Consider the following 72089-nt stretch of genomic DNA (forward strand, 5'->3'; position numbering starts at 1 on the left):
CATAGGCTGTGGGTGGAGGGCAGACCATGGAAGTAGGAATGAAGCAACCATTTTTTTCCTGTAGTCACCTATAGGTTTTCAGTGGGGGGGGGGGGGGGGGGATTGAAGTGTGCACACAGAGGATAGTCGCAGCTAAAAAAGTGAGGTAGGGCATATAACTAAGAACCTGAGATTATGTTTTTGCCTGGAGTTGATAGGGGAGGTATTGGGGTTAGGTTGGGGTTTCATTCATTTTTCTACCACTTAGACCCACCCAGCATGCATTGTGGAGGGGGAGGAACCTATGCCTGCATGGTTATTATAAATTTGAGCCTCTATAATGGACTAGCTCTGAGGAAGGGAGCATGTCTCCCGAAACGTGTTAGCGATCCAAGCACAGGGACGTGTCCTTTTCCACATAGGGGTGGATATTTGATAAGCAACTTTGTTTTGTGAGTATGTTTTTGGCTTTTAATAAACTTTTTAAAGGTGTCGAAGGGTAATGCATTAAGCTTTTGCGCCTCCTTTCTTGTCTGTTTTTAGGTTAGGGTGAAGTCTTACTTTTAGGGGTTCAGGTTTTAAGGTTGGCTTTTTTTTACATATGATCACCTAAAATCCCTTAAAATCCCCAACCTATTCATTTTATTATAGGTCATCAAAAAACATGTAATCATCCTATTGATCTTATAGGTGGTGATTGGATGGAGAGACACCTGGAGTGGTCACATGGTGGTGGTAGTGGTTGGGGGCCGTTCTAGTGTTAGGGACTTGCAGTGTGCACAGGGTTAAATCTGTTCACTACTCCTCTTAAAGCTGAACTCTGAGCACCAAAAGCCTTTATTTAAATACATTCCTCAATTGCCCCACAGGCTTTAAATCCACTTTCTGTGCACTAATTGCCTTTAAGAATCCAGTTATAACCTTGAAAAAGGAGCCATGACACCACCACTGGGCTGTAACATAGCCTGTGCAGGGAACAGAGCTCTGGGAGGGGCCAGCAGGCTCCACCCACTACTAACTGCCTGTAGAAAACTACAGGAGAGGGCGGAGACAGGACCAGTCACCCTGCACAAGGAGAGAGCGCAGCAGTGAGCGGTCTTTAATACAGGAAGTCTCACACTGGATTACTGCACAGATCTGGAAGAAATGCACAAAGCTCACCGAGATTCAAGGAAGGATACACAGGACTCTTGTGTTTAGACAATATTTGATAGCCCCAGAGTTCAGCTTTAAGATGGGTTCTACCAGCTGTGGGTTAAAGTGAACCTGTTGCTTTGCTCATCACTTCAGGGCCACGACCACAATATGTTTTTTAGCTAATAATTACAGCGTGTATATTCACAATGGAGCTGATGATCCTAAGTCATAATGATTGGACTGCGGGAATGAAATGCCGTCACATGACCCCAGCCAGTCCCTTTAATACCTGCACAGGTCAGTCGCACTGATGGTGGAGGTCATTTGCAGGTAATTATGCAACAACACTGAATTGCAGCATTGGGACAGAAGTCAGATCGGAGCACAGGGTCAGCACAAAATTCCGCATGGCAGAGATTCACCCGCGACCTAAATGATGAAATATCTACTTCATATCCCACACACTTCCAATCCTGCCCCTGCTCTGGCTGTGAATGACCTCATCAGTTGTATTATTTGCAGAAAAAAATCATAAGCCAGTCCCAACTTTGACCACCCAGAACTACAAGAATCAGCACGTCCACTGCAGAAACACTACAATAGTAAAGTCAATGCAAGGACTCAAATGAGCCAGCTGGTCCACTGCAGAGACATTCCAAGAGCCAGCATGGCCAATGCAGGGAGACTACAAGAACCAGCATTGCCACTGAAGGGACACTAAAGAAACCAGCATGGTCAATGGGATACTACAAGGGCCAGCTGGTTCACTGCAGAGACAATACAAGAGCCAGTATGGCTGATGCAGAACCATTACAACAGCCAGCATGGCCAGTGAAGGGAGACTACAAGAACCAGCATGATCAATGCAGAAACACTACAAGAACCAGTGTGGCCAATTCAGGGAGACTATAACAACCAGCATGATTATTGCAGGGAAACTACAGGAACCAGCTGGTCAACTGCAGAGACATTACAAGAACCAGCATGACCAATGGAGAAAGAATACAAGAGCCAGCGTGGCCAATACAGGGAGACTACAAGAACCAGCATGGTCATTGCAGGGAGACTACAAGAACCAGCATGGCCAATGCAGAAACACTACAAGAACCAGCATGGTCATTGCAGGGAGACTACAAGAACCAGCGTGGCCAATGCAGGGAGACTATAACAGCCAGCATGGTCATTGCAGAGACACTACAGGAACCAGCATGGTCAATGGGACACTACAAGAGCCAGTTGCTCCACTGCAGAGGCAATGCAAGAACCAGCATGGCCAATGGAGAATCACTAAAAGAACCAGCATGGTCAATGCAGAAACACTACAAGAACCAGTGTGGCCAATGCAGGGAAACTACAAGAACTAGCGTGGCCAATGCGGGGAGACTATAACAGCCAGCATGGTCATTGCAGGGACAATACAGGAACCAGCATGGTGATTGGGACACTACAAGAGCCAGTTTCTCCACTGCAGAGGCAATACAAGAACCAGCATGGCCAATGAAGAAACACTACAAGAACCAGCATGGTCAATGCAGGGAGACTACAAGAACCAGCATGGTCAATGCAGAAACACTACAAGAGCCAGCATTGCCAATGCAGGGAGACTACAAGAACCAGCATGGCCAATGCAGGGAGACTATAACAGCCAGCATGGTCAATGCATAAACACTACAAGAACCAGCATGGTCAATGCAGAGACACTGCAAGAGCCAGCAGGGTCAGTGCAGGGAGACTACAAGAATCAGCTTGGTCAATGCAGAAACACTACAAGAGCCAGCATGGCCAATGCAGAAACACTACAAGAACCAGCATGGCCAATGCAGGGAGACTATAACAGCCAGCATGGTCATTGCAGAGATACTACAGGAAGTAACATGGTCAACGGGGCACTACAAGAGCCAACTTGCTCACTGTAAAAACACTGCAACAGCCAGCATAGTCAATGCAGGAGCACTTTAGGAACCAGCATAGTCAATCAAGAGACACTACAAGAACTAGCATGTCCACTGCAGAAACACTACAACAACCAGCATGTCCACTGCAGGGACACTACAAGGACTCTAATAGCAGCCGGATAACATTCTGTCTGTACTGGAACCCCTTACTGATTAAAGGGAATCTTTTTTTAATCATTTTGTGTTTTCAGATAATATGGGGAACGATCAGCTTAATAAAAATGTTCTTGCTGATGTGTTTTCTGTCTGCATGGAGTATGGATATAGATGTCCATTGGGGCGGCCATGTCCACTCATTAGATATGAAATGTTCCTTTTGGTGGAGTTGCACGTGGAGTGGTCATAATCCGCCATTCTCCTCTCTTCAGATCTGAAAGATGGAAAATAATAAACTCTCTATAAGGCTATCTAAGCTGTCCTTAAAGGGGACCTATCAGCATAGGAATATGGGGGCTGCCATGTCTGACTTGTGTTCAAGGTGCAGGCTTCCTGGGCTGTCCCCATTCTCCCCGGTGTCTCGGACCTAGAACAAGCATGCATCCACTGAAGCGTCTGGAGAGCTTATATACTGACGCCTTTTGCTGGTCAGTGGATGATAGAAGGGGGTGACAGCTCCAAAGCTTGAACCTTCTAAAACAAATCAGAAGCACCATCTTTCCATCCTGATAGATTCCTTTTAACCGAGACAGCCAATCACATTCCCTGATATCCAAAATGCCCCATCTAAAAGGGAGCATTTACACACCTGGATATGAAATACAACAATTCAAATATGAAACAGCAAAAAAAAAAAAGTGAAAGTCACATCAAACCTTACAGTGATAACTCAGAATGTGACTCACTGAAATACATTATAGTTTCCCTTTAAATTGCCAATGGTAAGGCATACTGGGACGTGTAGTTCATAAGCCGCCGTAAAGCATTCAATGGAAATCTATCCCTGTTTATCCATCATTGATCTCCCTATATACAGAAATCCGGTATTGACAGCCATACCTGTGATGGAACGCTAACCACACAAATGCACGCCTCCATTTTGCTGACTCCCGCGTCCTGCAGTGTATGGTGACTCTGCATTTTGTTGCAGCCCCTTTGGAGAGTGAAAGGGTTAAGGCAGCAGAGAGACATTTTATAGTGATGGTAAAGCCTCGTACACACGCAACGATTGTTGGCCTGGGAATTTTCGGCCAACATCCGATCGGCCGATTTTCGGCTTGTTAGTATGATGCTTTCGACAACCGACTCCGACTTTTCGGCCGAACAAAATCTGGTGTGCATGCTATAAAATTTTTGCTGCCCGTCAACCGAAGTCAGTCAGTACAGATTTCGGCAGACAAAAATCAGATGAGCAAGACTGGGCATGCTCAGAGAAGAAAAAACACATGGAAAGTAAACCAGCACATGACATCACTTCTGAAGTTGGTTTTTGTTGGCCGAGAAAATTCGTGTGCAGTCTAGAGCAGGGTTTCTCAACCAGTGTGCCGCGGCACACTGGTGTGCCGCGATGAGTCCCCAGGTGTGCCATGGTAAAATGACCCCAATTTTGGTGCATTTTCTGAAAGCACACCAAAAATGAGGAACATAATAGAAGTCTATAGGAAACCACAGGAAGCGCACATGAAAACTGGGGGTATCCTGCGCTACACATGCACTGCGGCCAAACTGCAGCAGATGTGCAAGCGGAATACAACATAAAAAAGAAGTGCCGTTTGCATTTAATAGAGTCGTTGTGTGGATCGTTCCAGGCTCAAGCATCCCATTAATGTAAGTAACAATTCAATTTTTTCGACATTTATGGTTGGTGTGCCTCGAGATTCTGCCAGATTGTAAAGGGTGCCTTGGTTGAAAAAAGGTTGAAAAACACTGGTCTAGAGCACATTTCAACCAACACAACAACACTGGACAAAAGACGGCCGATCAGTCGGCCAACAATCGGTGCGTGTGTACGAGGCTTAATTCCACACACTGCAGCCCGGGGAGGGGCGGGAAACACATGACACCCAAGCAGAGGAGTGCCGGCGTTTCATGTTACATAACTAAGGGGGGAAATGGGTGACATGCAATAAGAAGCTCGTTAATAATGTTGTAAGAGGTGAGATAATTCTTCGTAATCTGTGTATATACAACCTGAACATTCTCATGCTGAATATACTGTGAGTGGATGAGGAAGTAATTACTACATGTGAAAAGAAGAAGAGAGAGAGGTCCGCAGTGATCTATTAATCCCACCAACTTTCATCCCACTTATTGGCCCCCAGTGGCCAGTGACGCCTCCATTAACCATTGTGTAATGGAGATATTGCACATTCGTCAGTGAGAAATGCTGAGTTTAGTGTCTCCTCTTCTCGGAATCCAGTTCCTGGCCCACAATTCCCTGCGCTATCCCATGTGTAGCTCACTGGTTGACCATCGAGGGCAGACCCGTCCCGAGAACATGACTAAACACCTTGGAAGATGATCCATGGATGGACAGGAATAACTAATGGATGAACTATTGCCTAATTTTCTGCTACTGAATATCAAATATCCAGTCCTGTAATGTCCACCTGGTGCCACATTCAACCCTCGTGCCATAGTATAGTAGACAAGAGCCAGTGGAAGATCTTTCCTTGGTCACCTTTGTCCTCCAAATGGTCCATGATTTGGTACTTGGCATTGTACATCACTGTGGACATTGTACAGGACCGTTATGGCTCAATCCATCAAAGTCTTAGTGTATAATTGTCCTCATGTGTCTCATCCACATTCCGCCCTTAGCTGCCAGTTTGGCAGCTTCCTCAAGATCTCTTTGCTTTTAGCACCTGTACTTCATTGATGCCATGATTTGTTGGCATTTGCCGTGTGCCATTGGTATTTTTGCATGTTACTGGGCTCCTCATGACCGTAACAATGAAGTCATCTCCTCTGTGTTTTGTGATGAAAACACAAAATTAAAATTTTCAGATTTTTTTATTTTTAACTCTATCACAGTGAGGTTTCTACACAAGAACCGTTGCGGTGGAGGCGTCGGTGGTCGTGATTTGTGCAGCCTTCATTGCGGTGGACAATGAGGATGGGGAAATAGAGGGCATCCTGGTATGGAGGTGGTTCCTCCTCTTCCACTGTTACCTGGCTGGACAGCCTGGTCTGCTCGGTAGGAGCGCTTTGCTCGTTGAGGCTTTCACTGCGGCTCTGCCACAGGCAGCTGCGGCGGGATCCGTACAGGCGCCCCAGGGAGAAGCGGCTGCTGCTGAACGGAATCCTAGGGCTGCCGTTACATATGCTGAGAGCACTACGAGAGAAAATGGAGGAGCTGCTGATTGTACGGTGGCACCTATCACAGTTCTGGCGAAAGCCCTGGGTATATCGGCAGGCAGAGTAGTTAGAAGACATGCCCGCCAGATCCATGAGAACCGCTTCGGAGTAGCTGGGCACCAGCTGCTGGTTGGACCGAATGTGCCACTCCAGCTCAGTGCTATCGATGGTGTTGACCCGGGGCATTCTCCGGCACAAGGTCCGGTCATCGGCAGGCGTGACCGGTGTAAAGTCAAAGCCAAACAGCTTCTCCACGTGATAATGGACACACGATGTTCTGTACTCGTTTAAGACTCTTAGTGGCCAGGAGAGCGTTAGAAGAGCCGCCACCCAAAATACATAGTGTGAAACGTACCACGGAAGGTTGTCAGGGTCAGAAAATGCAACCATATATTCCTTGAAGTCCACGTTTTTTAAGTGCATTCCCTCCCGAGCTTCCATGTAATCATCCAGGCCCTCATTCTCTGTAAAGAATCTTGCCCTCTGGGTCAGATAAGAGTTCTCAGACTCCACATTTGCAAAGCTAAAGCACTTTGTAAAACGCAGCCGTGTGACTGGGTAGCTATCGAGTTCTGACAGCTCTTTGGAGACATCCTTTACTCCGCAATTGTTGTAGTCAAATTCTGATTCTGCCACGTGGGTGTTAACCCGCTCATGGTAGACCTGGGTAGTGGTGTAGGCATCTCCATTTCTGTAGCGGGTCACCTGCCGAGTCCGACGTACGTAGTGGTAGCTGATGGCCTTCCACCAAATACACGGTGTGGCTTGCTGCATCCTCTGCACACGCTCCTGCACGCTCTCCAGGTCTACCTTATACTGCATCTCATTTCGCGTGTAGCAGTGCCAACATTCCACCAGGTAGACGACATACAGCATGACCAGGAAGGCCAGGGGGATGTAGACATAGCCATTGGAGCAGGGACTGTCATGATACATCATGGAGTTGCCTTTGTAGGCGCTGTCGAAGGTCAAGCGGGTGACTTTGGTAACGTGACACCAGGTCATGGCACCCATGCAGCTGTAGATGAGAAGCGACAGAAGTAGGCATTTCCAGTGGGATTCCCGACACAGCGACTTGCTGAATGACTGCTTCACCGGCCTTTGCTGTGGAGATAAGAAACAAGAGAAGACTTTAAAAATCTGATCATTTAGAATTATCACTTTGCAAATACTATAAATCTTATGTATGTGTTTTTCTCAGCAGTATCTGTAAAATCAGTCTTTACCACACTTGTATAAAGTACTCGAAACCCATACTTGAGTAGCAGTGGAAGTGCTCGATCAAAAAGTGACTTGAGTAGAAGTACTAAAGTATTCAACATTTTTTGTACTTAAGTATTGCAAGTAGTTTTTTAAAAAAAATTGCTACTCAAGTACTGAAAGTAAAAGTACAAGTACTGTGTTATGTAGTTATTAAAGAAAGAAGTCAAAAGTTTGAACATCATATTGTTTTTTAATATTTCAAATGATTAACCTAAAAGGACAATCACAATTCCTTTGGCTGTAACTTTTTGTAAACAAAAAAAGATAAAGTATGTACCTCCCTTTCCCTTTTAAAGCATCCCTCCTTCTCTTCTCTGCATGTTTTTTTTTCTCCACAGCTTATTGGTGCGCAAAATCATATATAAACCAATGTGATATACAACAATAGATATTCCAATAATGAAATAAAGGAGGAGTGTGTGAAATCAAAGTCAATAAAAACTCCATATATATAATACCATAATACCATATATATGTGACAAAACAAGATGAATATATTTTCAAAGGTGCCGGAATCAAACAGGTGCTATTCCAAATAATAGATGCAGACTCCTCCCACCACCTTGTGGATTTCCCCCTTACCCGGCGGATGAAGGTAAGTGCAAAATAATATCCAAATAGTCTCTTCCAGTGAAACAAAACTGCAAAACCTGTGCTCTCAACTTCCAGTGAAAAAAGCAAAATCAGCCTCTTACCAGAAAAAGGTCTATGTACGCTTGTGACTCTCCTTGGTTGGGGGAGGTTCTCTTTCCCCTTAACAGCAGATATGTAGACCATTTTATTTATACATACAGTAGCATTTATTTTCGTATGCGCTGATTTACACATGACATTATACACATTTTTTTGAGCTTCATGAAACCTGCCATCTACTGTTCTGGCAGTGGTAATTTTTATAATTGTAACGAGTAACTATGAAGCACAAAAAAAAAAATATCGGAGTAGAAGTATTGAAAGCATCGAAAAAATGTAGTGAAGTAAAAGTGGAAGTAGGAGAAAATAATTCTACTCTAGGAAAGTACAGATACCGCCTTTCCGTACTTAAGTACAGTAGTGAAGTAGTTCTACTTATACATCTCTGCCCCATACACATGGGCAGTTCAGTTTCTGACCATCTCTACTGGGTGTAGGGTTGCCACCTGTCCGGGATTCACCCGGACAGTTCAGGTTTGGAATCATGCATCCGGGTTTCAGACTCCCTGAATCCCGGACACATTATTCAGAATGGACTATGGCTTCCCAGCCGGGTTGCTGGCTGTAGTTGTCTAAGCTGTGAGTGTCTTTTACACTCTCTTTCACACTGCCCAAAGCCAGCACTAACTGCCCCCTCCCCCTCCACACAAACACACAGATAGGAGGAGGAGTGGAGTCAATATGCTCCTCTTCCTCCCGCCCGTACCCCTCTGTGTCCGCCCACACTCCAATCCCCGGCACTGTGCTTCAGAAAAGGAAAGTGGAGTCCGGAAGTTTGACGCCCAGCAGTCTCAGATATATCAGGATGAGAGGTACTGATTGCCATGGGGTGAGTGAGCTCACTATCCATCCCAGTCTGCAACTGAAGCCTCCCCCCCTCCTCTAAATGAGTACACTAAAATAAATCAGGGTTCCCAGAGCACCCCTTACATGAGAGTTCTCCTTTACACCAGAGGCCACAGTGTTCCCCCTTACATCAGAGTCATCTCCATACATCAGAGTTCTTAGTGTTTCCCCTTAAATCAGGGTTGCCAGAGCATCCCTTACATCAGAGTCTGCAGATTACCCCCTTACATTGTAAGGAAACTCTGCGAGTTCAGATGTAAAAGGGGAACTCTGTGGACTCTGATGTAAAGGGGGACTCTTGTGATTAACATGATATGATTAGAAATGTTATTTAATAGCAAAATATATGTATAGTTTAAACCAGGGCTCAAAATGTCAAATCCTGAGCTACTAGCCAGTCCTTAAGCGTTACTTGCCACCAGCTGCCCCACCCAACCCCTACCCTGCCCCGCCCCTAAACACGCCCTCATAAATTATCCCATAAAATTACAATTAAATGTTTTTGCGTGAATGCAGAAGTTACAGAAATAAATAATAATAACAACTTTATCAGTGCCCATCAGTGCAGCCTATAAGTGTCCATCAGTGCAGCATCATCAGTGAAGCTTATCAGTGCTCCTCGGTGCCCATCAATGAAAACTCATCAGTGCCCATCAGTGCAGCCTCTCCAGTGCCCATTAGTGCAGCCTGATCAGTGCCCATGGATACAGCCTCACCAGTGCCCTTCAATGCAGCCTCACCAGTGCCCATCAATGCAACCTCACCTGTGCCCATCAATGCAACCTCAACTGTGCCCATCAATGCAACCTCATCAGTGCCCATCAATGCCCCCTTACCAGTGCTCATGAATGCAGCCTCATCAGTGCCCAATGCAACCTCACCTGTGCCCATCAATGCAACCTCACCTGTGCCCATCAATGCAGTCTGATAAGTGCCCATCAATACCCATCAATGCAGCCTCATCTGTGCTCATCAATGCAGCCTCCCCTTTGCCCATCAATGCAGCCTCACCTGTGCCCATCAATGCAGCCCAACCTGTGCTCATTAAACAGCCTCACTTGTGTCTATCAAAGCAACCTCACCTGTGCCCATCAATGCAGCCTGATCAGTGCCCATCAATGCCCATCAATTCAGCCTCATTTGTGTCCATCAATGCAGCCTCAGCTGTGCTCATCAATGAAGCCTCACCTGTGTCCATCAATGCCCACTCTCCAGTGCCCATGAATGCAGCCTCACCGGTGTCCATCAATGCCACCTCACCTGTGCCCATCAATGCAGCCTTACCAGTGCCTATCAATGCCACCTCACCTGTGCCCAACAATTCAGCCTAAGGTGTGCCTATTAATGCAGCCTAAGGTGTGCCCCTCAATGCAGCCTCACCTGTGCCCGTCAATGCAGCTTCACCTGTGCCCATCAATGCAGCCTGACCAGTGCAGGGGAGGAGAGAGGAGAGGAAGAGGAAAGCCGGCTGGATAATCACAGAGCTAGGATCGCCCCGCTGTAACAGCTTTCATATGAATTGCCAGGCGCTCGCCGTCACACACAGTCCGGCCTCTTGGATTGGCTCCTATGATAAACGGCACATGTCCCGGCATCGGACCGGTGTTCTGTCTATCAAAGGAGCCGGGCCAGGAGGCGGTGCTGTGTATGACGGCCAGCGCCCGAAAATTCAAATAAAAGCTGTTACAGCGGGGCGATCCCCACTCTTTGATTATCCGACCGGCTTTCCACTTCCTATCCTCTCTCTTACCCTGGGCGATCGCTGGGAGAACGGCACCCGAGGCAGCCCCACACTCGCCCTCAATCGATTTCCACTCCTGAAATGCGAGCAGGCAAGTGGAAAATTTGAGGGCTGGTTTATACTATAAAAAAAATAGCTGTGCCCTGCTAAAGTGTTCGGGTTTGACTTGAATTTAAGGTGCCAACCCTAACTGGGTAGTGGAGCCCTGACTCTATGGAAATGTCCAGGCCCCAATTAATCATCTCTTATGTCCTATATGTTGGCTAGATGTTGGCATTTGCAATGTTTAAAGGTCAAAAGGAATATTTCTTACTAAGCCTTAATATGCATTTTACAGGAACAATACAGGAACTCACAATGAAGAAAAAAAGGAAGGAAGTTACATCATACAAAAGGGGAGGAATTAAAGAACATTACATGTACTCAATGACCACAAGGTGGCAGCATAACCAAAAACAATCAACTAGTGAAAGGGCATAGGCTATAAAATGTATTATTATTTATTAATATCATCAATATTATCAAAATTATCAAAATGCAAAATAGAGAGCCTCAATTTCATTGTCATTTTGGCAAGAATTGGGTAAAAGAATTTGGCAAAATGCATTGGATTTAATGGAGAAGGGAAAATTGGAAGTTTTTTTTAGTTGTATTTGAGGACCCATTGACACTCCCAAATTTCAGTAATATACCTAATGAGTTGTGATGCTATTCGTTTGGAATGACCCATAGCAAAACCCCTGTAATGTGGCATGCGTGCTGCAAAGCACAATAGCGCATTGATTAATGCTTTTCGGACATATCAGGATGTGTTGGCGGCCCACTGACTGCTTTAACCCAACATACATTAATGTGCAACATAAGACACGTTGACACCCATGGGCTAATGCACTGCAGTAGAAGTAAATTAGCCCAAAGGAGCCCAGGTAACATGCTCCCTGTTCATTCTCTTTTTGGCTTTCCTATAGCTTTTGTACTTCATAAACACCAAGGTGAGTTTGCTGCCTCCAGCAGTTATATGGGCAATGCAACTGCATCTATGTTTATAGCTTATGCTCTTTCACTAGTTGATTGTTTATGGATATGCTGCCACCTTCTGGTCATTGCATTGACTACTTGTAATTTTTTGTTACCCCTCCCCTTTTTTATGATGTAACTTCCTTCCTTCCTCATTGTGAGTTCCTGTATTTCTCCTGTGTAATGCATGTTAGGCTCGGTAAGAAATCCTTTTGACCTTCAAACATTGCAAATGTGAACATCTAGCGTATCAGATTGTTTGCTTCAACAAACATATTCATGGATGCCAAGTGTTTTTGTACATTCAGGCCAGGCATGGAGGACTCAGGAAGGCACAAGTACCAGGGCCGAACTGGGAATAAAATTCAGCCCTGGAAATAATTTCATACCAGCCTCATAGCATTATTATACCGACCCAACAGCATTCGGCCATTATTTTCTTGTTCATAAAAGGGAAAATCATGCATTTTAAAGCACATTTGAAGAGTGTATTATATATAGATAAGAAAGATATGAAAGCATGTAGTGCTTCATATATATATGAGCAAATTCCGGTTAAAAGTGGTAAAAGTGCGGACATGATAAAGGAGATGTCGGGGGCTGCGGGCATGGTACAGGAGATGTCAGAGGCTGGGGACATGGTACAGGAGAAGTCAGAGGCTGTGCGGACACGGTACAGGAGATGTCAGAGACTGTGCGGACATGGTACAGGAGATGTCAGAGACTGTGCGGACATGGTACAGGAGATATATAAAGAAAGCTTATATGCCCACCGAAAACCAATATTGAAAATAAGCTGACCCAAGCGCTAAGATGAGGACCACTCACCAAGAAATAAAATGAAATGGCAATGCAGCTACTTGACTTCAAAAATGTAGAAACTAGATATACAATAGATATTACACAATATCTCTAAATATATACCAGTAGCGCAAACTTAGCAAAAAGAAAGTGCCATAAATAGTGTACAACTAATAAGACTGCATAAAGTCCAACTGTTCCACAGATATCACACTAGCAGCAGGAAATGATCATGATGACATAAAACTGTCCATGCTCCTTCAATCTATCTCCTGGGATGATCGGATAAACAAGTGTGTTTCTCAAAAGGATCACCACCACCACCGTGCTCCAAGGGGGGGAGGAGAAATGCCCACTCACCAGATGCTGTGGCCCAACCCACTTTCGTGTTTGAGCATTCAAGCTTATAATGTTGGTCACTGGTCCGAGTTATCCACACCGGGAATCACACCAACACAGCTAATAGAAGCTCGGCAGCATATGAGGAGGAAAGCACAATCCCAATAGCGTGATACCGTTTTAAAAAGCTTTATTCAATAAAAAACATTAGGTAGCACACTCACATTTTCTGCATATCATCAACCGCATATCACAGTCAACATTAGGAGAGGGATCTCCCGGGGAAGAAGTGGAAATCACGAAACGCGTTGGGGCGTGACCAGGCGGTGTAACCAGGTTTACGTCAGAGGAGTTTGGAATACCCGGAAGGCGCGAGGTCCACGGCGTGGAGCCTGGACATCATCTCCCGAAGGGCATCCCTCTCCTAATGTTGACTGTGATATGCGATTGATGATATGCAGAAAATGTGAGTGTGCTACCTAATGTTTTTTATTGAATAAAGCTTTTTAAAACGGTATCACGCTATTGGGATTGTGCTTTTCTCTCCATATGCTGCCGAGCTTCTATTAGCTGTGTTGGTGTGACTCCCGGTGTGGATAACTCGGACCAGTGACCAACATTATAAGCTTGAATGCTCAAACACGAAAGTGGGTTGGGCCACAGCATCTGGTGAGTGGGCATTTCTCCTCCCCCCCCCCTTGGAGCACGGTGGTGGTGGTGATCCTTTTGAGAAACACACTTGTTTATCCGATCATCCCAGGAGATAGATTGAAGGAGCATGGACAGTTTTATGTCATCATGATCATTTCCTGCTGCTAGTGTGATATCTGTGGAACAGTTGGACTTTATGCAGTCTTATTAGTTGTACACTATTTATGGCACTTTCTTTTTGCTAAGTTTGCGCTACTGGTATATATTTAGAGATACTGTATTGTGTAATATCTATTGTATATCTAGTTTCTACATGGTACAGGAGATGTCAGAGACTGTGCGGACATGGTACAGGAGAGGTCAGACTGTGCGGACATGGTACAGGAGATGTCAGAGAGTGTGGGCATGGTACAGGAGATGTCAGAGGCTGAGGACATGGTACAGGAGATGCAGAGGCTGCGGGCATGGTGAAAGAAATGTCAGAGGCTGCTGACATGGTACAGGAGATGCAGGGGCTGCAGCCATGGTACAGGAGATGTAGGAGATGCAGGGGCTGCGGGCATGGTGCAGGAGATGTAGGAGATGTCAGAGGCTGCAGACATGGTACAGGAGATGTCAGAGGCTGCGGACATGGTACAGGAGATGTCAGAGGCTGAGGACATGGTACAGGAGATGTCAGAGGCTGTGCAGACATGGTACAGGAGATGTCAGACTGTGCGGACATGGTACAGGAGAGGTCAGACTGTGCGGACATGGTACAGGAGATGTCAGAGTGTGTGGGCATGGTACAGGAGATGTCAGAGGCTGAGGACATGGTACAGGAGATGCAGAGGCTGCGGGCATGGTGCAGGAGATTGTCAGAGGCTACGGACATGGTACAGGAGACACAGGAGATGCAGGGGCTGTGGCCATGGTACAGGAGATGTAGGAGATGCAGGGGCTGCGGGCATGGTGCAGGGGATGTAGGAGATGTCAGAGGCTGTGGACATGGTACAGGAGATGTCAGAGGCTGCGGACATGGTACAGGAGATGTCGGAGGCTGTGCAGACATGGTACAGGAGATGTCGGAGGCTGGGGACAGGGTACAGGAGATGTCAGAGGCTGTGCGGACATGGTACAGGAGATGTCAGAGACTGTGCGGACATGGTACAGGAGATGTCAGACTGTGCGGACATGGTACAGGAGATGTCATAGAGTGTGGGCATGGTATAGGAGATGTCAGAGGCTGCGGACATGGTACAGGAGATGCAGAGGCTGCGGACATGGTACAGGAGATGGCTGCGGACATGGTACAGGAGACGCAGGGGCTGCGGCCATGGTGCAGGAGATGTAGGAGATGCAGGGGCTGCGGGCATGGTGCAGGAGATGCAGGGGCTGCGGGCATGGTGCAGGAGATGCAGGGGCTGCGGGCATGGTGCAGGAGATGCAGTGGCTGCAGACATGGTACAGGAGATGTCTGGCACTGTGCGGACATGGTACAGGAGATGTCTGGCACTGTGCGGGCATGGTACAGACGTCAGGCGCTGTGCGGGCATGGTACAGACATCAGTGGCTGTGCGGGCATGGTACAGGAGATGTCTGGCGCTGTGCGGGCATGGTACAGATGTCTGCCGATGTGCGGACATGGTACAGACATCAAGGGCTGTGCGGGCATGGTACAGGAGATGTCTGGCACTGTGCGGGCATGGTACAGACGTCAGGCGCTGTGCGGGCATGGTACCGACATCAGTGGCTGTGCGGGCATGGTACAGGAGATGTCTGGCGCTGTGCGGGCATGGTACAGATGTCAGGCGCTGCGCAGGCATGGAACAGGAGAGCAACACAGGACAAGTGGTCAGAGGCTGTGCATTTTTATGGGAGAGAAGAGAAAAACATGACAGGGGGTCAGAGGCTGTGCAATTGATGGTAGAGGACAGAATGTACAGGTGATCACTGACCAGAGGCTGGAGGGGTACAGTCCTATTGCTCGGCCGGCCGGCCGGCCGGCACGCACCATCACGGAGAGGACTGAAAATACTTTAAAAAATGGCACCACCCGGCACCACTACGTTTCCCGAGCCCGGCAATCTTCGGAACGGCGCATGCACAGTTGCCGTGTCAGCCGGGCCAGGAGACATTTCTTTACGGGCGCCGCTGCCCTCAAAGCGGCCCCAGGACAGGCGGACTTGCCGGCCTACCCCAGTATCCCGGTAGGCCATTCCGGCCCTGGAACAGACTTGGCCCAGTCTGTTGTATTCAGTGAAAATCAGCCCGCCATTGCTGTTGGAGGGTAATGGAAGGCAGATTTGTTGAATGGAGGCTGCCTTCTACCATTGCTATTGGAGGATGATGGTGGACAGCCTTATCTAATAGAGGTTGGATCCGCCATTGCTATTGGAGGGTGATGGTAGATAGCCATATTTATTAGAGGCTGGCTCCGCCATTTCTATTGGAGGGTGATGGAAGGAAGCCCTATCTAAAAGGAGGCTGCCTTCCGCCATTGCTATTGGAGAATGATGGAAGACAGCCTTATCTAATAGAGGCTGGCCTCCGCCATTGCTTTTAGAGGATGATGGAAGACAGCCTTATCTAATTGAGGCTGCCTTCTGCCATTGCTATTGGAGGTTGATGTAAGGCAACTCTTTTTAATGGGGGCTGGCTTCAGCAATTGCTATAGGAGGGTGATGGAAGGAAGCCCTATCTAATGGAGGCTGCCTTCCTCCATAGTTATTGGTTGGAGGGTGATGGAAGGCATTCTCATATAATGGAGGCTGCCTGCCTTCCACAATTGCTATTGGAGGGGGATGGAAGGCAGCCCTATCTAATGGTGTATGCCTTCTGTTATTGCTATTGGAGGGCGCTTGAAGACAGCCTTATTTAATGGTGGATGCCTTTTGCCATTGCTATTGGAGGGTGATGGAATGCAGTCTCATATAATGGAGGCTGCCTTCCGCAATTGCTATTGGAGGGTGATGGAAGGAAGCCCTATCTGTCAGTTACAGTATGAAGAGGTTCAACGGAGGCTGGATAAATATACAGGAGAGCTAAAACCTTACCCGTATAATACTAGAGATTCATCTCCACATACAGTCACTCGGACCTTGATATGATATATGACTGTGAAAATATGATGATTGCAGGGAGAATCATTGTGCATTAAATTCCTTAATTACTCTGCTTAGTCCCGGCCTGTAATCCAGCCTGTAATCCATTAAAATGGTTTAGGATTAACGAGCGGATTGAGTGGATGTGTAAAACAGGCAGATGTGATGCCTTTCACTCACACATCAGGATGTGAGGGTACATGAGCCCAACAGGAGGAAACAATCACATCTGATTGGATATAACACTGCCAGCAGGTCACTAGAGAGGAGATTGCCACATCTAATTGGATATAGAAACACCAGCAGGTGGCCAGAGAGGAGATTGCCACATCTGATTACATATAGCCCTGGCAGCAGGTGACCAGAGAGGAGAAGGACACACCTAATTGGATATAACAACCCCAGCAAGTGACCAGAGAGGAAATTGCCACATCTGATTGGATATAGCCATGCCAGCAGGTGACTAGAGAGAAGATGGCCACATCTGATTGGATATAGCAAACCCCAGCAAGTGACCAGAGAGGAAATTGCCACATCTGATTGGATATAGCCATGGCAGCAGGTGACCAGAGAGGAGATTGCCACATCTGATTGGCTATAGCAACGCCAGCAGGTGACTAGAGAGGAGATTGCCACATCTGATTGGATATAGCAACACCAGCAGGTGACCAAAGAGGAGATTGCCACATCTGATTGGATTTAGCAATGCCAGCAGGTGACCAGAGAGGAGAGTTCCACATCTAATTGGATATAACAACCCCAGCAAGTGACCAGAGAGGAAATTGCCACATCTGATTGGATATAGCCACGCCAGCAGGTGACTAGAGAGGAGATTGCCACATCTGATTGGATATAGCAACTCAGCAGATGACCAGAGAGGTGATGGCCACATCTGATTGGTTATAGCCAGGGCTTTTTTTCAGCGGGAACGTGGTGGAACGCAGTTCCGGCACCTCCAATGGGTGCTGGAGGGTCTACTGATGCTAGCTCCTGGGAGATTTATTATTGCTGGAGGGGATCTATTTTTGCATGGCAATCTATTGTTGCTGGTGGAGGATCTTTTGATACTGAGGGTTAATTGTTGCTAGAAGGGATCTACTGTTTAGTGAGGGGTCCACTGTTCCTGGCTGCTAGAGTGTATTGATGCTGGCTGCTGGGAGATCTTTTGCTGCTGCTGGGGGGGGGGGGTATTGCTGCTGGCTGTGGGGGATCTATTTTATTGCTTTTCTTGTTATCAAAACCTAATTCTATACATTCCAATACAAAATTATACTTGGCTCTATATTCTCTAAAAGGGGCTGTACTGGAAGCTGGGTAGGGGGTGGAACCAAGGGTCAGTGCTCGGAGGTTGGAAGGGGTGGAACTAAGGGTCAGTGTTTGGAGGTTGGAAGGGGTGGAACCAAGGTTTAGTGCTCGGAGGTTGGAAGGGGTGGAACCAAGGGTCAGTGCTTGGAGGTTGGAAGGGGTGGAACCAAGGGTCAGTGCTTGGAGGTTGGAAGGGGTGGAACCAAGGGTCAGTGCTTGGAGGTTGGAAGGGGTGGAACCAAGGGTCAGTGCTTGGAGGTTGGAAGGGGTGGAACCAAGGGTTAGTGCTCGGAGGTTGGAAGGGGTGGAACCAAGGGTCAGTGCTCGGAGGTTGGAAGGGGTGGAACCAAGGGTTGGTGCTCGGAGGTTGGAAGGGGTGGAACCAAGGGTTAGTGCTCGGAGGTTGGAAGGGGTGGAACTAAGGGTCAGTGCTCGAAGGTTGGAAGGGGTGGAACCAAGGGTCAGTGCTTGGAGGTTGGAAGGGGTGGAACCAAGGGTCAGTGCTTGGAGGTTGGAAGGGGTGGAACCAAGGGTTAGTGCTCGGAGGTAGGTAGGGGGCGGAGACACAAAATAACTTAGAAGGGGGAGTTCCTGCACCTATTTTCTGAGAAAAAAAGCCCTGGTTATAGCAATGCGAGCAGGTAAACCAGAGAGGAGAAGGCCCCTTCCGATAGGATACAGCAGTGCCAGCAGGTGACTGAAGAGGAGACAGCCACATCTGATTGGATAAAGCAACAGCAGCAGGTGACCAGAGAGGAGACGGCCACATCTATTTTTACATAGCAATGCCAGCAGAAGACAAACCCCCACTCCAGGGGAATCTCTGGGCCCCAATTCCAGCTGCAAACTTTTTCAAATACGTTAAAGGGCCACAAGAAATCTGCTCTGCTGTAAATGCGTTCTCCGAGGACTCAGCATGCCGCGTGCCCACTTATGAAATGCATTAAAGTAACCCGTACCTCTATTCTTGCATTGTAATGCTGCCCATTAAACTCTATACATAATGTATAACAGGGCGTACATCTGGCTATTATTCCGTGTCTCTGCTGGTGAGGATGGACATACAGGGACACTTTCCAATTAAAGGGGCACCAAGTCACAGCTGAAGAGAGCCATGTTGGGTTTACCATGGTGGGTGCCGAGCTATATCCAGATTGGTTGAATGTGTGGATCTTCCCTACCTTCCCCTTATAACGCCTGAGATATAACAGACAACCTCCTATCCCAATGTCTGCCATAGACTGAAGAATCCCATAATATCACATACCAGGCTGGAGGGCCCCATTAATATAGGACAGTGATGGAGAACATTGGCACCCCAGATGTTTTGGAGCTACATTTCCCATGATGCTCATGCACTCTGCAGTGTAGTTGAGCATCATGGGAAATGTAGTTCCAAAATATCTGGGGTGCCAAGGTTCACCATTACTGATATAGGACAACTCAGAGTACCACTTTATATACCAGCACACAGTATTATGTAGCACTGCCCCTAGGGAGCTGCTGAGAACCGATTCCCCTGGGTTACCCATGGCAACAGTTTGTAAAATCTTATCACTTTGTACTTGGCTCAGTCGAGGGGATTTGGTTTTTTGGTATTTTATTTGGAACTGGGATAGGAGAAAGGATGGGTGGGATCCTCCAACTTGACAACTGTGCACAAATCTTGAGGACTTCGAACTGTGTTGAGTGCAGCAAGGCCGCTGCTTCACCTTGCCACTGAATTGAAGATTTGAAAGGTGAACTATTCATTAGATTACTCTTCAGGGTCTAACTTGGCACCCCCTTTCTCCCTTGCTGTGTGTGCCACTGACCCCCACTGGAGTGGTCCCCTTCCTGGGCAGACCCCTGGCAAGCTCCCGGGTACTCTGCCTTCACTTCAACCGTCAGTATCCTGGACCTCCTGGCTCAGCTCCCCACTCTGGCTCACCAGGCCGACCGCCTGTGACCACTTTCCTTGCTGACAGGAGGAGAGACAGCTGTCACCCTCCTCCTGGGACCTGGCTTCTTGCCCAAAGACGCCCTGTCACATGTGCCCCCGGCTTTTATGTACAATCCCAGGATCCACTGTGGTTGTGCCCTCCCACTGGAGTGTGTCACTGGCTGGGTTTCCTCCACTGTCCAACAAGCTCCCCTATTGGATACAGTGGGGACACTCCCTCAGACCAAGTGAACCACACATGGACACATGCAACAGGCACAACTAACAATCAGACTCTCCTGATGAGCAGGCAGAGCCAAAAAGTAGGCATTTACCTAGCACCTATCTAGGAGGCTGCTACAATTATAGGCACTCAGTATGCCACATGAGCATATAATGGCTAATATTGGCCAAAAGCGGAGCGTTGTTATATATTTCCGTATTATCCATCCATGTTTATAAAACATTCATTGGACGAATGTCACAAAAATTCGCCCAGGCTGCTCTAAATATTCACCTTATTGTCTCTAATACTTTGACTTCCTGTGATCGTCAGCTCCATCTAGTGGCCAAAATGCAGCATATTTTCTGATTGAGGTCATTCAGAAAAAAATATACTGCATTTTGGCCACTAGATGGAGCTGAGGATCAGAGGAAGTCATAGTAATAGAGAAGATACAGGGAAATATCATGCAGCCTGGATGAATGCTTTGTGACATTTTTCCAAAAAATGTTTTCTAAATAGACCCCTAACTGCCCAGGACAAAGGTGGGCTTTAACGCTGAGCCGCCGCACTTATGGGTCCACTGGGCGCTCTCAGCATAGTACCTAATAGAGCTCCTGGTCATGTGCCTTCTGTAACAATCAATCACAACAATCAGACGATCGAAAAGCCCGCCTCCACCTCTCAGGATTTGTATCGTCGTAAAGGACCAGGCACGGATCCAGCAAGGGGGTTATGGTGGGTACAAATGTATTTATCCAGAATTCATTAAAAAGATCCTTCCGTGCGCCACACACCTAACAATTATATCCATCTATCTACTTTCCTATGAATAGATTTTCCTTCCAGACCGATCAAAATAATTAAGATTAAATTGATCACACAAAAAGGGTTAAGTGTTAGCCTAGGGAGTGCTTTCTAACTGTGAGGGGGGGGTGGGCTTGTGAAATGATCATAGAGATTTTCACAGTGTATTGATAAAATATTGGCAGAGCTATTGGTCCTGTGAAACTGCATGTACATTCATTCTGTGCCAATGGGGGCAAAGTTAACCACTTGCCGACTGCCCGCCGCAGTTTTACTGCGGCAGGCTGGCTCATCTGTGCAAAACGGCCTAGCCCTATGTCGGTCGCGCACGTGGTGCTGGGGGGGCGAGGGTGCACCACTGGCAGCAGGCTTCCGCCCCCACTAGGTGGCGGGGATGCCGATCTATGGGACCGGCAGCCGCGATTGATCCCCGCTGAGAGAGGAGGACGGTCGGCTGTTGTAAAAAACAGACGGCCGTTCTCTCTGAAATGATCACAGAGCGCCTGTGATCCTTCTATATAGGAACACAGGTCTCTATGGTCATTTCACAAACCCCTCCCCCATACAGTTAGAAAACACCCCCCTAGGCTCACATTTAACCCTTTGATCACCCCTGGGTTAACCCCTTCCCTGCCAGTGTCATTATTACAGTAACAGTGCATATTTTTAGCACTGATTACTGTAGTAATGTCACTGGTCCCTGAAAAAGTGTCCAAAATATCAGTCAGGGGTCCGATCTGTCCGCTGCAATGTCGCAGTCCTGCTAAATTTGAAAAAAAAATGCCAAATCGCAAAAAAATGGCCTGCTCATTAACCACTTGCCGACCGCCGCCAGTATATTTACTGCGGCAGTCAGCCGCTCCTGGGCAAACCGACGTAGTACTACGTCGCTCACCCAGGAGCCTGTAGGGGGCGAGCGCGTTCCCCCGGAGGCGCGCTCCCGCCCCCACACGTTCACAGGCATCCCCGCGCGAGTGACCGGCGGCTCTGATGTCCGCCGGCCACTCGCAATCCCGCTCAAGAGAGGGAGAAAGGCAGGCGGCTGATGTAAACACAGCCGTCTGTCATTCTCCCTGATGTAAAGGCAGAGACTATGTGATCCTGCTATGTAGGATCGTATGTCTCTGTGGTTACATCACAAGCCACGCCCCCCCACAGTTAGAATCACGCCCCTAGGGATACATTTAACCCACTGATCACCAATAAAGTTAACCCCTTCCCTGCCAGTGTCATTTTTACAGTAACAGTGCATATTTATAGCACTGATTACTGTAGTAATGTCACTGGTAACCCCAAAAGTGTCAAAAATGTCAGTCAAGGGTCCAATCTGTCCGCCGCAATGTCGCAGTCCCGCAAAAACAAAAACTTATTGCGATTTTTTTTTTTTTACCAAAAATATGTAGCAGAAAACAAATTGGCCTAAAATGTTAAAACATTTTGAATTTTACATTTTTTTGGGGGGAATTTCATATAAAAAAATGTGAAAAATATTATTTTTTTTTCAAAATTGTCGCTCTTTTTTTGTTTATAGCGCAAAAAATAAAAATCGCAGAGGTGATCAAATACCACCAAAAGAAAGCTGTTAGTGGGAAAAAAGGACGTCAATTTCGTTTAGGTACAGCGTCGCACGATCGCGCAATTGTCCGTTAAAGTCACGCAGTGCCGAATCGCAAAATAGGCCCTGGTCTTTGAGCAGTCAAATCCTCCAGGGCGTAAGTGGTTAATGTTATTAGGATATTTTCTCTCCAGGTCAGATGTTCTCTATTCATACAATGAAAAGAGAATCAGTGAAATACCTGATTATGACCTCTAGATGGAGCCGATGAGTATGGAAATAAATGCTTATTTGTCATGATTGTTAACGCCATCTAGTGGTCATTCTGTTGGGTTTTTTTCCTAATTTGATTTGCACTGTATGAATGAAGAACATCCGACCTGGAGAGAAAATTGCCAGATAACATTACCTTTCCCCACATTTCCACAGAATGAACATATGTTCAGTTTCATAGGTTGAATAGCTCTCCATTTTTTTTGTTTTTTTTCTTTTTTATAAATACACCCACAGCTGTTTTATAGTTTTTCTAACCCTTAAGAGATAAACAAAGCCTCTAACTGGCTACCTCGTTGAAATCGAGGCCACTGATTGGTCAGATGGGAGGGCTTTGTGGCAGGGGGGAAGGTTTTGTTGCCCCCCAGTGTTGAAAGACATGAGGCCTGATCTGGTACGGGGACTGGGGGGGGGGGGGTGCACACTCACTGCTCTCTCTTTCCTACACTGGATGAGGGTCATGTGGAATATTAAAGGGAACCCTATGAACCCGTCTGTTTTTATTTTTAATTGTTATATTGTCTCCAAACTGGGGCCCTTTGCTTGTCTTAATCCAATCCTTGGGGCACTTTTACTTCCACTGATACAAGACACTATTCCTCCCACTGACACCAATGATGGGGCACTCTTCATCCCACTGACACCAATGATGGGGCACTCTTCCTCCCACTGACACCATTGATCGGACACTATTCCTCCCACTGACACCAATGATGGGGCGCTATTCCTCCCACTGACACCAATGATGGGACACTATTCCTCCCACTGACACCATTTATGGGGCACTATTCCTCCCACTGACACCAATGATGGGGCACTATTCCTCCCACTGACACCAATGATGGGGCACTCTTCCTCCCACTGACACCATTGATCGGACACTATTCCTCCCACTGACACCAATGATGGGGCGCTATTCCTCCCACTGACACCAATGATGGGGCACTATTCCTCCCACTGACACCAATGATGGGGCACTATTCCTCCCACTGACACCAATGATGGGGCACTATTCCTCCCACTGAAACCAATGATGGGGCACTATTCCTCCCACTGACACCAATGATGGGACACTATTCCTCCCACTGACACCAATGATGGGGCACTATTCCTCCCACTGACACCAATGATGGGGCACTATTCCTCCCACTGAAACCAATGATGAGGCACTATTCCTCCCACTGACACCAATGATGGGGCATTATTCCTCCCACTGACACCAATGATGGGACACTATTCCTCCCACTGACACCAATGATGGGGCACTATTCCTCCCACTGACACCAATGATGGGGCACTATTCCTCCCACTGACACCAATGATGGGGCACTATTTCTCCCACTGAAACCAGTGATGAGGCACTATTCTTCCCACTGACACCAATGATGGGGCACTATTCCTCCCACTGACACCAATGATGGGGCACTATTCCTCCCAATGACACCAATGATGGGGCACTATTCCTCCCAATGATAATGTTGGTCATTTTGAATGGCACCCTGGTGCACAGAACAGCTCTATTGCACATGTATTTCGCACAGCACAGTGCAGGGTAATGTACTAATGTGTGTTGGGTGTGCTGCATTGCCCAAAATGGTGAATGTCTGTTTTCTTGGCTGTTATTGTGCATTGTCAGCCTATTGCTGCGTTAATGCAACACGTGAAACAACTTGCGTTACCGCACATATGTGGACATAAGATCTGAATGGTCCCTTAAAGTGTCTGTAAACCTCAGACATGAAATATGAACAAAGCCTATCCTTCTATAGTGTGTACTTGTCTCACTCCAGAGCACTAATTGTCATTTCTGTCTGCTATCAGCATGATTCACTTCTGACAAGTTTTCCTGACACCAAGAGAAAAGAAGGTGACAGGGGAGGGAGCTCCAGCACACAACCTGTGATTGACAGCCTCAGCTCTGTTCCTGTGTGCTGTGTGAAGGGGGTGTGTCTCTTCCCTCCAATCAGATCTCAGAGCTCTCCTCACTGAGCTCTGCAGTGAGTAATTTAAGCTCTGCTCTCTCTCTGCTCAACTTTCCTGAACTCTTAGGCAATCTTTATAAATTCTGGACTTTGAACCAATGTAGAGCAGAGCAGAGTGCAGATAAACAGATACACAGAGATGACACAAATCCTCCTAGATGAGTTGTATCACCTAAGTCCAGGCACTTCACTGTGGATATGGAAAAGGTTTACAACCACTTTAACCACTTCTCGCCCATCATATAACAAAATGACGGCCGCAAAGTGGTTGCTCTATCCTGACTGGGCATCATATGACGTCAAGCAGGATAGGCTGCTATCGGGGGGATCTGTGCTGGTAATCAGAGCTTTGATTACCAGTGCAGACCCTTGGGGGATGCCACTAGAGCCACCAGGGATTGCCCACCCATGGCCACCAGGGATGCACTCCCATGCCACCAGGGATGCCAATCATTGCTCAGGGAGCCTGTCAGTGCCTTCCTTATCAGTGCTGCCCATCATTTTCATCTATCAGTGCCACCCACCAGTGCCCATCAGTGTCACCTATCAGTGCCCATCAATGCTGCATATCAGTGCTACCTATCAGTGCTGCATATTACTGCCCCATCATCAGTGCCACCCCATCAGTGACTGTCAGTGCGGCCTCATCAGTGCTCTTCAGTGCAGGAAAAAATGTATTTATTTACAAAATTTTATAACATAAACAAAAAAACGTTTTTTTCAAACTTTTTGTTTTCTGCAAAAAAGAAAAAACCTTGCGGTGATCAAATACCACCAAAAGAAAGCTCTATTTGTGGGGGGGGGGGGGGGGGGGAAATGACATAAATTTTGTTTAGGTACAGTGTTGCATGACTGCGCAATTGTCATTCAAAATGCAACAGCGCTAAAAGCTGAAAATTGGCCTGAGCAGGAAGAGGGTGAAAGTGCCCGGTATTGAAGTGGTTAACCACATCCCATACAGCCTATAAACAAATGATGGGTGGACAGGATAAATTATTGTTCCAGGTGGATGTCACATGATGTCCTCCCAGAACAGGCCACAAAGCGGCACGACCTGTCACCCGCCGGGTACACTGGACACAGCGAATGACTGATCAGTGTACTGGCCGCTGCTGATACCATGTGATCACTGTGACCAATCACAGCAGATCACATGACAATTGTACACAATGAAAGGCTTTCATTCATGCCATCCATTGTGTTGATCTCTGTGATTGGTCACAGTGATCACATGGTACAGACCGAGCCAAACAGCCCCATATATTTAGCAAAAAAACAAAAGACCCAGCGGTAATTAAATACCACCATAAGAAAGTTCTATTCGTCTTTTTTGAGAGTTTCTGAAAGTTCAAAAATGTCATATGGGTACATCGTTGCATGACCGCGTAATTGTCATTCAAAGTGTGACCGTGCTGAAAGCTGAAAATTGACCTGGGTAGGAAGGGGGTGAAAGTGCCCGGTATTGAAGTGGTTAAAGGCTAATTTCACCTTTCTGTTACACATATGAATCATGTTCATGCCCCGCAGCCCCCCCCCCACCCTTAAACTGCCACCCCCCCTTAACTGAATCACTGGGTTCTACTCCCCACAGCACTCTGCTCAGCAGCCACAGGGATCGGTGAATGGAACACTACAACTCTCATTTTCCACTGTGACACAGGGACTGAGTAGTTGTCAGTGGAGCACAATGTGGTGATGTCACACAGGGCTGCCATTAGAAATCACGGGGCCCTGTACAGCCTACCTGACAGCCCCCCCGCCCCCCCCCCCCAAATATATTAAGACAATATTTTCTCTAAAAATGCACTAAAATCACTATCAGCGGACACAAAAATAACAGAGAACCTGTATGAATTAACCCTTTTCAATTGTTTTGTACATTTTTTTTTTTTTTACATTAAAAAAAAAATCTTTTTTAAAAATGTTAAAATTTTAGTTCACAATTTTCTAAAATGATTCATTGCATCGTTTAATTTTCATTTTTTTTCTTTTACAATTTGTTATTTATCTACAGCATAGGGCAGCCTGCAGTGCTGTGGGGGCGCACTGTGAAAGGGGGGAAAACGGGGGGTGGCACAGTGAAAGGGGGCAAACAGGGGGGGGGGCGGCACAGTGAAAGGGGGGCACTCTGGGAGGGGGGATCAGAAGCAGGCAGAACAGAGGAAGGATATCGGTGTTGCAGAAGTAATTACAGGAAGGATGCCCTGTGTCTGTGTCTCTCCCTGCAGCAGCTGAAAGCTTGCAGGAGAGAGGAGAAACTGGCTTTCAGAGATCCGCACAGGTCTTCCTTCTGTAATTGCTCCTCTGCCCGACTGCACTTATTCCCTGTGCTGTTGGGGCCCTCCTGTTTGCCTGGGCCCCCTACAGAAGGACTAGTGGTCCCCCCATATCAGCGGCCCTGATGTCACCTCACTTGTACTCCACTGATGACTTCCTCCAGCTCCTTAATGTGGAACTGCACCCATTTTCCTAATGTCCTCTCTCCTGCCTCCAGTGCCGTCTTAAGAGCATTAAAGGGCCCCGGGCAATGCAGTGCACTGGGGCACCGCCTACACAATCACCCACGAGAATAAAAATGCAATTTATTGATAAGGCGATATTTATTGGTACAGCAGTGCCAGGCTAATGACAGCTTCCTAGTTCTGTGGCTGGGTCCAGGGAACACACACACGGATGGGAGTCAGACTCGACTGTCCTGTGTGTTTCTGTTCCCGTGGAGGCAGAAAAACATTCCTGCAGTTTTGGGCTCCCCCTCCACGGCCCCAGTGGCCTGACAGGAGCGTAGGGCCGACAGGCGCTTGCCACCTGCTAAGTTCACACAGGAATAGGGACTAATGCATAGCTGGGGCTGAGTCGCTGGGCAGGTGGGGCCCCTGGGCAAGTGCCCATTCGGTAAGATGACCCTGCCTGCCTCCCCCTCCCTCCCTATTACACAATTACATAGCTACATAGTTTAGTCAGGTTGAAAAAAAACACAAGTCCATCTAGTTCAACTATTAAAAAAACATATCCCCTATACACAATCCTATACCTGCGGATGATCCAGAGGAAGGCGAAAAAACCCCAGCAAAGCATGATCCAATTTGCTACAGCAGGGGAAAAAATTCCTTCCTGATCCCCCGAGAGGCAATCAGATATTCCCTGGATCAACTTTACCTATAAATATTAGTACTCAGTTATATTATGTACACCTAGGAAAGAATCCAGGACTTTTTTAAAACAATCTACTGAGCTGACCAGAACCACCTCTGGAGGGAGTCTATTCCACATTTTCACAGCTCTTACTGTGAAGAAACCTTTCCGTATATGGAGATTAAATCTTTTCTTCATCTATTTCTTGTGTACAGTATAGGATAGAATTGAAAGCCGCTGTTACACTCACCTCATCCCCAAACCAGCACTGGGGCTTTTGTCCAACTGTGGGCACTCGGAGGAAGTTCCATCTACAGTTCTGGTCTTCAGTGATCTCTGTGACTCCAATGTCCCTAGTATCTTTAGGGACCTCTGTACTCCCAGTGATCTCTTTGATCCCAGTGTCCACAGGGACATTTGTGACTCCAGTGTCTCTGGGAACCTTGGTGTCTCTATTAATTCCAGTGCCTCCAGGGGCCTTTGTGACTCCAGGGGCCTTTGTGACTCCAGGGGCCTTTGTGATTCCAGTGTCTCTAGGAACCTAGGTATCTCTATTGATTCCAATGTCTCCAGGGAGCCTTTATGACTCCTGTGACCCCAGTGTCACTAGGAACCCTGGTATCTCTATTGATTCCAGTGTCTCCAGGGAGCCTTTATGACTCCAGTGAAACCAGTGTGTCCAGGAACCTTTGTGACTCCAGTGACCCCAGTGTCTCCAGGAACCTTTGTGACTCCAGTGACCCCAGTGTCTCCAGGGACCTTTGTGACTCCAGTGACCCCAGTGTCTCCAGGGATCTTTGTGACTCCAGTGACCACAGTGTCTCTAGGAACCTTGGTATCTCTATTGATTCCTGTATCCCAGAGTATCCCGTGTGGCCCAGTGATCCCAGAGTATCCCATGTCACCCAATGATCCCAGAATATCCCATGTCGCTCATTGATCCCAGAGTATCCCATGTCGCCCAGTGATCCCAGAGTATCTCATGTCTCCCAGTGGTCCCAGAGTATCCCGTGTCTCCCAGTGATCCCAGAATATCCCATGTCACCCAGTGATCCCAGAGTATCCCATGCCGCCCAGTGATCCCAGAGTATCCACTGTCACCCAGTGATCCCAGAGTATCCCATGTCACCCAGTGATCCCAGAGTATCCCATGTCACCCAGTGATCCCAGAGTATCCCATGTCACCCAGTGATCCCAGAATATCCCATGTCGCCTAGTGATCCCAGAGTGTCCCATGTCTCCCAGTGATCCCAGAGTATCCCATGTCGCCCATTGATCCCAGAGTATCCCTTGTCGCCCAGCGATCCCAGAGTATCCCATGTCGCCCATTGATTCCAGAGTATCCCATGTCGCCCATTGATTCCAGAGTATCCCATGTCGCTCATTGATCCCAGAGTTTCCCATGTCGCTCATTGATCCCTAAGTATCCCATGTCGCCGAGTGACCCCAGAGTATCCCATGTCACCCAATGATCCCAGAATATCCCATGTTGCACATTGATCCCAGAGTTTCCCATGTCGCTCATTGATCCCAGAGTTTCCCATGTTGCTCATTGATCCCAGAGTATCCCATGTCGCCGAGTGACCCCAGAGTATCCCATGTCGCCCAGTGATCCCAGAGTATCCCAAGTTGCCTAGTGATCCCAGAGTATCCCATGTCTCCCAGTGGTCCCAGAGTATCCCGTTCCACCCAGTGATCCCACAATTTCCCATGTCACTCATTGATCCCAGAGTATCCCATGCCACCCAGTGATCCCAGAGTATCCCATGCCGCCCAGTGATCCCAGAGAATGCCATGCCGCCCAGTGATACCCAGGGTATCCAATGCCACCCAGTGATCCCAGAGTATCCCCTGTCACCCAGTGATCCCAGAATATCCCGTGTCGCCCAGTGATCCCAGAGTATTCCCTGTCACCCAATGATCCCAGAGTATCCCCTGTCACCCAGTGATCCCAGAATAACCTCTGTCACCCTGTGATCCCAGAGTATCCCATGCCGCCCAGTGATCCCAGAGTATCCCATGCCACCCAGTGATCCCAGAGTATCCCATGCCGCCCAGTGATCCCAGAGAATGCCATGCCGCTCAGTGATCCCCAGGGTATCCAATGCCACCCAGTGATCCCAGAGTATCCCCTGTCACCCAGTGATCCCAGAATATCCCGTGTCGCCCAGTGATCCCAGAGTATTCCCTGTCACCCAATGATCCCAGAGTATCCCCTGTCACCCAGTGATCCCAGAGTATCCCATGCCGCCCAGTGATCCCAGAGTATCCCATGCCGCCCAGTGATCCCAGAGTATCCCATGCCGCCCAGTGATCCCAGAGTATCCCATGCCGCCCAGTGATCCCAGAGTATCCCATGCTGCCCAGTGATCCCAGAGTATTCGGTGTCTCCCGGTGATCTCCATGCACCTCCATGAGACCTTCTCTATATTTCCTGGCCTGTCTCTCCCTATGGACACAAATTCCCACCCATAAAATTCATGTTGAATTTAGGAAAATTTTAAATGTGCAGCCCTCCAAAAAATTATTTTTTTTTTTTTTAAAAATTCTTTATGCTGCATTAAGATTTGAGGTGAGGCTTGGTCATTTTTGGAGGCTTTGAGTAATGTTCAGTTGTCGGGGGACCCCTGAGAAAAGTTTTCTGACCTACAGCCCGCAGAACATACAATGTAACCAACAAAAACAGAATCCTTCTGGCCTGGTGCACACAAAAAGACCGGAGCCGGTGAGGAAGTCATGTTATTTAGGGAATATATTGAGTTTAGCTGTGTAAGCAGAAGTCGGCCTATCTAGGAGGTCATCTGTAAAATGACTCTGGAGGAATTTAGGGGAACATTGTCCGCATTACAGCGTCACCTTACCATCTGCAAGGGCGCGTCTGCAGAGGTTTGCAAAAGGTTGTGAAAAGAGACAAGGAGGGTTACCGGGTGTCAAGACCCGAGGTTGGGGGCCCCTTCAGAGCAGCAGGTGCATGTTATGGGGTGCCCAATTCCTGCGTGCCGGGGGGCATTGTAATGTTTACTGTTTTCTCTTTTTTTTAATTAATTTAACCACTTAAGCCCCAGCTCTATTTTGGACACTTTTTGTTCACAAGTTAAAACCAGTATTTCTCTTACGTCCTCCGACAGTCGCCGCCTCTTCATATTCGTCACATATGGGGTATTAGACTTTGCTCCGAAGGAGTAGCTAGGCAACAGAATATGTTAACATTAAAGCTTTTAACATATCCCACCCTCAAGGGGTGGTCCCCTCAGTCAATACCCTCCTACTTCCTGCAACCATATCTCAGTTTCAGTGGAATAGCAGTAGAGTATACAACCAAACCCCAAAAGAGGGGCGGGGGCGGCGACTGTCGGATGACTCAGAGAAAGGAATTTTACAGGTAAGACTCTTTCTTCTTTTTTGATTTTTTGTTTGAGTTTTCTCTCTACCTTTACTTAGCTGTTCTTTTTGTCAGCGTTAGTTAGTTCTTCGGATGAAGAGGATCATGCGGGCTGGGTCTCGGGCTGATCCCCCTGGTCGCAGGTCGTGGGTCAGTGGCTTCCCAGCCTGCCATCGAGCGTTCAGCCAGGTAACGCTCCTGGCACAGTGAACGACCCATCCCTGTTCGGTGCAGGGATGATTGGTGAGGTGGCTACCTCACTGGACGCTGTGCGGTTTCTTAACCCCCATTCTGTGCGTCTTGTATGCGACTCTCCCTGCCTCATGTGCAGCGGCTTGTTCGCCTGTGCGGGTCCCCCACGCCATTGTGAGGTAAGTGTATCTATGTGGGGACCTGTCTGTCTGGGGGGGTGTCAGTCTGGGACTGTGTAACCTGCCTCTGTTCACACTGTTTGTCTCCCTATCACTCGGCTGCATGCTGTGGGCTGCAAGGGGGGGGGAGCTGTGTGACACTATGTGTGTCAGCCTTGTCAATGTGAGAAGCTGTGTGCTGTGGGGCATGTTTTTGGGCATGTTTGGGCACTATACAGCGATCGCTGCGGCGATCTGACATGTTTTTTTATAATGACATGTGTGCATTACTGTACTGTGGAGCGGCGGTTTCGGCGCCAAACGGCGCCATTTTGCCTGCACTCGCTCCGGCCGCATGTTCTACATGCATGGCGGCCATTTTCTTGTAGCCTCCCATAGGCTTTCATGGAGCGCCCTGGCAGCATCACTTCCTCTTCTCCAGGAACACCGATCGAGGCAGTTTCAGCGGCGAGGGTCTCCTCAGGTTATATCCCTCCTATGCATTGCCTGTGTCAGTTTTATTGTCCCTGTGGGGGTCTCATTGTGCTTGTGTGTGGTGCGGTGGGCTGCGCTCGCCGCGCTTGTTAAAGGGGCAGTTAACCCTTTATTATCCGGCATTTGTAATAGGGGCAATGGATTCTCAGGAGGGCAAATTTCCTACCGCCTTGGTGGAAAGCCAGGGGACCGCTGTTTCCCCCCCAGGGGGGGATTTAGCCACTATTGTGGCTGGCCTTGCTGCTCAGGTGCAGATGCTGGTGGCTGCTCAATCTACTAAAAGACCCAGAGTTTCTCTTTCCTCTGATTCTGAGGGTGAAGGTGATGGGGCTGTTATGGCGGGGGCCTCCTTATCGGGGTCCCGCTCCTCCCTGGGTCTTGTGGGGTCCGAGGTGGAGGCTGAAGTTGAAGGGGTTGATAATTCTCCCCCTGGCTCGCCTGAAGAGCTCGCAATCATGGATGAATTGATTGCTTCCATAAAACAAACGCTGCGTTTGCAGGATGAAGTATGTCCCCCCGCTGCCTTGGCGGCTTATGGGACGCAGAGAAAACGCAGGACGCCGCAGGTTTTTCCCTGCAATGATGATTTTCAGCGCACTGTTAAGGAACAATGGCGCAATCTGCGCAAACCTTTTGCTGTACCAAGTAGATTCAAGCTGCGTTATCCTTTCTCGCCTTCCACTGATAAAAGGTGGTGTGTGCCTCCCCCAGTGGATCACGCAATTGCGGTTTTAAACAAATCCACTGCGATTCCTGCAGAGGATTCCCCTGTGTTCCGTGATGCCACGGATAGGAGATTGGAGTCTCTTGCCCGTCATACTTATTCTGTTACGGGTTCTATGCTTAAGGCTCTGTTTGCCTCTCTCATGGCGGCCCAGGCGGTCGCAAGTTGGACGCAGATGCTTAGGCGCGTCCTAGTGGCCGATTCGGCCTCGCCGGCGACCCTGGATATGGTGGATAAAATCCACCAAGGTGTCATGTATCTGTGTGATGCGGACTTGGACCTAGTCCCGTTGGCTGCACGTGTGCACAGCGTGGCGGTGTTGTCTCGCCGTCTGGTTTGGTTGAAATGTTGGTCGGTGGACCAGTCTTCACGTAAGACCTTAGCCAATCTGCCTTATGATGGGTCTCGCCTTTTTGGGGAGTCCTTGGATGTGTTGATTAAGGGGATCACCGGAGGTAAGAGCACTCTCTTGCCCCATTTCCCCAAGGCTAAGGGGGCTTCTGGGATGAAGCATGCTAATTTTCGGCCCCCTCAGGGGTCCTTTCGTGCCTTTCGGTCACACTACAAGGGCAAACCGTTCAAAGGTCAAGGCTCTCAGAAGAAGCCCTGGTCTGGTAAACAGAAGTCCGGTCAATCCGGATCCGCAGCCCATAACAGTGCGGCCTGAAGGGGCGCCCTCACCCAGTTTTGGGGTGGGGGGACGCTTGCTCGGTTTTCTTCAACCCTGGTTGGCCCGCGTGCGGGACAGATGGGTTCAGGAGATCGTTCGATCTGGTTACAAGATCGAGTTTCTCTCTCGGCCGGAGAGCAGATTTTTTCCCTCAAATCTTCAACTGTCTCCAGAGCGTTTACGGGACCTGCACCTGGCGGTGCGGGACCTGCGGGCTCAGGGAGTGGTGGTTCCGGTGCCTCATCGGGACAGATTTCGGGGGTTTTATTCCAATCTGTTCACCGTGCCCAGAAAGGAGGGCAAGGTTCGTCCAATTCTGGACTTGAAGGCTCTGAACCGCTCTGTGCGGGTTCGCAAGTTCCGCATGGAATCCCTGCGGTCGGTGGTGGCTGCCCTGGTTCCGGGGGAATTCATGGCCTCCATCGATTTGAAGGATGCGTATCTTCACATCCCCATTTTCGAGGGTCACCAGAGGTACCTTCGATTTGCCATTGCGGAGGATCACTACCAGTTCGTGGCGTTACCCTTTGGTCTCGCCTCGGCTCCGTGGGTCTTCACCAAGGTGCTTGCACCGGTTCTGGCATTATTGAGGGCCCAGGGCATTTCTGTCCTGGGGTATCTGGACGACATTCTGGTTCAGTCTGCGACCAGCCAGGGTCTGGAGAAGGACCTGTCTGTCACGATGCAAACTCTGCAGGAGTTTGGTTGGACGATAAATTTTCCAAAGTCGACACTGAGTCCGTCGGTTCGTCTTCCCTACCTGGGAATGATTCTGGACTCGGTGCAGGCGAAGGTCTTCCTGCCGGAAGACAAACTCAGAACTCTTCAGGAGGAAGTCAGGTCCCTCAGGGACGTTCCGCACTCGTCTCTGCGGACGTGCATGAGATGTCTGGGATTGATGGTCTCGGCCTTCGAGGCGATTCCCTTCGCCCAGTTTCACACGCGGGGTCTCCAAGCGGAGATCCTGTCCATGTGGGACGGGCGACCTCAATCTCTGGATCTTCAAATCTCGTTGAGTCATCGCACCAGAAGAGACCTTCTGTGGTGGCTCCAGTCCCCGATGGTGTCCGGGGGCAAGTCGTTTCGTCCTATCTCGTGGACGGTGATCACCACGGATGCCAGCCTGTCGGGCTGGGGTGGTGTTCTGGGTGTTCTGTCCGCCCAGGGAACTTGGTCGGAGGGGGAGTCTTCCCTTCCGATCAACATTCTGGAATTGCGTGCGATAAATCTCTGTCTTCATCGCTGGACGGACCGGCTGCAGGGCTGCCTGGTTCGGGTGCAGACGGACAATGCCACGGCGGTGGCCTACATCAACCACCAAGGGGGCACCAGGAGTGCCCGAGCGGCTCGAGAAGTGGCCGACATTCTGTCTTGGGCCGAGACTCATGTCCCGGCGATAACGGCGGTTCACATTCCGGGGGTGGAGAACTGGCAGGCGGACTATCTGAGTCGCCAGACCCTGGATCAGGGGGAATGGTCTCTCCACCCGGCTGTCTTCCAGTTGTTGTGCGCGAAGTGGGGTCTTCCAGATGTGGACCTGTTCGCGTCTCGTCTCAACAACAAGGTGAGAAGGTTCATGGCAAGGACGCGCGACCCTCGGGCAGACGCGTCGGACGCGTTAGTGGCCCCGTGGCATCAGTACAAGCTGATGTACGCGTTTCCACCGATTCAGTTGCTGTCCAGGTTCCTTCGCAGGTTACACTCGGAACGCAGCACGGTGATTCTTGTGGCACCGGACTGGCCTCGCCGGTCCTGGTACGCAGACCTCGTGAATCTGGCGGCCGACGCCCCGTGGCGTCTGCCTCTTCGAGACGATCTCCTGTCTCAAGGACCGATATACCATCCTGCTTTACAGTCGCTGGCTTTGACGGCCTGGCTGTTGAGACAGAGGTCCTGAAGGAGAAGGGTCTCTCCCCAGAGGTCGTTCATACTTTGATCAACGCGAGGAAGTCTTCCTCAGGGAAGGTTTATTACCGTACTTGGAAGGCCTATTTTGCCTGGTGTGAGTCCAAGGGGTTTTCACCCCGCACGTACTCGGTTTCCCGAGTGCTGTCCTTCCTTCAAACGGGTGTCGATCAGCGCTTGGCGCTGGCTACGATAAAGGGTCAGGTGTCTGCGCTGGCCGTTCTGTTTGAACGTCCCGTGGCTTCCAACTCCTTGGTTGGCACTTTTGTTCAGGGAATGCGGCATCTGGTTCCTCCTAGGAGGGATCCACTGCCCCCTTGGGACTTGAATCTCGTTCTATCTGTGTTACAACGTGCTCCTTTTGAACAGATCAGGGAGATCTCGTTGTCTATGTTGTCCAAAAAGGTCGCCTTTTTGGTTGCGATCACTTCGGCTCGCAGAGTGTCGGAGCTGGCGGCTTTGTCCTGCAAGTCTCCGTATCTGGTTGTTCATTTGGATAAGGTGGTCTTGCGACCTAATCCTTCTTTTCTTCCGAAACGAGTTTCGGAATTCCATCTTAATGAGGATATTGTCTTGCCTTCGCTGTGCGCGAAGCCTAAACATCCAAAGGAGGTGAGATTACATTCTTTGGATGTTGTTCGGGCGGTAAGGGTTTACCTTAAATCGACTGAGTCTTTTCGAAAGACGGACTCCTTGTTTGTTCTTCCAGAGGGTCCTCGGAAGGGCATGGCGGCGTCGGCCTCTACCATCGCCAAATGGATCAGGCAGACCATTGAACAGGCCTATGCCTTGCAGGGGAAGGTTCCCCCTGTGCCTGTGAAGGCGCACTCTACTAGATCTCTGAGTACGTCTTGGGCCTGTCGTCATGGGGCTTCTGTAGCCCAGGTGTGTAAGGCGGCGACTTGGTCGACCGTGCACACTTTCACAAAATTCTACAAAGTAGATGTTCAGGCATCGGCGGATGCTTCCTTTGGCCGCAAGGTTCTTAGTGCGGCAATTCCCTAGGGTCCCTTGTTGGGGACCTCTGGCTGTTGGGATAAGTTTTTTTTTTATCCCCTGGTTATTTGTCTTTTCCTGGGTTGTTGCTCCTGTTGAGCTATTATTTTTCCTGTAGCCCAGCTGGTTTCCTTCCTTTGGTAAGGTTCCTTTCTTTGATGCGGAGACTGCGTTGCCTTTCGGCGCGGATGCGTTTCCCACCCCTCATGTTTGCACTGCTTTGGGACGTCCCCATATGTGACGAATATGAAGAGGCGGCGACTGTCGGAGGACGTAAGAGAAAACGGAATTTTTGTAAAATCTTACCTGTAAAATTCCTTTCTCTGAGTCCTCCGACAGTCGCCGCCCCCGCCCCTCTTTTGGGGTTTGGTTGTATACTCTACTGCTATTCCACTGAAACTGAGATATGGTTGCAGGAAGTAGGAGGGTATTGACTGAGGGGACCACCCCTTGAGGGTGGGATATGTTAAAGGCTTTAATGTTAACATATTCTGTTGCCTAGCTACTCCTTCGGAGCAAAGTCTAATACCCCATATGTGACGAATATGAAGAGGCGGCGACTGTCGGAGGACTCAGAGAAAGGAATTTTACAGGTAAGATTTTACAAAAATTCCGTTTTTTTCCTAGAAAACTACTTAGAACCCCCAAACATTATATATATATTTTTAGCAAAGACTCTGGAGAATAAAATGTCGGTCATTGCAAAATTTTTTGTCACGTGGTATTTGCGCAGCGGTCTTTAAAATGCAATTTTTTGGGAAAAAATTAGAAAAATCACATTTGACTGCATTTAAAAAATACTAAACAGTAAAGTTAGCCCATTTTTTTTGAATATTGTGAAATATGATGTCACGCTGAGTAAATAGATACCCAACATGTTACGGTTTAAAATTGCGCCCCCCCGTGGGATGGCGACAAACTACGGTCAATAGAGATCTCAATCTGCGGCGCTTTAAATTTATTTAACGGTTAGCAGTTTAGAGTTAGAGTGTAGCTCTTTTTTTTTTAAATATTGCCCACGCTCTGGCGATCGCGGCGACACCTCACATGTGTGGTTTGAACAGCGATTTCATTCGCGGCTCGACTTCCGTATACGTTTTTTTTTTTTGTGCGAGCTAACGGTGACGGGGGTGGCTAAATTTTATTTATTTTTCCTATTTATTTTATTTTTTTTTTAACTTTATTACAGTTTTTAAAAAAAAAAAAAAAAAAAATCTGATCACTTTTATTGCTGTCACAAGCAATGTAAACTTCCCTTGTGACACCAATATGCAGTGACAGGTACTCTTTATGGAGGGATCGAGGGTCTAAAAGACCCCAAACCCCTCCACTGCACTTCCATGTATGCAAAACGCAGAAAACGGCGTTTTTGCATAAAGCCTTTTTTAAATTTGCCGCTTTTTGCAGCACAGTAACCCAGAAGTGACGTCATGGACGCCGCCCCTGGGTTACGTCATCGGAGACCCGATCGAAGCCGTTTCCGGCATTCATCAGGACTCCATCCAGCCGGCGGACGTGCCGGGAGCCCCGAGCAAAGTCACGGAAGGCAGCGGGAGGGGGGGGGACGTCCCCTCCCGCTCACCCGGGTAAGGATCGAGCGGCTCCCGAGCCGCATCGGTCGTTACGGAAGGAAAGCCGACCGTTGGCTTCAAACCACGGTACCGGGATGGTGCCTCTAGCTAGAGGCATCACCCCGGTATAATACCGCAAAGTCTGCCGACGTAGATCTACATTGATATGCGGTAAGTGGTTAACCAATTCAATACCGCATGATTTATGGCACTCCGCTCCTACATGTAAAAATCATCATTTCTTTGCTAGAAAATTACTCGAAATCCCCAAACATTATATTTTTTTTTTTTAGCAGAGACCCTATGGAATAAAATGGCGGTCATTGCAACTTTTTATGTCACGCGGTATTTGCGCAAAAAATTTTCAAACGCGTTTTTCTTTTTTTGGAAAAAAAAACTTTGTGAATTAAAAAAAAACAAAACACTAAAGTTAGCCGGATTTCTTTGTATAATTTGAAAGATGACATTACGCCGAGTAAATAGATACCTAACACGTCCCGCTTTAAAATTGCGCACACACTCGTGGAATGACGCCAAACTTCAGTACTTAAAAATCTCTATAGGCAATGCTTTCAATTTTTTTTACAGGTTACCAGTTTTGAGTTGCAGAGGAGGTCTTGGGCTAGAATTGTTGCTCTCACTCTAACGTTCGCGGCGATACCTCACATGTATGGATTGAACGTTGTTTACATATGTGGCCGCCACGTACGCCTGCGTTCGCTTCTGCGTGCGAGCACGAGGGGGCGGGGCACTTAAATTTTTTTTTGTATTTTTATACTTTCCCTTTGATTTTTTTGATCACTTTTATTCCTATTACAAGGAATGTAAACATGCCCTGTAATAGGGATAGTGAATGACGGGTCCTCTGTATGGAGAGATCGGGGGTCAATAAGACCTCAGATCTCTCCTACTGGCTGGAAAGCCTGAAATAAAAAACAAACAAAACGATCTCAGCTGAATGCCGAGATCAGTGCACTATTGAAACTGCCAGGCCGGGCGTGACGTCATCACGTTGAGAGCCCGGGCCTCTGAAAGTCATAGAGACTGCCAGGGACCATTTGGTCCTCGCAGTCTCTATGGTGACACTTCCTTCTCCGGCTCTCCGATTGTACGGGTTAGCCGGAGGGCAGTAGGAGGGGGGGGGGGTGTCCCCTCCTGCCACCTGTAAGAACGATCAAGCGGCTGTTCAGCTGTCCACATGCTTTTAGCGCGCTGCGATCCAGCATTGTAGCGCACATAAAATAAGGTGACCAGATTCTCAAAATTAAATCCAGGGACATATTTTTTTAATTTGGGCAAACGGCACAGGACTGCGTAATACACAAAGCGTTGGATACAGGACTGCATAATACACAGAGCGCTGGGCACAGGACTGCATAATACACAAAGCACTGGGCACAGGACTGCATAATACACAAAGCACTGGGCACAGGACTGCATAATACACAAAGCACTGGGCACAGGACTGCATAATACACAGAGCTCTGGGCACAGGCTGTACAGTATAATACACAGAGTGCTGGGCACAGGACTACATAATACACACATCGCTGGGCACAGAACTACATAATACACACAGCGCTGGGCACGGGACTGCATAATACACACAGCGCTGGGCACAGGACTGCATAATACACAGAGCTCTGGGCACAGGACTGCATAATACACAAAGCACTGGGCACAGGACTGCATAATACACAGAGCGCTGGGCACAGGACTGCATAAAACACAGAGCGCTGGGCACAGGACGGCATAATAGACACAGCGCTGGGCACAGGACTGCATAATACACAGAGCGCTGGGCACAGGACTGCATAATACACAGCACGCTAGGCACAGGACTGCATAAAACGGTCAAGAGGGAAAAGAACCGCTCAAGTGAGGGGATAGTTCCAAACACATCCAACCCAGGTGCAGGCACGGATCCGCAGTCCTGATAGCAGCAAATGGAAGAGCACAAAAAGCCGCACAACTGGTTGAAGATGCAAAAAGTTAAAATCCAAATTTATTTTGCAGGCAAAAAGATAATAAGGACTGCATAATACACAGAACGCTGGGCACAGGACTGCATAATATACACAGCGCTGGGTACAGGACTACATATTACACAGAGCGCTGGGCAAAGGACTGCATAGAACACAGAGCGCTGGGCACAGGATGGCATAATAGACACAGCGCTGGGCACAGGACTGCATAATACACAGAGCGCTGGGCACAGGACTGCATAATACACAGCACGCTAGGCACAGGACTGCATAATACACAGAACGCTGGGCACAGGACTGCATAATATACACAGCGCTGGGTACAGGACTACATATTACACAGAGAGCTGGGCAAAGGACTGCATAATACACACAGCGCTGGGCACAGGACTGCATAAAACATAGAGCTTCTGGCACAGGACGGCATAATAGACACAGCGCTGGGCACAGGACTGCATAATACACAGAGCGCTGGGCACAGGACTGCATAATACACAGAACGCTGGGCACAGGACTGCATAATACACACAGCGCTGGGTACAGGACTACATATTACACAGAGCGCTGGGCACGGGACTGCATAATACACACAGCGCTGGGCACAGGACTGCATAATACACAGAGCTCTGGGCACAGGACTGCATAATACACAAAGCACTGGGCACAGGACTGCATAAAACACAGAGCGCTGGGCACAGGACAGCATAATAGACACAGCGCTGGGCACAGGACTGCATAATACACAGAGCTCTGGGCACAGGACTGCATAATACACACAGCGCTGGGCACAGGACTGCATAATACACAGAGCTCTGGGCACAGGACTGCATAATACACAAAGCACTGGGCACAGGACTGCATAATACACAGAGCGCTGGGCACGGGACTGCATAATACACACAGCGCTGGGCACAGGACTGCATAATACACAGAGCTCTGGGTACAGGACTGCATAATACACAAAGCACTGGGCACAGGACTGCATAATACACAGAGCGCTGGGCACAGGACTGCATAAAACACAGAGCGCTGGGCACAGGACGGCATAATAGACACAGCGCTGGGCACAGGACTGCATAATACACAGAGCGCTGGGCACAGGACTGCATAATACACAGCACACTAGGCACAGGACTGCATAATACACAGAACGCTGGGCACAGGACTGCATAATATACACAGCGCTGGGTACAGGACTACATATTACACAGAGCGCTGGGCAAAGGACTGCATAAAACACAGAGCGCTGGGCACAGGACGGCATAATAGACACAGCGCTGGGCACAGGACTGCATAATACACAGAGCGCTGGGCACAGGACTGCATAAAACACAGAGCGCTGGGCACAGGACGGCATAATAGACACAGCGCTGGGCACAGGACTGCATAATACACAGAACGCTGGGCACAGGACTGCATAATACACAGAGCACTGGGCACAGGACTGCATAATACACACAGCGCTGGGTACAGGACTACATATTACACAAAGCGCTGGGCAAAGGACTACATAATACACAGAGCGCTGGGTACAGGACTACATAATACACAGCGCTGGGCAGGGTTCAGAGGTTTGCTATGCACAGAGGACACTTCTGCCCTCACATCCATAGCTCACCTCTGCACCCTTCTCTCACAGATTATCTCACAGCCACCTCTTAGCCCTTCCCCCACAACAGCTAAACTCTCCATCTCTCCATGCATCAGCTTTGACCCCCACTACTCCACTGCCCTCACCTGTGTACAACCAACCCCCCCCCCCCCCATCCCATCTACTCATCTCCCGATCTCAGCCCTCCACACAATCAATTTTTGGCTCGGCCTCTCCTCCATTGAACAGCAGCAGGAGCGGCAGTGAGATCGTCCAGCAGGGGGCGTCTGCATCCGAACCACCAGGCTGTTATCAGCCAGCATGGGATGCCTTGTCTACATTAATCCGGCCCTGAAACCGGGGACAGACTTGGTCCGGGAACACTGTGCTCAATCCGGGGACTGTCCCCGGTAACCAGGGACGTCTGGTCACCCTAACATAAAATGCGATGCTGTGAGTGGGCCCTTAGTATTGCACTCAGGGAGTGAGGGACTTCTGTGCTTGTTTGCATCATTTTACAGTTGTTGGTCATAGTTCATTCACACAGCACATTGTCACAGTGAGATAAGGATACTTCACCACTACTACAGCTCCTACACCACCACTACATCTACACAACTACTACAACACTGCAACTACACCTACACTACTACTACTACTACACTACTACTACACCTACACAGCTACTACACCGCTATTACACCCACACAGCTACTACAACACTACTACACCACTACCAAACCTACACCTCTACTATACCTACACCGTTACTACACCGCTATTACACCTACACAACTACTACAACACTACTACACCTACATTACTACTACACCTACACCTCTACTACACTTACACTGTTACTACACCGCTATTACACCTACACCACTACTACTACACCTACACTGTTACTACACCGCTATTACACCTACACAACTACTACAACACTACTACACCTACATCGCTATTACACCTACACCACTACTACTACACCTACACTGTTACTACACCGCTATTACACCTACACAACTACTACAACACTACTACACCTACATTACTACTACACCTACACCGCTATTACACCTACACACCTACTACACCACTACTACACCTACACTACTAGTACACCTACACAGCTATTACACCTACACAGCTACTACACCACTACTACACCACTACCAAACCTGCACCACTACTACTACACCTACACCGCTACTACACCTACACTGCTACTACACCTACACAGCTACTACACCACAACTGCACCTACACAGCCACTACACCGCTATTACACCTACACAGCTACTTCAACACTACTACACCTACACCACTACCAAACCTGCACCACTACTACTACACATACACCGCTACTAAACCTACACAGCTACTACACCACTACTACACCTACACAGCTACTACACCGCTATTACACCTATATAGCTACTACAGCACTACTACACCCACACCACTACCAAACCTGCACCACAACTACTACACCTACATTACTAATACACCTACACCGCTATTACACCTAAACAGCTACTACACCACTACTACACCTACACCACTATCAAACCTGCACCACTACGACTACACCTACACTACTACTACACCACTACTTCACCTACACAGTCACTACACCGCTATTACACCTACACCACTACCAAACCTGCACCTCTACTACACCGCTACTTTACCTACACAACTACTACAACACTACTATACCTACACTACTACTACACCGCTATTACACCTACACTACTACTACACCGCTATTACACCTACACAGCTACTACAACACTTCTACACCTACACCACTATTACTACACCACTACTACCCCGACACCGCTACGACACTTACACAGCCAGTACACCACTACTACACCTACACCGCTACTACAAGTACACTGCTACTGCTACTACACCTAAACCGCTACTAGACTTATACCATTACTACACCTACACAGCTACTACACCACTATTACACCTACAGTGCTACTACACCTATACCACTACTACACAACTACTACACCGACACAGCTACTAGACCACTACTACATCCATACTGCTACTACACCACTATTACACTTACAACAGTACTACACCTAACACAGTTATTAGACCACTGCTACACCTACACAGCTACTACATCACTACTACACTAAGGGGGGGGGGAATTCACAATGAATAGCACCACAACACACACACATAGATCAGGTGCATTGCTGTGATAACACCTCATTGTGCGTTGCTGCAGCTCAGCAGTGTGAATTGACCCTCATTCATTCATTCATTCATTCATTCATTCATTCATTCATTCATGTTGGACACCAAGGAAGTATTTATATTTGTCTGCCAAAGACATAAAATAATCACCCGGCTTCCGGGAAACCACATGGCGACATGGCAGCATACAGCAGTGACATTCTAACGCGTTTTGTCCAAAGCCTTACTTCTACCATATGATAAGCAAGCAGTAATACCCTAATACGTTTCGTCTGAAGCCTTACTCATAGCATGTTATGAGTAAGGATTGGGCCGAAACACGTTAGTGTGTTATTGCTGTATCCTGCCATGTAGCAAATTATTGCCATGGATACAGTGCCATCTTAAGAGCATTATCGACCCCCTGGGCAATGCAGTGCTCTGAGGCCCCGCCTACACAATTACTCACGAGAATAGAAATGCAAATTATGGATAAGGCGATATTTATTATTACCTCCAACAAAATCAGCGTTTACACATTAACACAACGATTGGACAATATAACACCAGCTGGAAAAACAAGAAATGACAGAAAGGAATGGAAGGAAAAGACGATGAATTATTTATTACATTTCTGATATTTCTTTGTAGAGAATTCTTTTATAATTGGCTGGAAGTCTCCGGTCTTCAGGAAGTCATTTTCTATACAGGAGTGAAAGCCAGTTCAACGCTGCCGCCCCTTTGTGCTGCCCAGCTCATTTATTATTACACACCCCCCATGGACCCATTTACATTGCACAGCCCCCACCAACCCATGGACCCCTTTACATTACACAGCCCCACCCCCATCGACCCCTTTACATTACACAGCCTCTCCCATGAACCCCTTTACAGTACATAGCCCCCCATGAACCCCTTTACGATACACAGCCCCCCATGGACTCCTTTACATTACACAGCCCCCCATGGATCCCTTTACGTTACACAGCCCCCCCCCCATGGACCCCTTTACATTACATAGCACCCCCATGGACCTGTTTACATTACACAGCCCCCCATGAACCCCTTTACAGTACATAGCCCCCCATGAACCCCTTTACGATACACAGCCCCCCATGGACTCCTTTACATTACACAGCCCCCCATGGATCCCTTTACGTTACACAGCCCCCCCCCCCATGGACCCCTTTACATTACATAGCACCCCCATGGACCTGTTTACATTACACAGCCCCCCATGGACCCCTTTACATTACACAGCCCCCCCATGGACCCCTTTACATTACACAGCCCCCACACGGACCCCTTTACATTACATAGCCCCCCCCCCATGGAGCCCTTTACATTACACAGCCCCCCATGGATCCCTTTACATTACACAGCCCCCCCATGGAGCCCTTTACATTACACAGCCCCCCCCCCCATGGACCCCATTACATTACACAGCCCCCCCATAAACCCCTTTATATTACACAGCCCCCCCATGGACCCCATTACATTACACAGCCCCCCCCCATGGACTCCATTACATTACGCAGCCCCCCCTCATAAACCCCTTTATATTACACAGCCCCCCATGGACCCCTTTACATTACACAGCCCCCCCATGGAGCCCTTTACATTACACAGCCCCCCCATGGAGCCCTTTACGTTACACAGCCCCCCCCCCATGGAGCCCTTTACATTACACAGCCCCCCCATGGAGCCCTTTACATTACACAGCCCCCCATGGGTCCCTTTACATTACACTGCCCCCCCATGGAGCCCTTTACATTACACAGCCCCCCCCCATGGACCCCTTTACATTACACAGCCTCTCCCACGGACCGCTTTACATTACAGAGCCCCCCATGTACCCCTTTACATTACACAGCCTCTCCCATGGACCCCTTTATATTACTCAGCCTCTCCCATGGACCCCTTTACATTACAAACCTCCCATGGACTCCTTTATATTACACAGCCCCCCATGGACTCCTTTACATTACCTAGCCCCCCAATGGACCCCTTTACATTACACAGCCCCCCCCCATGGACCCCTTTACATTAAACAGCCCCCATGGACCCCTTTACATTACACAAGCCCCCCCATGGACCCCTTTACATTACACAAGCCCCCCCCATGGACCCCTTTACATTACACAGCTCCCCACCCCACACCCCCACAATTCTCACCCCTTCACCATATCACCTCTTCTAATACAAACCCCCCTGAATGACCAACTCCCAGCAATTCTTACCCCCTGGCGGCCCCCTAAATTGAGATCACAGGATACAGGATCACGGGTCTCTGTGATAATTTCACAAGCCCCTCCCCCCATACAGTTGGAAAAAACACCCCCTAGGCTCACATTTAACCCATTGATCACCAACTAGGTTAACCCCTTTCCTGCCAGTGTCATTATTACAGTGACAGTGCATATTTATAGCACTGATTACTGTAGTAATGTCACTGGTCCCCCCAAAAGTGTCAAAAATGTCAGTTAGGGGTCCAATCTGTCCGCCGCAATGTCGCAGTCCCGCTAAAAATTGCAGATCGCCGCCATTACTAGTAAAAAATAAATAAATAAATAAAAATGACATAAATCTTTCCCGTAGTTTGTAGACGCGATAACATTTGTGTAAACCAATCAAAATACGCTTATTGCGATTTTTTTTTTGACCAAAAATATGTAGCAGAAAACAAAATGATGAAAAAATTAGATTTTTAATTTTTTTTTTTATTGGGAATGTTTTATAGCAGAAAGTTAAAAAATATTGTTTTTTTTTTTTTTTCAGAATTGTTGCTCTTTTTTTGTTTATAGCGCAAAAAATAAAAATCGCACAGGTGATCAAATACCACCAAAAGAAAGCTCCGTTTGTGGGGAAAAAAGGACATCAATTTAATTTGGGTACAGCGTCGCGCGACCGTGCAATTGTCCGTTAAAGTAACGCAGTGCCGAATCGCAAAAAATGGCCTGGTCATTAAGGGGGAAAAATCTTCCAGTCCAGAAGTGGTTATCATACAGCAGAGAGCTCTGTGTTTGTTACATTGTTACCATCAGGGTGTAATATTATATCTTTCTATAAATAGCGAGCTCTGAGGAATAAAATAGTCAGCAGACGATACTATTGTTTAGAAACATCAGATTTTTCCCGGGGTTCCTCAGACAAGGGGTGGGCAGGATGGGCACTGTGGTTTCAAGTGAGGGGGGGGGGGCGCTGGGAGGAGATTGAGGGGGGGGGGGAAGGGATTTGGGTTGGCAGGGGCAACTTAGGGGGCCGAGCAATTGTCAGTTAAAGTAACGCAGTGCCGAAACGCAAAAAAATGGTCTGGTCATTAAGGGGGCAAATCCTTCCAGTCCAGAAGTGGTTAAAAATGGCTCTGATTACATCGGGGTGAAGTTATATCAGGTCATGGCTTCTGGGTAACCGTAGCCGAGAGCCAATCACAGCTCATCCCGGCATTGTTCGGCTCTCTGACCAGCTGATCGCTCGGGTCTCCTGATGAGTCGGGAGAGCCAAAGAAAGCTGCAGAAGGCAGCAGGAATGGGGAGGGTGGGGGGGGGGGGGGTTAATGTACCCTCCCACTATTGTCCCCTCCTATTATTGTCCCCTCCTTCTATTGTCCACTCCCACTATTTGTAAAAGCAATCCAGCGGTTAGTTAGCCCCTAGGATCGCTTTTACAAGAGAGCCAATAGGCGTAATCCCAGTATGACCACCTAGCTACATTGCTGGTCCTCCCATCAGATATATACTTTTCATGCTAAGTAATATATCAGTATAACACTTCCATGTATTTATTACCAATCACAGATATCGCAGCACTCCCCCTGACATTGCCTTCATCTGCTTTCCTCTCCAGAAGGACGGCGCCATCTTTGTTCAGCCATCATCCTGGGTCACCATCTTCATCCCGATCTGAGATGCCGGCTCACAGGTAAATTCCAGTGCCTGACACAGGTCTGCCCCCTGCTGCAGCCTCTCAACTTGTGATTTGTTACAAGGTTACAATGTACAGTCTGATCACTGGTGGAGGGGAAACTGAGGAAGTGCTTCCTTCCCTTCTACAAAGTTACAATGTACAGTCTGATCACTGGGGGAGGGGAGACTGAGGAAATGCTTCCTCCTGCCTGCAGCAGACTGATGACATCATCTCAGCCTAGGCAGAGTCACCAGCTGGATCTGAAGTCAGGTTCTCTTTGCTGTATTTTTTGTACTGATATGTGGTTGCCCCTCCCCCTCTAGGGATAATCTGATTGGCTGTCCTGGCGCTGTGCTGGCGGTGTGATTCTCACCTGACGAGATAATAATAAAAGTGACGCTGAATATTTTCACAGCCCTATAAATAGACAACGCTGTGTATAGTGACGGTGTAGAGGAGACATGCCGTGTCTCGTGCCTCCACAGTCAGCGCTGAGGGGGGAGGGGGCAGGATAGGGGAGCTGTATGGGCACCTGGGTGCAGAGTATGCGCTGGAAGCTGGATCTGATCCTTTCTTTTCTCTGTGTGGGAAATGTAAATCCTTCTGGAGACAATGACATTTCTTCTTTTTATAGAAAATTCACCCTAAACAGAGCGGGAAGCCCTGAATCTGCCCTGATGGGTCCAGCAGGCAGGGGGCGCCACAAGACCAGGGGGCGCCACAAGACCAGGGGGCGCCACAAGACCAGGGGCAGGGGGCGCCACAAGACCAGGGGGGAGGGGGCGCCACAAGACCAGGTCATGTACTGAGAGACTCAGCCTGGAGGAAAATGGTAAAACCAGGACAGGTTTTGACAGGAGCTGTACAGAGGTAGGTGCAGAGGGGTGATATACCGCGGGGGGGGGGATAAAGTTCAGGTAGGTTGTATACAGGGGTAGGTACAGATTTTGGTGATATACAGAAACAGGTGCAGGTAGACAAAGGTAGGTAGATGGTATACAGAGGGAGGTGGGCAGTTGATATATATATACTCTACATAAGTAGGTGATGTAAAGAGATTGATACATAGTATGTCATATACAGAGTAAGGTAGGTGATATACAGAGATTAGTATGTAGGTGGTATACAGAGATTAGTAGGTAGGTGGTATACAGAGATTAGTAGGTAGGTGGTATACAGAGATTAGTAGGTAGGTGGTATACAGAGATTAGTAGGTAGGTGGTATACAGAGATTAGTAGGTAGGTGGGTGGTATACAGAGATTAGTAGGTAGGTGGGTGGTATACAGAGATTAGTAGGTAGGTGGTATACAGAAATTAGTAGGTAGGTGGTATACAGAGATTAGTAGGTAGGTGGTATACAGAGATCAGTAGGTAGGTGGTATACAGAGATTAGTAGGTAGGTGGTATACAGAGATCAGTAGGTAGGTGGTATACAGAGATTAGTAGGTAGGTGGTATACAGAGATTAGTAGGTAGGTGGGTGGTATACAGAGATTAGTAGGTAGGTGGTATACAGAGATCAGTAGGCAGGTGGTATACAGAGATTAGTAGGTAGGTGGAATGCAGTGGTAGGTGCAGAGGTAGGTGATGCACAGAGAGGAGAAGGTAGATGGTATACAGGGGGAGGTAAGTAGTTGATATATACAGATAGATAAATGATGGGCACAGATAGATACATATCTCTATATAGTATACAGAGGTAGGTAGGTGGTATATAGTTGTAGGTGGAAATTTAGGTTATTTTCGGAAAGAGGTGAAGGTAGACAGTACAGAGAGGGAAGATGGCTATACAGAGGTACATGGTATACAGGAGGTATGTAGGTGGAATACACGGGGGGGGTACAGTGCCTTGAAAAAGTATTCATACCCCTATGAAATTTTCCACATTTTATCATATTACAACCAAAAACGTAAATGTATTTTAATGGGATTTTATGTGATAGACCGACACAAAGTGGCACATAATTGTGAATTGGAAGGAAAATGATAAATGGTTTTCAACATTTTTTACAAATAGATCTGTGAAAATTGTGGCATGCATTTGTATTCACCCCCCCCCCTTTACTCTGACACCCCTAACTAGAATCTAGTGGAACCAATTGCCTTCAGAAGTCACCTAATTAGTAAATAGAGTCCACCTGTGTGTAATTTAATCTCAGTGTAAATACAGCTGTTCTGTGAAGCCCTCAGAGGTTTGTTAGAGAACCTTAGTGAACAAACAGCATCATGAAGGCCAAGGAACACACAAGACGGGTAAGGGATAAAGTTGTGGAGAAGTGTAAAGCTGGGTTAGGCTATAAAAAAATATCCCAAGCTTTGAACATCTCACAGAGCGCTGTTCAATCCATCATCAGAAAATGGAAAGAGTATGGCACAACTGCAACCCTACCAAGACATGGCCGTCCACCTAAACTGGGGGTCTTCAAACTATGGCCCTCCATTTGTTCAGGAACTACAATTCCCATCATGCCTAGTCATGTCTGTGAATGTCAGAGTTTTCCAATGCCTCATGGGATGTGTAGTTTCACAACAGCCGGAGGGCCGTAGTTTGAGGATTCTTGACCTAAACTGACCGGCCGGGCAAGGAGAGCGTTCATCAGAGAAGAGCCTTAGAGGCCCATGGTAACTCTGGAGGAGCTGCAGAGATCCACAGCTCAGATGGGAGAATCTGTCCACAGGACAACTATTAGTCGTGCGCTCCACAAATCTGCCCTTTATGGAAGAGTGGTAAGAAGAAAGCCATTGGTGGAAGAAAACCATAAGAAGTCCTGTTTACAGTTTGCGAGAAGCCATGTGGGGGACACAGCAAACATGTGGAAGAAGGAGCTCTGCTCAGATGAGACCAAAATTAAACTTTTTGGCCTAAAAGCAAAACGCTATGTGTGGGGGAAAACTAACACAGCACATCACCCTGAACACACCATCCCCACTGTGAAACATGGCGGTGGCAGCATCATGTTGTGGGGACGCTTTTCTTCAGCAGGGACAGAGAAGCTGATCATAGTTGATGGGGAGATGGATGGAGCCAAATACAGGGCAATCTTAGAAGAAAACCTGTTAGAGTCTGCAAAAGACTTGAGACTGGGGCAGAGGGTCACCTTCCAGCAGGACAATGACCCGAAACATAAAGCCAGAGCTACAATGGAATGGTTTACATCAAAGCATATTCCTGTGTTAGAATGGCCCAGTCAAAGTCCAGACCTAAATCCTAAGTAGATGGGATACAGAGGTTGGTGGGTAGATGGTATACAAAGATTGGTGGGTAGATGGTATACAAAGGTTTGGGAGGTAGATGGGATACTGAGGTTGGTGGGTAGATGGGATACATAGGTTGGTGGGTAGATGGTATACGGAGATTGGTGGGTAGATGGTATACAGAGGTTGGTGGGTCGATGGGATACGGAGGTTGGCGGGTAGATGGTATACAGAGGTTGGTGGGTAGATGGTATACAGAGGTTGGTGGGTCGATGGGATACGGAGGTTGGCGGGTAGATGGGATACACAGGTTGGTGGGTAGATGGGATACAGAGGTTGGTGGGTAGATCATATACCGAGGTTGGTGGTAGATGGGATACATAGGTTGGTGGGTAGATGGTATACAGAGGTTGGTGGGTCGATGGTATACGGAGGTTGGTGGGTAGATGGTATACAGAGGTTGGTGGGTAGATGGTATACAGAGGTTGGTGGGTAAATGGTATACGGAGATTTGGGGGGTAGATGGGATACAGAGATTGGTGGGTAGATGGGATACAGAGGTTAGTGGGTAGATGGGACACAGAGGTTGGTGGGTAGATGGGACACAGAGGTTGGTGGGTAGGTGGGATACAGAGGTTGGTGGGTAGATGGGATAGAGAGGTTGGTGGGTAGATGGGATACAGAGGTTGGTGGGTAGATGGGATACGGAGGTTGGTGGGTAGATTGGACACCGAAGTTGATGGGTAGATGGGATATGGAGGTTTGTGGATAGATGGGATACAGAGGATGGTGGGTAGATGGGATACGGAGGTTGGTGGGTAGATGGTATACGGAGGTTTGGGGGTAGATGGGATACAGAGGTTGGTGGGTAGATGGTATATGGCGGTTGGTGGGTAGATTGGACACGGAGGTTGATGGGTAGATGGGATACGGAGGTTGGTGGATAGATGGGATACAGACGTTGGTGGGTCAAGGGTCAATGGGATACGGAGGTTGGTGGGTAGATGGTATACAGAGATTGGTGGGTAGATGGGATACAGAGGTTGGTGGGTAAATGGGATACAGAGGTTGGTGGGTAGATCGTATACAGAGGTTGGTGGGTAGATGGGACACAGAGGTTGGTGGGTAGATGGGACACAGAGGTTGGTGGGTAGATGGAATACAGAGGATGGTGGGTAGATGGGATACGGAAGTTGGTGGGTAGATGGTATACAGAGGTTTGGTGTTAAATGGGATACAGAGGTTGGTGGGAAGATGGTATACGGAGGTTAGTGGGTAGATTGGACACGGAGGTTGATGGGTAGATGGGATACGGAGGTTTGGGCGGTAGATGGGACACAGAGGTTGGTGGATAGATGGGATACAGAGGTTGGTGGGTCGATGGGATACGGAGGTTGGTGGGTAGATGGGATACAGTGGTTGGTGGGTCGATGGTATACGGAGGTTGGAGGGTAGATGGGATACAGAGGTTGATGGGTAGATGGGATACAGAGGTTGGTGGGTAGATGGGATACAGAAGTTGGTGGGTGGATGGGATACAGAGGTTGGTGGGTAGATGGGACACAGAGGTTGGTGGGTAGATGGGATAGAGAGGTTGGTGGGTAGATGGGATACAGAGGTTGGTGGGTAGATGGGATACGGAGGTTGGTGGGTAGATTGGACACCGAGGTTGATGGGTAGATGGGATATGGAGGTTGATGGATAGATGGGATACAGAGGATGGTGGGTAGATGGTATACAAAGGTTTGGGGGGTAGATGGGATACAGAGGTTGGTGGGTAGATCGTATACCGAGGTTGGTGGTTAGATGGGACACGGAGGTTGGTGGGTAGATGGGATACAGAGGTTGGTGGGTAGATGGGACACAGAGGTTGGCGGGTAGATGGTATACAGAGGTTAGCGGGTAGATGGGACACAGAGGTTGGTCGATAGATGGGACACAGAGGTTGGTGGGTAGATTGGACACCGAGGTTGATGGGTAGATGGGATATGGAGGTTGGTGGATAGATGGGATACAGAGGATGGTGGGTAGATGGGATACAGAGGTTGGTAGGTAGATGGGACACAGAGATTGGCGGGTAGATGGGACACAGAGGTTGGTGGGTAGATAGGACACAGAGGTTGGTAGGTAGATGTGACACAGAGGTTGGTGGATAGATGGGACACAGAGGTTGGTGGATAGATGGGATACAGAGGTTGGTAGGTAGATGTGACACAGAGGTTGGTGGATAGATGGGACACAGAGGTTGGTGGATAGATGGGATACAGAGGTTGGTAGGTAGATGTGACACAGAGGTTGGTGGATAGATGGGATACAGAGGTTGGTTGGTAGATAGGACACAGAGGTTGGTGGGTAGATGGGACACAGAGATTGGTGGATAGATGGGACACAGAGGTTGGTAGGTAGATGGGACACAGAGGTTGGTAGGTAGATGGGACACAGAGATTGGCGGGTAGATGGGACACAGAGATTGGTAGGTAGATAGGACACAGAGGTTGGTGGATAGATGGGACACAGAAGTTAGTGGGAAGATAGGATACAGAGGTAGGTAGGTGGTATACATAGGTAGGTAGGTAGGCGGTGTACATACGCGGGTGGTAAATAGAGCTTGGGAGGGGATATACAGAGGCTGACAGATGTTAGATAGATGATGTAAAAATGAAGGTAGTATGTAGAGAAAGGTAGGTGTTATATGGAGGTAGATAGGTGTATGGTATACATAGGTAAGTAGTGGTATACAGATGTAGGTAGGTGACATAAATAGGTAGTAAGGTAGTATACAGAGTTAGGTAGGTGGTGTATATAGCAAACAGGTAGGTAGTCAGTATACATATACATATATATATATAGAAAGGTAGGTAGCTCACCAGTTCGCGCACGGCTTCGGGCTCCTCTCGCGGTACGGATCCGGTGCTGCTCTCGCTGGCCGCAGACGCCGGAGGGGACATGACCGAAGTCAGGAGCAATCTGCCCAATCCAGGGGCAAATCCAAGCTGTGAGAGGCAGAACCCAGGAGAGAATCATACCCCCACCTGGGGCCCGGGGCCCTCACACACCTGGGGCCTGCGCCCTGCGCTGCGCTCCATGGATGTGCGGTCACACGTGTGTGCCGGTGTGTGTGACATGAGGGGGGGGACAGACACACACGCCTGTCACACGCACCAACACACATGCAGCGTGCAACACCGCCTGACACCGACGGGGAATGTAAACACACAGCGCTCATATACACACAGCGCTCATATACACACAGCGCTCATATACACACAGCGCTCATATACACACAGCGCGCACGCACACGTATTGTATACACACAGCGCACACGCACACGTATTGTATACACACACCGTACACTGTATACACAATCACCCCGTATATCACATCGCATACACTGACACCATACACACAGGTAAACAAACACACAGACTGACAATGGCACACTGCGATGTCACACCGTCCTCACACACACATACACACACAGACATACATACACACATACAGACACAGACAGACGGATGGATGGACGGACGGAGCGGTGCAGGGGCAGGAGGGAGGGGGACGGGGTAAGGAGGGAGTGGAGGGAAGGATGCTGCAGGAGCCGGAGGATGGAGAAATTCCCGGGGAAGATGGGAGGGAGAGCGAGGACCAGAGGAGGAGGAGGAGGAGGAAGAGGAGGAGACCAACCTGACCTTCACTCATCCCAACGCTGCCTGCCTCATCACACAGCATCTGTCTCATCATCATCTCTGCCTGTCTCATCTGCCCTCCATCATCTCTGCCTGTCTCATCTGTCTTCCATCATCTCTGCCTGTCTCATCTGTCCTCCATCATCTCTGCCTGTCTCATCTGTATTCCATCATCTCTGCCTGTCTCATCTGCCCCCCATCATCTCTGCCTGTCTTATCTGTCTTCCATCATCTCTGCCTGTCTCATCTGTCCTCCATCATCTCTGCCTGTCTCATCTGTATTCCATCATCTCTGCCTGTCTCATCTGTCCTCCATCATCTCTGCCTGTCTCATCTGTCTTCCATCATCTCTGCCTGTCTCATCTGCCCCCCATCATCTCTGCCTGTCTTATCTGTCTTCCATCATCTCTGCCTGTCTCATCTGTCCTCCATCATCTCTGCCTGTCTCATCTGTATTCCATCATCTCTGCCTGTCTCATCTGTCCTCCATCATCTCTGCCTGTCTCATCTGTCTTCCATCATCTCTGACTGTCTCATCTGTCTTCCATCATCTCTGCCTGTCTTATCTGTCTTCCATCATCTCTGCCTGTCTCATCTGTATTCCATCATCTCTGCCTGTCTCATCTGTCCTCCATCATCTCTGCCTGTCTCATCTGTCCCCCATCATCTCTGCCTGTCTCATCTGTCTTCCATCATCTCTGCCTGTCTCATCTGTCCCCCATCATCTCTGCCTGTCTCATCTGTCCCCCATCATCTCTGCCTGTCTCATCTGTCCCCCATCATCTCTGCCTGTCTCATCTGTCTTCCATCATCTCTGCCTGTCTCATCTGTCTTCCATCATCTCTGCCTGTCTCATCTGTCCCCCATCATCTCTGCCTGTCTCATCTGTCTTCCATCATCTCTGCCTGTCTAATCAGTCTTCCATCATCTATGCCTGTCTCATCTGTCCCCCATCATCTCTGCCTGTCTTCCATCATCTCTGCCTGTCTCATTTGTTTTCTATCATCTCTGCCTGTCTCATCTGTCTTCCATCATCTCTGCCTGTCTCATCTGTCTTCCATCATCTCTGCCTGTCTCATCTGTCCTCCATCATCTCTGCCTGTCTCATCTGTCCACAATCATCTCTGCCTGTCCCATCTGTCTTCCATCATCTCTGTCTGTCTCATTTTCTTTTCTATCATCTCTGCCTGTCTCATCTGTCTTCCATCATCTCTGCCCGTCTCATCTGTCTTCCATCATCTCTGCCTGTCTCATCTGTCCACAATCATCTCTGCCTGTCTCATCTGTTTTCTATCATCTCTGCCTGTCTCATCTGTTTTCTATCATCTCTGCCTGTCTCATCTGTCCATAATCATCTCTGCCTGTCTCATCTGTCCTCCATCATCTCTGCCTGTCTCATCTGTCCTCCATCATCTCTGCCTGTCTCATCTGTCCCCCATCATCTCTGCCTGTCTCATCTGTCCCCCATCATCTCTGCCTGTCTCATCTGTCTTCCATCATCTCTGCCTGTCTCATCTGTCTTCCATCATCTCTGCCTGTCTCATCTGTCCCCCATCATCTCTGCCTGTCTCATCTGTCCCCCATCATCTCTGCCTGTCTCATCTGTCTTCCATCATCTCTGCCTGTCTCATCTGTCCCTCATCATCTCTGCCTGTCTCATCCTGTCAGACTGCAGCATGGGACACGGCACACAGACTGTAGCCTGGAACACAGCACACAGACCGTAGCCTGGAACACAGCACACAGACCGTAGACTAGGACAGGGCACACAGACTGTAGACTGGGACGCGGCACACAGACCATAGACTGGGATATGGCACACAGACCATAGACTGGGACACGGCACACAGACCGTAGACTGGGGCACGGCACACAGACCATAGCCTGGGACGCAGCACACAGACCATAAACTGGGACACGGCACACAGACTGTAGACTAGGACAGGGCACACAGACTGTAGACTGGGACGCGGCACACAGACCATAGCCTGGGACACGGCACACAGACCGTAGACTGGGGCACAGCACACAGACTGTAGACTGAGGCGCGCACACAGACCGTAGACTGGGACACGGCACACAGACCATAGACTGGGACGTGGCACACAGACCGTAGACTGAGACACGGCACACAGACCATAAACTGGGACACGGCACACAGACCGTAGACCGGGAGACTGCACACAGACCGGAGACTGGGACACGGCACACAGACCATAAACTGGGACACGGCACACAGACCGTAGACTGGGACACTGCACACAGACCGTAGACTGGGACACGGCACACAGACCATAAACTGGGACACAGCACACAGACCGTAGACTGGGACACGGCACACAGACCGTAGACTGGGACGCGGCACACAGACCGTAGACTGGGGCACGGCACACAGACCATAGCCTGGGACACGGCACACAGACCGTAGCCTGGGACACAGCACAAAGACCGTAGACAAGGACGGGGCACACAGACCGTAGACTGAGACGCGGCACACAGACCGTAAACTGGGACGCGGCACACAGACCATAGCCTGGGACGCGGCACACAGACCGTAGACTGGGACGCGGCACACAGACCGTAGACTGGGACGCGGCACACAGACCGTAGACTGGGGCACGGCACACAGACCATAGCCTGGGACACGGCACACAGACCGTAGCCTGGAACACAGCACACAGACCATAGCCTGGGACACAGCACAAAGACCGTAGACAAGGATGGGGCACACAGACCGTAAACTGGGACGCGGCACACAGACCATAGCCTGTGACGCGGCACACAGACCGTAGACTGGGGCACGGCACACAGACCGTAGCCTGGGACACGGCACACAGACCGTAGCCTGGGACACAGCACAAAGACCGTAGACTAGGACGGGGCACACAGACTGTAGACTGAGACGCGGCACACAGACCGTAGACTGGGACGCGGCACACAGACCGTAGCCTGGGACGCGGCACACAGACCGTAGACTGGGGCACGGCACACAGACCGTAGACTGGGGCACAAGAACCAGACTCTAGACTGGGGCGCGGCGCACAGACCATAACCTTGGACATGGCACACAGACCGTAGACTGGGGCACGGCACACAGACCATAGACTGGGGCATGGTACACAGACTGTAGATAACACACAGACCATAACCTGGGACACGGCACACAAGGCACACAGACCGTATATTGGGACACGGCACACATGGCACACAGACCTGAGACTGGGACACGGCACATAGACCATAGACTGGAACACCCTACATATGGAGTACTGTGAGTACCTGAGTGTCTGGGAGTACCTGAGTGCCTGGGAGAACCTGAGTGTCTGGGAGTACCTGAGTGTCTGGGAGTACCAGTGAGTACCTGAGTGTCTGGGAGTACCTGTGAGTACCTCAGTGTCTGGGAGTACCTGAGTGTCTGGGAGTACCTGAGTGTCTGGGAGTACCTGGGAGTACCTGAGTGTCTGGGAGTACCTGAGTGTCTGGGAGTACCTGGGAGTACCTGAGTGTCTGGGAGTACCTGGGAGTACCTGAGTGTCTGGAGTACCTGAGTGTCTGGGAGTACCTGGGTGTCTGGGAGTACCTGGGAGTACCTGAGTGTCTGGGAGTGTCAGTGAGTGTCACTGAGTACCAGAGGGTGAGAAAGTTAGAGTTAGGAAGCTAGAAAACAGCCACACAGGACAGACTTAAATTACTGAATCCCCATTAGATTAGGTTAGTAGGTACAATGCCCGGCGGGTGTGGAAATGCGATTCGGTGTACATCTTGTGGCATGTATACGTTCCTCGATCATGTGATCATGTGATCGAGGGCGAATACAGCTGTACAAAATGTAAGCACGTTGCTTCCCTGGAAGCCCAGGTCCTGAATCTAGGGAATCAGCTGGCAACACTGAGAAGACTCTCCATACTGAAGGAGAGCTGGGATCGTACCCAACAGGTGCAGGCCGGGGCCTGCACAGAGGAGGGCGGAGAAACAGGGGTGCAGGCAAGAGCAGAGTAGATGGGTGACAGTTAGGAAGGGTAGAAGGGAACATGTCAAGGAGGCCGGTCCTGGGCTGGAGCACCCCAATAAATACGCCCCGTTGCGTGGTGTTGGGGAAACCAGTCAGGGACCAGCATTGCTGGAGCAGAGCGTCACCCCTAGCTGCCAGGGGAAGAACTCCTCCAGTGAGGCCGGGAGAAAAGGAAAGGAAAGACAGGTGCTGGTGGTAGGGGACTCAATTATTAGAAGGACAGACAGTGTAATCTGCCACAAAGACCGTGTGCGCCGAACAGTCTGTTGTTTACCGGGCGCTCGGGTTTGGCACATCGCAGATCGGGTGGAACGATTACTGGGTGGGGCTGGGGAAGACCCAGCTGTCATAGTACACGTGGGTACAAATGACATAGGCAGGGGGAGATGGAGAGTCCTAAACAATTTCAGGGACTTATGAGCTAAGTTGAGGAGTAGGACCTCCAAGGTAGTATTTTCAGGAATACTACCTGTACCTCGATCCACACCAGAGAGGCAGCGGGAGATTAGGGAATTTAACAAGTGGCTGAGGAGCTGGTGTAGTAAGGAGGGTTTCGGGTTCCTGGAGAACTGGGCCGACTTCTCAGTCAGCCACCGGCTCTTTGGTAGGGACGGATTGCACCTAAATGGGGAGGGTGCAACCGTACTGGGTGAGAGGGGCTTTTAAACTAGGTGATGGGGGGGGGGGGGGTACAGATGTAGAATTAGCCAGCGGGGAGCAAGATTCAGAGGGCACAAATAGGGACATTAGCAGTATGTTCAGAGTTCCTAAATCCAAGGTGGGTATGGGGAAAAATCACAAGAGCAGCCTAAAAGCAACATCAAATAAGGATATGGTATGCATCTGGTCAAAATTACGAGGTTTGTATACCAATGCCAGAAGCCTGGCCAACAAGATGGGAGAGCTGGAGCTGCTGATGTTTGAGGAGGACTTAGATTTTGTGGGGATAACAGAGACTTGGTTTGACAACTCTCATGATTGGATGGCGACCATTCAGGGGTATTCCCTTTATTGCAGAGATAAAGAAGGTAAAAAGGGGGAGGGTTATGTCTGTATATTAAGAACAGTGTACAGGTAAATATGAGGGATGATATTAATAATAGAGCTATGGACGAGGCAGAATCCCTATGGGTAGAACTTCAAAGGGAAGGCACTATGGGGAAGGTAATATTGGGCATATGCTATAGGCCCCCCCAACCAGAGGGAGGAGGGGAAGGCGGACCTCCTTTCACAGATAGGATTGGCAACAAGGATGGGAAATGTCATTATAATGGGGGACTTTAATTATCCAGATATAGACTGGACAGAAGGAACCGTGCATTCATTCAAGGCTCGGCAGTTCCTAAATGTTTTGCAGGACAATTTCATGGGTCAGATGGTGAATTCCCCCGACAAAAAACAATGCTGTACTAGACCTACTGATTACCAACAATACAGACCTACTCACGGATATAGAAATACGGGGCAACTTAGGAAACAGTGACCGTAGGTCAATTCGTTTCAGTATTAATCATAGTAATAGGAAACACAAGGGTAATATAAGGACACTGAATTTCAAAAGAGCCAATTTCCCAAAACTGCGCTCTTTGCTAGAAAATATCAAATGGGATAGAACCCTGGGAACAAAGAACACGGAGGAAAAATGGGAGTGCTTCAAGAGCATACTAAACAAAGGGATTGGCCAGTGCATTCCAAAAGGAAATAAATTTAAAAGGGCAAAACTAAACCCTGGGTGGCTAAACTCCAACATAAAAATGCATATTAATACTAAAGAAAAGGCCTTCAAAAAATACAAGGCTGAGGGGTCATTGACAGCATTCAAGCATTACAAAGAGTGTAATAAGAAATGTAAAGGCGAAATCAAGGTAGCTAAAATAGAACACGAGAGACATATAGCGGAAGAGAGTAAAAAAAAACCCAAGAAATTCTTTAAGTATATAAATAGTAAGAAAGCGAGGCCAGAACACATTGGCCCCATTAAAGACAACTAAGGAAATATGGCCACAGAGGACAGAGAAAAGGCGGAAGTGTTAAATAATTTCTTCTCTTCAGTCTTCACAAAAGAATCGGGGGGCTACACGAACCTAGCTTGTAAGGCCAAACTAAATAATACACCTCAGGAAGTACCGCCATGGCTAACAGAAGATAGACTTAGAACTAAACTAGAGAAACTTAACATAAATAAATCTCCGGGACCGGATGGCTTGCACCCGAGGGTTCTTAAAGAGCTCAGCCAGGTGATTGCCAGACCATTATTCTTGATCTTTAAGAATAGTCTACATACGGGTATGGTGCCAGCTGATTGGAAAAAAAGCCAACGTGGTACCAATATTTAAAAAAGGGCAGAGATATATCCCGGGTAACTATAGGCCGGTCAGCCTAACATCACTAGTCTGCAAGATTTTGGAGGGGATGTTAAGGGACTACATACAAGACTAGTAATGAAAATGGTATTATTAGTAGTAATCAGCATGGTTTCATGAAAAATCGTTCTTGCCAGACCAATCTATTAACCTTCTACGATGAAGTGAGCTGCCACTTAGATAAAGGAAAGCCTGTGGATGTGGTGTCTCTGTGGGGGAACGGTGTCAAATGCCTTTGCAAAGTCCAACCGCTTACTGTACAAACTGAGGAATGTAGGTATGGACCATAAGGTGAGTACCTGGATAGAGAACTGGCTCCAGGGGAGAGTCCAGAGGGTGGTGATTAATGGGGAGTACTCGGATTGGGCGGGTGTGGAAAGTGGGGTCCCCCAAGGTTCTGCCCTGGGACCAATCCTGTTTAATTTATTCATAAATGATCTAGAGGAGGGGATATCTAGCACAATCTCGGTATTTGCGGATGATACTAAACTAAGCATGCCAATATCTTCTTTCTTGTGGAAACCTTACAAGCGGACCTGAACAAAATAATGGGGAGGGCAACTACATGGCAGATGAGGTTTAATGTTGAAAAATGTAAAGTAATGTACTTGGGCATCAGAAACATGAAAGCAAGCTACTCATTAGGGGAGAAACCTCTGGGTGAATCTAAGATGGAAAAGGACCTGGGGGTACTAGTGGACAACGGGCTTGGCAGTGGCATGCAATGCCAAGCCGCTACAAGCAAAGCCAACAGAATACTGGGATGTATGAAAAAGGGGATTCACTCCAGAAATAAAGAGATTATTCTCCCTCTCTACAAGACTCTCGTCCGGCCACATCTGGAGTATGCTGTCCAGTTCTGGGCACCGGTCCTCAGGAAGGATGTGCTGGAACTGGAGAGAGTCCAGAGAAGGGCAACAAAAATAATTAGGGGAATGGAGGACATCGGCTATGAGGAAAGACTACAAGCACTGAACTTATTCTCTCTGGAGAAGAGACGATTGAGGGGGGATATGTTATCAATATAAAAATACTGTACTGGCGACCCTAGCATAAGGAACAAACTATTCAGAGAAAGGGAATACAATAAGACACGTGGCCACTCACTAAAACTAGAGGAAAAATGGTTTAACCTTAAAATGCGTAAGGGGTTCTTCACTGTAAGAGCAGTAAGGATGTGGAATTTGCTTCCACAAGCAGTCGTAACAGCAGGGAGCATCGATAGTTTCAAAAAACTATTAGATGGGCACCTTAAAGACCACAACATACAGGGGTATACAATGTACGGTTAACAGCAAACACACACACACATCATAGGTTGAACTGGATGGACTGATGTCTTTTTTCAACCTCACAAACTATGTTACTATGTAACTATGGCACACAGACCGTAGTCTAGTGCACGGCACACAGACTGTAGACTGGGGCACGGCACACAGACCGTAGCCTGGGGCACGGCACACAGAGTGTAAACTAAGTTGCAGAACAAAACAAATGCAGGTTAAGTCGTGGAGCACAGCGTGTACCCTGGGTTGCAGGACATGCAGACCATAGCCTGGTTAATGGTACTTAGACTGTAGCCTGGGATGCGCCACACTGAGTGCAGCTTGGGACATGGTACACAGAGAGTACATTGATTTGCACTTGTGGAAGATTTTCCTGTTGTATGTCTGTAAGATGGTGATTCCAGAAATATGGTGGTCTGGTTGGAACACTGAATACTGGGAGCTGCAAATGTAGTCAATTCAATAAGAATGCATACCTGGGAAATGTGCTGGACTTCAAAAAACTTCAAAAAACCAAAGAAAGATTCCCAGCTCACTTACCAGCCAGCCTGCAACAAACCAAATTATCCTGTCTAACAGATCACGTTAAAACCAAGGGGTTTTGTTTTCACACGTTTGCAAAAACACGCATAAGATGCAGAGGCTACATCACTGCACCCCAGTATACTGCGGTACTAACTCTATAATTATGAGAGTCTCCTGAGTTGGAGCAGCGCACATACGGTATGTAGCACCCTCCTAGGTAAGTGCTAGGAAGAAGCATATGGGTGGCCTGTCTGCATATCAGGAGGGCCTGATCATTTGGTTAGGCTGTCATGTGCTTCCAAGGGTGTCTGTTGAGTCTGGGGAGTCTCCCCACTGTGTCCAATGAGGGCTCTTATTGGACAGTGGAGGAAACCTAACTAATAGCACACCAGGGCTTGTATCCATCTCAGAGGGCAGAATCTGCTGCAAAGCATCCTGGGATAGGGTATACGTCTGAGGGGAGCACATGATGCAGTGTCTTTGGCAGGAAGCAGAGTCCCAGGAGGAGGGTGACGGCTGTCTCTCCTCCTGTCAACGCAAGTGAGAGTGTCCTGGGCATTTGGCCTAGAGGACGAAAGTTGAGCTGAGCTGCAGAGGAGGGATCCAGAGTGCTGTGGACCGAGTGGAGCTGCTGGGCAGAGGTTTCGGGGGAAAACAGTATCGTGAGTACTTGAGACTGCCCAGGGGTTTGCCTAGGAGAGGGGTCCACTCCAGAAGGTCAAGGAGATCCAGGAGCCAGCTAACCTGAGGAGAAGGTTTAGAGAAAGGGGGTGCCCACAAGTGTTTAGCAGCACGGCAGCAGCACAAGTAGCTACCTCAGCAAGGAGTGCTTAAGAGAGCTAAAAAAGGACTTCTTTATGTGAGAAAGCAGTCCAAGGTCAGTTTGGAGTTAACAGGCAGCAAGCCAGTGTTAACCAGCTTCAACCAGTGTTGACCGGCATTTAGCCAGCGTCAAGTCAGCGCCAAGAAGCGTTTTCAGTTGTCCCTAGCAAATTGTGCATAGTTCAGCTAAAGGAGTATCCCACTCATTCCCTTCTCCCATCCAAGTTTTCAATAAATACAAAAAACCCAAAGATACAGGACTGGTCATTGTCTCAGCGCTCACACTTGGAGGAACATGCACAGGGGTACTTCTGTTGCACCCGGTGGCCCAGGGTGACCCATATCCAGCAAAACGGCTGGGAATCCTGCTACACGGTAAATAATAATGGATAGATGAAGGGCAGGCATGCCTGGAGAGAGCCCACCCCTCCTTAAAGGTACAGGGTCTCACTGGACACCCAGCAATAGCACAATGACAGCAAAGGTATCCGGTGCATCCCCTTACCAATTCACAACAGTACAAAAAAATGGCAACCGCCCCATCCTATAACTGGTCTTTGAACATAGAAAGGCGATGCTTACCAGCCAGCCTGCAACAAACCTTATTGTCCTGTCTAACAGTTCACATTATAAACAAGGGGTTTCGTTTGCACACATTTGCACATACATGCGTAAACTGGGAATGTTTGTTTGTTTTTTTACATGTGTCGTCCTTCTATGTGATCCTTGCTGCAAAGGCCATTTATAGGCTGGTGTGATTGCCATTTTTGTTCCTCATAACCTCTGGTCTTCCCTCTCTGGAGGACACGGTGTTCTAGGCTTTGATTAAAAAAACAATGTAACTATTTTTTTGGGTTTAAAATTTGATATATATATATATACAGTATATATATATATATATATATTGTATATTTAGAACCAGGGCTTTTTTTCAGCGGGAACGCGGGGGAACGCAGTTCCGGCACCTCCAGAACTGAATGAATGTAATGGCAAGGGATGCTGGGTGTGCTGGAGGGTCTGTTGATGCTGGCTAATAGGCTATCTATTGTTGCTGGAGGGGATCTATTTTTGCGGTGGATGGGGGTCTATAGTTGCTGGGGAGGTCTTCTGTTGTTCATGGGGGATGTATTGTTACTGGGGTGGGTCTTATGTTGCTGGTGGGTCAGTTGTTGCTAGGAGGGATTTATTGTTGAGGGAGAGGTCTTTGCCGCTTGCTGCTGGAGGGTCTATTGATGCTGGCTACTGGGTAATCTAGTATTGCTGGAGGGCATCTATTTGCGCAGAGGATCTATTGTTGCTTGGGAAGTCTGTTGTTGGTGGGGTATCTATTGTTGCCAGCGGTTTAGACATTAATGGCTGTGTGTTGAGTTATTTTGAGGGGACATCAAATTTACACTGTTATACAAGCTGTACACTCACTACTTTACATTGTAGAAAAGTGTCATTTCTTCGGTGTTGTCACATGGAAAGATAGAATAAAATATTTAAAAAAATATATATACACACTGCTCAAAACAATTGAAGGAACACTTTTTAATCAGAATACAGCATCAGTTCAATTAAGCTCCTGGGATACTGATCTGGTAAGTTAACCGGTTCCTTACCGGGCCATTGTAAAATGATGCCGGCAGGAACACTTTGTTGATCCGGGCAGGCGTCATATACAGATCCGCTGCTCTCCCGCCCCCCCCCCCCCCGGGGGCACACAGCAGGGCGATTGGGGATGCGGCGTGTCCGTCGGGACACAGCCCATCCCCGATCGGTCTAAATAGCCATTAAAAAAATGGTTCTTTACAATGTGACCGGCTGTGTCCAATCACAGCCGGCCACATGCACTTCCCTCATGCAGGCCGCTCACGCGCTCCCCCAGGGGCGCGCAGAGCGGCGATCGGTGATGGAGAGTGTCACTCTGATACAATCCATCCCTGATCATAGTGAAGAGCTCAGATGAAATTGGCTCTTTACCACCTCTACTACCTCTTCTTGTGTCCAATCACAGCCGGTCACAGCATGTCAACAGAGACAACGGTAACTAGCTGTTAACGTGTTCTCCTCCTCACACACTGATCCTATGTGGGGAGGAGATTGCGGTAACAGCTAGTTACTGATCACAGGGCACCCTAAAACACACTGATTGCTCCCCCCAATAAAGAGGACCTGTCACTAGCCCATCAAAGTACCTGTCACCAGCTCATCAGAGTACCCGAGTACCTGTCACCAGCCCATCAGGTACTCTGATGACAGGTACTCGGGTACTCTGATGGGCTAGTGACAGGTACTCGAGTACTCTGATGAGCTGGTGACAGGTACTCGGGTACTCTGATGACAGGTACTCGAGTACTTTGAGTATCTTTCATTAGAGTACCCGAGTACCTGTCATCAGAGTACCCGAGTACCTGTCACCAGCCCATCAGAGTACCCGTCTCCTGCCCACAGTACCCAAGTACCTCTCTGCAGCCCATCAGAGTACCCGAGAACATGTCATCAGCGTACCCAAGTACCTCTCACCAGCCCATTAGAGTACCCAAGTACCTGTTAGAGTACCCGAGTACATGTCATCAGAGTACCCGAGTACCTGTCTCCAGTCCTTCAGAGTACCTATCTGCAGCCCATCAGAATACCTGAGTACCTGTCTGCAGCCCATCAGGGTATCTGAGTACCTATCTGCAGCCCAATAGAGTACCTGAGTTCCTGTCTTCTGCCCATCAAAGTATCCGAGTACCTATCTCCAGCCCATCAGAGTACCCGAATACCTCTCTGCAGCCCATCATAGTACCCGAGTAGCTCTCTGTAGCCCTTTAGAGTACCCGAGTACCTGTCTCCAGCCCAGAGTACCCGAGTACCTGTATCCAGCCCAGAGTACCCAAGTACCTGTCTCCAGCCCAGAGTACCTATCTGCAGCCAATCAGATTACCAGAGTACCTGTCTCTAGCCCATCAGAATATCTAAGTACATCTCTGAAGCTCATCAGAGTACCCGAGTACCTTTCTGAAGCCTATCAGTGTATCTGAGTAACTGTCTGCAGCCCATTAGAGTACCTGAGTACCTATCTGCAGCCCATGCCTCCTAGATTATGTGTTGGGGTGTTTGGTTTCCAAAATGGGGTCATTTTGTGGGTAATTCCATTGTCCTGGTGCTCCAGGGCCTTCAAAATGTGATTGGTTGTAATTAAATTATATGTGTAATTTATGCTCCTAGAACACCTGACGGTGCTCCTTGAATGTTGGGCCTCTGTATGTGGTCAGGCTGTGTAAAAGTCTCACACATGTGGTATGGCCATACTCAGGAGAAGTAGCAGAATGTATTTTGGGGTGTAATTGCAAGTATGCATATACTGTGTGTGAGAAATAACTTATTATTATGACAATTTTGTGTAAAAAAAAAAATTATAATTTATTCATATTCCCAAGAAAAAATTACAACTTCAAAAAACTCACCATGCCTCTTACTGAATACCCTGGGATGTCTACTTTCCAAAAAGGGGTCATTTGGGGGGTATTTGTACTTTCCTGACATTTCAGGGCCTCAAGAATTGAGATAGGCCATCGGTACATCAGGAGTGATCAATTTTCAATGATTGGCACCTACAAGCTTGTAGACTCTAAAACTTTCACACAGACTAAATAATAACCACTAATTTGAGTTATTTTTACCAAAGATATGTAGTAGTATAAATTTTGGCCCAAATTTATGAAAAAAATAACTAATTTGCAACATTTTATAATAGAAACTAAAACAAAATGTATTTTTTTTCAAAATTTGCGCTTTTTTTCACTTATATCGCAAAAAATAAAAAACCCAGTAGTGATTAAATACTACCAAAAGAAAGCTCTATTTGTGTGAAAAAAATGATAAAAAATTTGATTGGGTACAGCGTTGTATGACTGAGTAATTATCATTCAAAGTGTGAGAGTGCTGAAAGCTGAAAATTGGTTTGGGCAGGAAGGGGGTGTATCTGCTCTGTATTGAAGTGGTTAAGTAGCGGAGGGGGTTGTTATTCAGTTTCAGCTGCTTTGGTGTTAATGAAATTACCAACAGGTGCACTAGATGGACAACAATGAGACAACCCCCGAAACAGGAATGGTTTTACAGGTGGAGGCCACTGACATTTTTGTCCCTTCTCATCTTTTCTGATGGTTTTTCACTAGTTTTGCATTTGGCTAGGGTCAGTGTCACTACTGGTAGCATGAGGCGATACCTGGACCCTATAGAGGTTGCACAGGCAGTCCAACTCCTCCAGGATGGCACATGAAAATTGCCATTGCCAGAAGGTTTGCTGTGTCTCCCTTCTGGCAGGCAGTTACTCTAGGAGAGCTGGACAGGGCCGTAGAAGAACCTTAACCCATCAGCAGGACCGGTATCTGCTCCTTTGTGAAAGGAGGAACAGGACAAGCACTGCCAGAGCCCTACAAAATGACCTCCAGCAGGCCACTGGTGTGAATGTCTCTGACCAATCAGAAACAGACTTCATGAGGGTGACCTGAGGGCTCAACGTCCTCTAGTGTGCCCTGTGCTCACTGCCCGGAACCGTGAAGCTTGATTGGCATTGGCCATTGAACACCAGAATTGGCAGGGCCGCCACTGGCGCCCTGTGCTTTTCACAGATGAGAGCAGGTTCACCCTGAGCACATGTGTCAGACGTGAAAAGGTCTGGAGAAGCCATGGAGAACGTTATGCTGCCTGTAACGTCGTTCAGCATGAGGGGTTTGGTGTTGGGTCAGCGATGGTCTGGGGAGGCATATCCATGGAGGGATGCACAGACCTCTACAGGCTAGACAATGGCACCCTGTCTGCCATTAGGTATTGGGAGGAAATCCTTGGATCCATTGTCAGACTCTATGCTGGTGCAGGGGGTCCTGGGTTCTTCCTGGTGCACGGCCATGGCCGGCCTCATGTGGCGAGAGTATGCAGCCAGTTCCTGAAGGACGTGATACCGTTGAAGGGCCCCCATGCTCGCCTGATCTAAATCCAATAGAACACCTCTGGGACATTATGTTTCAGTCCATCCGACGCCGCCAGGTTGCACCTCAGTCTGTTCAGGAGCCCAGTAATGCCCTGGTCCACATCTGGGAGGAAATATCCCAGGACACCATCCGTAATCTCATTAGGAGCATTCCCCGACGTTGTCAGACATGCATACAAGCACATGGGGGCCATACAAACTACTGAGGACCATTTTGAGTTCCTGCAATGAAATTTCAGCAAAATGGACTCGCCTGCTGAATCATTTTTTCACTTTGATTTTCGGGGTGTCTTTGAGTTCAGCCCTCTGTAGGGTGATAATTTTTATTTCCATGAAACAATGTTGCATCCTTTCCTCCCTAACACATTACCCAGCCCATACCAGTATAGATCCTAACACTTTACCCAGTCCATACCAGTATAGATCCTAACACATTACCCAGTCCATACCAGTATAGATCCTAGCACATTACCCAGTCCATACCAGTATAGATCCTAACACATTACCCAGTCCATACCAGTATAGATCCTAACACATTACCCAGTCCATACCAGTATAGATCCTAACACATTACCCAGTCAATACCAGTATACATCCTAACACATTACCCAGTCCATACCAGTATAGATCCTAACACATTACCCAGTCCATACCAGTATAGATCCTAACACATTACCCAGTCCATACCAGTATAGATCCTAGCACATTACCCAGTCCATACCAGTATAGATCCTAACACATTACCCAGTCCATACCAGTATAGATCCTAACACATTACCCAGTCCATACCAGTATAGATCCTAACACATTACCCAGTCCATACCAGTATAGATATCCAGCATGAGAATGTTTCCCCATTGAGATCTGATGTGTTTTCAAAGTGTTCCTTTAATTTTTTTGAGCAGCGTCTGTATATATATATATATATATTATATATATATATAATTTAAGGTTTTACACATATATCCTGTATATATACAATGTTATCAACTTTCCCAGTTCAACAAAACCCCTCCTCCCTATGTAATGGAGATGGGGAGAGTGCAGTGTTTGTAGTTCAAATCCGAGAGTTCTAGGGTAACAATGCTGCCCTTCATAGATACAATGCAGTTAATGAGTTTTGTCACCCTAGCACAGGAAGTTTGTTATTGGCAGAATCACCAAATGAAAATAAAGGGAAAAATGCCTTCAAAATGAAAACTAATGCAGCCACCACAACTAAGGGCTGGCAAGTTGTAATAAATTAAATTTCTTATTGGGTTTAGATGCACTTTAACCTTTAGTTACCCCTTAATAAGCCATAATTAACTCTTCCCCCCCGGTTCTTTGCATTTTTGTACAAGTATTTTCTGTTTATAATTCATACAAACTATTTTTTTGTTAATTTGTATCATGTGAAATAAAAACTTTTTAGGTTGCTCGTGTTCTTTATTATATTTGTAAACACCTTCACCAAGTGTTATTTTAGTGAGATCATTAATGGGACAAATCAGGGTAAAATAGCTCGGAGCAGTGCTGACGTCAGCCCGGATCTCGGCCCCTCCCTCTGCAGTGCTCGGAGCAGGGCTGACGTCACTCGGGATCTCGGCCCCTCCCTCTGCAGTGCTCGGAGCGGGGCTGACGTCACTAGGGATCTCGGCCCCTCCCTCTGCAGTGCTCGGAGCGGGGCTGACGTCAGCCAGAATCTCGCGTTTCCCTCGGCAGTGCTCAGAGCAGGGCTGACATCAGCCGGGTTCTCGGCCCCTCCCTCAACAGTGCTCGGAGCAGGGCTGACGTCAGCTGGGATCTTGGCATCTCCCTCAACAGTGCACGGAGCGGGGCTGACATCAGCCAGGATCTCAGGCATCTCCCTCTGCAGTGCTCGGAGCAGGGCTGACGTCAGCCAGGATCTCGGCCCCTCCCTCTCCAGTGCTCGGAGCGGGGCTGACATCAGCCAGGATCTCAGGCATCTCTCTCTGCAGTGCTCTGAGCAGGGCTGACGTCAGCTGGGATCTCGGCCCCTCCCTCTCCAGTGCTCGGAGCGGGGCTGACGTCAGCCGGGATCTCGGCCCCTCCCTCTGCAATGCTCGGAGCGGGGCTGACGTCAGCCGGGATCTCGGCCCCTCCCTCTGCAATGCTCGGAACGGGGCTGACGTCAGCCGGGACCACGGCCCCTCCCTCTGCAGTGCTCAGAGCAGGGCTGATGTCAGCCCGGATCTCGGCCCCTCCCTCTGCAGTGCTCGGAGCAGGGCTGACGTCACTCGGGATCTCGGCCCCTCCCTCTGCAGTGCTCGGAGCGGGGCTGACATCAGCCAGGATCTCAGGCATCTCCCTCTGCAGTGCTCGGAGCAGGGCTGACGTCTGCTGGGATCTCGGCCCCTCCCTCTCCAGTGCTTGGAGCGGGGCTGACGTCAGCTGGGATCTCGGCCCCTCCCTCTGCAGTGCTCGGAGCAGGGCTGACGTCAGCCCGGATCTCAGCATCTCCCTCTGCAATGGTCGGAGCGGGGCTGACGTCAGCCCGGATCTCAGCATCTCCCTTGGCAGTGCTCGGAGCGGGGCTGACATCAGCCAGGATCTCAGGCATCTCCCTCTGCAGTGCTCGAAGCAGAGCTGACATCAGGCGGGATCTTGGCCCCTCCCTCTCCAGTGCTCGGAGCGGAGCTGACGTCAGCTGGGATCTCGGCCCCTCCCTCTCCAGTGCTCGGAGCGGGGCTGACATCAGCCAGGATCTCAGGCATTTCCCTCTGCAGTGCTCGGAGCAGGGCTGACGTCAGCCGGAATCTCGGCCCCTCCCTCTCCAGTGCTTGGAGCGGGGCTGACGTCAGCTGGGATCTCGGCCCCTCCCTCTGCAGTGCTCGGAGCAGGGCTGACGTCAGCCCGGGTTCTCAGCATCTCCCTCTGCAATGCTCGGAGCGGGGCTGACGTCAGCCAGGATCCCAGGCATCTCCCTTGGCAGTGCTCGAAGCGGGGCTGACATCAGCCGGGATCTCAGGCATCTCCCTCGGCAGTGCTCGAAGCAGAGCTGACGTCAGCTGGGATCTCGGCCCCTCCCTCTCCAGTGCTCGGAGCGGGGCTGACATCAGCCAGAATCTCAGGCATTTCCCTCTGCAGTGCTCGGAGCAGGGCTGACGTCAGCCGGAATCTCGGTCCCTCCCTCTCCAGTGCTTGGAGCGGGGCTGACGTCAGCTGGGATCTCGGCCCCTCCCTCTGCAGTGCTCGGAACAGGGCTGACGTCAGCCCGGATCTCAGCATCTCCCTCTGCAATGCTCGGAGCGGGGCTGATGTCAGCCCGGATTTCAGCATCTCCCTCTGCAATGCTCGGAGCGGGGCTGACATCAGCCCGGATCTCAGCATCTCCCTCGGCAGTGCTCGGAGCGGGGCTGACATCAGCCAGGATCTCAGGCATCTCCCTCTGCAGTGCTCGGAGCAGGGCTGACGCCAGCCGGGATCTCGGCCCCTCCCTCTTCAGTGCTTGGAGCGGGCT

General features: G+C 48.7%; 1 protein-coding gene across 1 annotated transcript; it reads right to left on the bottom strand.

Annotated features, from left to right (window-relative positions):
* Positions 1-5030: 5030 nt before the first annotated feature.
* On the bottom strand, positions 5031-54279 carry TMEM151B (transmembrane protein 151B). The gene is made up of 2 exons (XM_082251651.1): positions 53837-54279; positions 5031-7469 (listed from the first exon to the last, which is right to left on the bottom strand). Exons 1-2 carry the CDS (start codon positions 53915-53917, stop codon positions 6036-6038), a joined length of 1515 nt encoding a protein of 504 aa, XP_082107777.1. The 5' UTR covers positions 53918-54279; the 3' UTR covers positions 5031-6035.
* Positions 54280-72089: the final 17810 nt, after the last annotated feature.

This window comes from Pelophylax lessonae, assembly GCF_965119305.1.
Source record: "Pelophylax lessonae genome assembly, chromosome: 3".
Lineage (NCBI taxonomy): Eukaryota > Metazoa > Chordata > Amphibia > Anura > Ranidae > Pelophylax > Pelophylax lessonae.

Bases quoted from the DNA above. Each gene is read 5' to 3' on its own strand.
- TMEM151B (XM_082251651.1), bottom strand. From the start codon at position 53,917: ATGTCCCCTCCGGCGTCTGCGGCCAGCGAGAGCAGCACCGGATCCGTA. The intron at 7,470-53,836 runs GTGAGCTACCTA...TTATCTCCACAG, and splicing joins CCGAAGCCGTGCGCGAACTG to CAAAGGCCGGTGAAGCAGTC.